This window comes from Bidens hawaiensis, unplaced genomic scaffold (assembly GCF_021521415.1).
Source record: "Bidens hawaiensis isolate Kalapana, Puna unplaced genomic scaffold, B.hawaiensis_p1.1 tig00037710_1, whole genome shotgun sequence".
Taxonomy (NCBI): domain Eukaryota; kingdom Viridiplantae; phylum Streptophyta; class Magnoliopsida; order Asterales; family Asteraceae; genus Bidens; species Bidens hawaiensis.
The window spans coordinates 20,370-92,458 of record NW_027496602.1 but is presented as its reverse complement, the minus strand read 5'-3'; the positions used below and the strand labels follow the sequence as shown (position 1 = coordinate 92,458).

At 39.0% G+C, this 72,089-nt stretch overlaps 1 protein-coding gene and 1 pseudogene across 2 annotated transcripts; both read left to right on the top strand.

Moving 5' to 3' along the window:
* Positions 1–18,662: 18,662 nt before the first annotated feature.
* On the top strand, positions 18,663–19,899 carry LOC143589672 (protein WHAT'S THIS FACTOR 9, mitochondrial-like). Its single transcript, XM_077070367.1, has one exon. It carries the CDS (start codon positions 18,766–18,768, stop codon positions 19,897–19,899), a length of 1,134 nt encoding a protein of 377 aa, XP_076926482.1. The 5' UTR covers positions 18,663–18,765.
* Positions 19,900–37,028: 17,129 nt separating this feature from the next.
* On the top strand, positions 37,029–38,465 carry LOC143589671 (F-box/FBD/LRR-repeat protein At1g13570-like; annotated as a pseudogene). Its single transcript, XR_013145327.1, has 3 exons — positions 37,029–37,819; positions 37,957–38,124; positions 38,199–38,465. The product of XR_013145327.1 is annotated as an F-box/FBD/LRR-repeat protein At1g13570-like (transcript).
* The last annotated feature ends 33,624 nt before the right edge of the window (positions 38,466–72,089 follow it).

The window sequence follows — 72,089 nt, the reverse complement described above, 5'->3', positions numbered from 1 at the left end:
ATCGGACCTGGTCCAGGAAACGACCAGCAAAATCCTTGAAATTCGGAACAATCTGAAGGCCGCGCGGGATCGGCAGAAGAGTTATGCCGATACCCGTCGAAAACCGTTATCATTCGAGAAAGGTGATAAAGTGTATTTGAAAGTATCACCTTGGAAAGGAGTAGTTAGATTTGGAAAGGCGGGGAAGTTAGCCCCGAGATACATTGGGCCATTCGACATTACTGCAAAAATCGGTCCTGTAGCATACCGATTAGAACTGCCTGATGAACTGAGTGCAGTTCACAATGTGTTTCACGTGTCGAACTTGAAAAGGTGTCTGTCGGATGAGACATCGGTGTTGCCCTTAGAGGGTGTCCAAATAAGTGAAAAGCTTAATTTCGTAGAGGAACCCATAGAAATAGTGGACGGGAAAATCAAGCAACTTAGACACAATAAGATCTCGTTGGTCAAAGTTAGATGGAACTCGCAACGAGGCCCAAAATATACATGGGAACGAAAGGACGAATTTCGGAAGAAATACCCCCACCTATTTCCTCAAAAGGAAGTAGTTGACGCGTAAAATTTCGAGGACGAAATTTTTGTAACGGGGGGAGAATGTAACGAATACTGCAAATTCAGGTATACCCTACCCGGTATATACTATTTACGTGTTATTTAATACTGAATATATAAATTATAATGTGTATATACGAGTATGTATGATTCACGGTACGAATTATACTCGATTATACCGTTAATCGTATTGGAAGTACGGTTAACCGATTGACGGTTATTGAAACCCGAATGAATCGGAGATTACATTATAGACGAAATATATAATGTTTAGTGATGTTTACGAAGTATTAAAGCTTCGGGATAAGTGAATTAAAGCACAGAAAAGAGTTTTCGATTTAATGGTACGTCGGTACGTTAAACGAAACCTTTAATACCAAACCAAGCAAGAGGCGATCGATCAAGCCGAAAAAGATGCACAATTACCGACAATATGATGTGTTAAATCAATAAATGTCATGGTTTAAGTTTTTAAAGTTTTTAAATCGGTTTTATATAAATTTCATTTTTAAGCCGAAAAACGACCGTTTTAGCCTCGTTTTAAGCCGAATTAAACGTTTAACCAAAAAACGAACTGAACCAGATTATCCACAACGTTATCCGGATTACACAATCCGAATGTGTGGCCAAGATTGAAGGTGTGGGCCCCACCCCACACCCAATATGTTCCGATCGGTTGAGGGTAACCCCCTCATCCCTTTCATTTTCTTTTTTCTAAAACCTAATCTCCCAAATTCTCTCCATCCTTCCAACATTCATCCAACCTCTCTTCGATTTATACCAAGAAACCGAGGTAAAGACCGGATTATAGTCGTGTTCATCTTCTTTTCTCGAGTCATTTACAAGAAAATGAGGTTTCAAATGAAAAATGGGTGAAAACCCGAGATGAAACCGATTCTTGCATGATCAAGTGATGTATACAAGTTATACAAGGGATCTTGGTCCAAGAAAGGAGTTAAAAGAGTCAAAAACGAATTTTTACGGTTAAAATCTTTGTTTTGATGTCTTAACCGAAACCATGAAAGAAATGGCTTGATTGTGGGTATAACTTGCTTGGTGTGGTGTTATTGTGCTTGTAGGTGTTATATCTAGTTGCTAGCAAAGGCTAGAAAGCAAGATCTTTGCGATCTAAAGCTAGAAACACAAGGTAGTTCGGTTTTTCGTATGATTTATATGATTTGGACAGATTGTGATAGACTTAGAGTTGGGTCATGAAATTTCACAGAGATGATCTACACATGAAAATATGAGATCTGTGAAAATTTGGTAATTTTTGGATAAAGGATGAATATTTGGTGAATTTAATGCTCGGTTTTGGCTAAAAATGGTGAAAAATAGCTAAACATCATGAAAAATTCTGGAAAATTCCAGATAAGCTTTTCATAATATGTAAAAGTCACACACAAAATTTCAGGTCCATTGGAGAAGTCTAAGTAGGCTTTTCGGTAAAACGAGTTCTAGGGTTTTCTAGCTCGGTTTTGGTGAAAATGGCATTAAAAATGAGATATTGGTTCTGGAAAAATTACAGGGAACCATGTGGATGGCAGGGGTCATCCCAGAAAAATTTGGGATTTTTCTAAGGTCGTTTGGTATTTTCGACATATTTGGTGTTTAAATGACGTTTAAAAATAGATAAATAAATGTTAAATATAAAAATTAATTCTGGAAATATTTTTATAAAATTCCTTACTGTCAAAAAGTAATTTGTGCAAAATTTCAAGATCCGAGACTAAACGGATAATTATTTGTGCTAAAAAGAACATAAAAACAAACTTTTAAAGCTTAAAACGCGTAAACCGGCAAAGTTCGCCTAAGCGAGCTGACTGGTGTATAAAAACCCTAAAAATGGACTATTTTCATGAAACTAAGTAATCAAGTAAAAATAAATCATCCGAAAATAACTCGGATGATTTGGGTAATTTTACCCGATTTAGCAGTTTCCGGTGTATTAACGACGGAAACGGGTCCCGCGGCCAAACGGGGCATCTAAACCGAGCTCTAAATTCACGGCTTTAACTAAAATATTAGCCAAACACTATTTTCGGGTCGTGTGTGACCAAACTCATTTTTGAAACATAAAAACAGATAACAGTGCTAGGCACGCAAAACGAGGAAAACAAAATAATAATAATTTTGATGGTCAAACTCTAACGATATCACAATCTAAGTCCTGAGAAGTGTTTCGGGGTTAACATTGTCCCCGGATCGTGTACGGTACTGGTTTAACAGTGTCCCCAGACGTACCGGTTAACACGAATTCAAGTTATATTAATAGAAATTGTATAGTAACGACTTAGGGATCGTATTACAGATCCGGACCGGTAGCCGTGCACAGTGTTACATATTTGCTCACGAAAAGGTGAGTTTCACGAGCCCCTTTTTACTGAACTGTTTTAAATACTTTCCCGGGGCGGAAAGCATGTTTCTATCAAAACGTTTAAGTACATGCTGATCGCATGGAAATGAATGTATTTATATAATGTTTGTTGTACGGGAATCGTACGGTAATGTATTAAGATGGTAATTGTCTGAGTTGCTAAAATTGTAAGGCCCGAAACAGTGTTCTGGGTTAACAGTGTCCCCAGAGGTTATTAAATGGGATTCTGGGTTAACAGTGTCCCAGAGGGTATTAAATGCGTTTCTGGGTTAACAGTGTCCCCAGAGGTTATTAGATGTGTTTCTGGGTTAACAGTGTCCCCAGAGGTTATTAAATGTGTTTCTGGGTTAACAGTGTCCCCAGGGGTTTTGGGTGTACTTCTGGGTTAACAGAGGTTTCACTTGTGGGCTCAGCATAATTACATCGCTAATTTATGATTATTATAATGATTTGTCCTGGTTTACTTAAATTAGTGAAACTCACCAACTATTCGTAGTTGACCCGTTTTCTTTACATGCTTTCTAGGTACACCCAAATTGGAATGAGTGATACGTGCTTGATGATGTGTGCTATTTTGTGGAAGCTTAAGGATCTATATTTTGTATTAAATATGTTAATGTACTATCGGTAAAACTTATGTGATAAAGCCTAGACGGTAATGAAACTCGGAACAATGTAATACGTTTAAATTAATGTAGTGGTGTTTTCTTTATAAGCAATGCTGTTGATATCAGACGTTTCTGTGGCATCCCGTTTATGTTTCCGCTGCGGTTACGGGGTGTTACAGCCAACACCGATGCGGGCACTGCCCGAGGAAGCTCTGGTGTGGGCGGGCATGAGCCGCCTATGGCCATCGGAGTTCTTGGAACTTGTCTTCATTGGTCTGGATGAACGTAAGTTGCCCTTTTTGACTTCTCTCCTGCTTGGAGCTTTTACGACTGATTTTTGTATGTTTTTCTTCCAGGTTAAGGTTCTATGCTTAACGCTCTTTTTGAGGACAGAGGTTGTGCCCTCAGGAGTATCCGAGACGCGGGTGATAAACCCGTTCTTGAGAAGACCAAAGGCCGATTCCTTTTTTAACGAAGGTGCGGGCCGAACCCTTGGTTTCGAACGCGACCTTTGAATCAGGTGCTTACGTTTTAAACCCTCCTCCACTTAATGCTCTTACTTCTGATGGGGTGATCGCCATTCTATCCTCGAGTGATGATTCCACATCTCAAGAAGAAAGAAGCTCTAATGACGATGCCTCTAAACCTTCCTCTGTCTCACATTTATTGACAGAATTGGAAAAGAAGAGGGCGTTCTCGTCCTTTTGGGCGAGTGATACGGGTGCAAGGACTGCGGACGCCTGAAAAGGATCTCGAAAAAGAAGCGGAAAACCCATCGTCCCAAGAAGCCGCAGTACAGTCTTGCTGAATGTATGGATACGTAGAAGGTATGTATTTCTTTTTTTTTTTGTACTTTGATGTCTTGGAATATTTAGCTAAGTGTAAATTTTTGTGCAGATCCATTGATCTTTGGGGACGATGTTTCTGAACAATTACCATCGCCAACCCCCATATCCAAGAAACCATTGTCTCCTCCTCCTGAGAAGACAACAGAGGACAGGCCATCTACTCCTCCGGTTGAGACTATGGCGGAAGAGCCAAACGTACAGTCTGGGAATGATAGCTCTTTTGACTATCTTTTTCAGACTGGTACCGTTACCGGTTTTCAGGAGAGCTGCCCGACTGTTAATGCAGATGGTTTTAGGACGGATGTATCTCCGCCTCGTCCTCCTCCACAAATTTTTGCTACCTCTTCCCCTTTAACTACTGGTGGGGAAGGAGGTTTTCAGGCTGGTCAAGCATTCCGAGGTGCCAGGGAGGTGACAACACAGGATGCTCCTCAACAACCATCCTCGATCCCTGTTCGCCTCGAAGCCTCAGGTTCCTGTTATTACGAAGATGCGAACCTGGGGGATGATTTTGATTTGTTTGTCCCTCCATGGGATATTACCAATGGGTCACAGTTTTCTGATCCCGGGACATGCATGAGCTTTGTCAAACACTGCGTGCCACCAGCCGAAATGGTGCACCAGCGCGACCGTTCCCGCTACGACCTTCACACGGACTTATCTTTTTCCCTGGAAAACACTTTAGCCTGTAGCCAGAGAATTTTTCGTGAATGGCGTACTATGGGCGGGAAACTGGGCGAAGCTTCTCGAGCTATTGAAGCTGCGAAGAAAGAGGCTGAAGATCACCGCTTGGCGGCTAGTACAACCAAGTGGAAGCAGGCGGACGCAGAGATCGCCCTTAAGGGTGAACAAGACCGGAGTGCTGCCGCCGCCCGCCAATGGAAGGAAGCCTGTGTAAAGCAGAATTCCCTTTTTGAGGCTGCCCAGGCAGAGGCACAAAAGAAAAAAGATGACTTGGCACGGGCTCAAGAGGAGAACTCAGTTCTGGAGCACCAAGTGACCCTTCAAGGCACTCGGATCCAAGAACTTGAAGCGGAGCTGAAGCTGCAAAGGGAGTAGGTTGAGCTTAAAGATAAAAGTGCTGCTGAAATTCAAGCTGCCTATGACTCTCTTTTGCAAGCTCGCGAAGAGGCGGAAGCCCGTGCCATTGCAGCCTTGAATGAAAGGCAGCAAACAGCTGAGGAGTCTCAAGAACTCCGAGATAGAGCCGAGCGTGCGGAGCAAGATCGTCAATGGTTCCTCACCCGGGGACTTGACTCTGTAAGTTTTTTCTAATTTGGTGTTCATTACACATCTCACGCTTTGATACTAAATACTTTTGTTTTTATTTTGATAGGTTATTAGTCACATCAAGGGAAGTGCAGAGCTAACTGATAGCTTTGCTAATCTGATGACTGCCTCATCTCAGCTTGGTCGCGTGAGAGGCTTTAATGAGGGGATGGCCTACATTCAAAGTAATCACACGTTTAGAGATCATCCGCTTCATGGCCTTGATGCCAAGCAGGAGCGGGACATGCGGATTAAGGAGCATTATGGCCTAGTGTTCCCGCTGCAAAACATGCTTCTGGAGTTTGCTTTAGCCAATGATGGCGTGCAACAATTGAAGAGTTACCTTGATGATGAATCTGAGGATGCCTCCTCTGAGGACACTCCACCAACTCCTCCGGAAGATGTTGTAGGCCCAAACCCATAGGATATGATAGGCTAGGTTTTTAAAACTTGTAATTGTTACTCCATATTTTTGTAATCCTCCCTTGATTTAATGAAAAGAAACCTTTTGTCTTGTATAAGAATATTATACTGCTTGTTTGATAGTATCGTTTGGAAATATTTTTGAAATTTGAATTTTTGCAAATTGGATAATATTGATGACGTGGCGGAGAGAGAAATTTTAAGGGGCAACTGACAAGACGTGTATGACGCCTTTGACAGCCTGTTCGCACTTTCTTGAATCTCCCGCCTGACGTGTCAACCATCTTATGGTCCGCGGTTTCTCTCTCCTCACACTCCATCGGTCGCATTAATTGCGATGAGTATAAATAGATCACTCGTGGTTTCCATTTTACTCTTATCACTTCCAAACTCTTTCTCTCCCAAACCTTTAAACTTGAACCTTCTGATATATATCGTCTTCTTATATCTTGACCAGTCATATTAATCTGATGGCTGTGGATAAGAAGAGTGCTCCTGCCATTCATGAGGTCGTTGTGAACCTTAAGAAGAAAGATTTTGATGATGTTGTGAACGTATATGGTCTGGCGTCCAAATGGGAACCCGAGCGTCCAACAAGTGGTTCCATTGCAACCAGTCCTCATCCAAAGAAGATGGCTGTATATGTGGATCATTTAACGACGGGAAACTTCCGGATCCCGGTGACTGGATTTGTGCAGTCGATCCTGAATACTTATGGGATACACATATCACAAATACATCCCTTTGGGATGTTGAGAATTCGACACTTCGAATTCTATTGTCAAACTCGTAACTTTGAACCATCTGTTGGCATGTTTGCCGTTTTCTACAAAGATGACCCTCCGCGATGGGTGGTACAGCTTTGCTTCCACCGGGAAGAAAGTTATAGGTACGGAGTGGATCCGTAGCCTTCATGGCTAGAAACCAAAATTTTTCTGGATCCAGGAGGATGTTGTTCCTTTCGCGATGATTCATCGCAAGGCGGAAGACGCCATGCCAGTGGTTCCGACCGCTGCTCATGAGGGTCTTCCGTGGTTTATGACTTTGACCACCACACCGACTCCCATGCGACTTATCCACAAGGGGGCGATGGTGAGTGCGAAGATGAGCCACATGTGGGTATTCCCTGACTTGGAGCCTTACTATGAGAGGACCAACAAGAGTAAGCTTGGTGTTACTCCTATTCTCTCTTTAATAAATATCTGATTTCTGTCTTTTATTATTATTTGTACAGGTGAGGGTTCCGCCTTCGATACTCTATTGGACCATGAAGGGGGAATGATGGTGCGTCGTCCAATAGATTCAAGGGATGTGCCCTTTTTGGAACGCACCAGTGTCAACTTCTTATTTCCCACCGCATTTCGTCCGGAACCTGTGGTTTCCGAGGCGATGTATGCTAAAGGTGAGGATTACGTTCAAGAATCCATTCAGAAAGGTGAGGGCATTTTGCAACCCCGACCCGTGACTGCTATTACTTCCAGCACAATGATTGTACTCTTTTCGTCTAGTGAGGAGTCATCGCTCTGCGAAGGAAGTTTGTCGGTTGATGCTACTAATGTCGTGCATTCAACTGTAGGTTTGACCCGGAAACTTAGCAAGAATCCATCTGCTGCGGGTGATGATGATGCGGACGTTACTGCTGAAGGCAGTCGTCCAACTGATGATGACATCACCCTTGAAGGTGGGCATCAAGCTGTTTATCCGGATGTCTCCAAAGCGGATGGTAAACGCAAGGTTCATCCTACTAAGACTGCTCCGTCCAAGAAGTCAAAAAAGCGAAAACCTGCTGCTGACTTGGAGGCGCGCCTTCATCAACTTGATTTGGAAGACAATTCTGTGGGTAAGTTTGATGTTCTTCCTATTTATTGATTGTTATGGATCAAATGCATATCTGATCCATTGTTAACATTTTTTAGTGGCCCTGAATGACTTCTCTAAAGATGTTTCAGGTCTGAAAATCTCAACAGTGCCACCTCCTCCATCATCTCCTCCTCCTAACACCGCCCAAGAACCAATCGTTGTGGCAGATGACTCTTCTTTGAAGAATAAGGAGGTCGGTGACGCTGATCACATCAGTATGTCACCTTCCTTCAATGTTCATCACTTTAGAGATCAAGGAGGTGTGAGCATGTTCACCCATGGACCTCAAACTTCTCCGTCTCCTCATGAGGAAGATCCTACTCCGCATAATCCACGTTGGTCTTTACGCCGAGATTCAACGTTTTGCGACGTGGATATATGCTTTGAATATTTGCAGGAGAGTCTTCCTCCCGCTGAAAAGGAGCGACATCGTCGCCGTATTCGCCAAGAATTATTAAACTCAAACTCTTATCATTTGGCGAATACTATTTCCACTAGTCAGGAAATAACCCGGGACTGGTTGGCGATGAATGAGGAGTGAGATGAGTTGGCGGCTGCGGCGTCTGATCCGAAGATGGAAGCCCTCAAGGATTTGGATGAGGCCAAAGAGAGCCGCCAGGCGCTGGAAGCAGAGAAGACTGCTCATTCCGCCGCTGAGGAAGCCAAAGCTGTTCTCCAAAAGCAATTGGATGAACAAGCTGAGTTGATGAAGACTCTTCAGGCTGAATCGGCGGCGAAAGACAAGCGTTTAACTGACCTTGCTGCTAAGAGCCGGGAACAGGCCTTAGAATGTACCGGTCACAAGATGGAACTTGTCCGAGCTAAGGAGGACAAGAAGTGGCTGTTGGCAGAAGGGATTCCCAAGGTACGTATCTTGTTTTGTTGTAAATAATCTAAGTGTTTGAAATTACTTATACTTAATTATTCCAATAGGTCATCACCGATGTCCGGGAGAGTGATGAACTTGGGAACTGTGTTGCTATCCTCCTAAAAGCATCTAAGCATGCTGGCCGTCAGCTAGGCTTCCAGGAAGGCTATAAATTTGCTTCCGAATCCAAGCTACCGGAAGAATATGTCTTGACTGGCCAAGATACTGCTGCCATTCTTATCCAGAAAACAAAGGATTTTGATACTTTGAAGTTTTCTTTGGCGGAGCAGATATCTGAGCTTGCAGATAAGGAGGATAGCATTGAGCAACTAAGGGATCTTCTTGACCTTGCGGATGAAGACGAAGATTCGAATGACGCGGAACACAAGAACGCAGAACATGAAGATGCGGCGTCGTAGATAAATTTTTCTTGTTTTTGTAATTAAGATCCCTTTTGTTGTAAATCCTTTTGAATAAATTGTGACATTTGTCAAATTCGGGCATTGAGTTGTATTAGTTTTGTAAACTTTCATTTCCTTTTCTTTTAAACCGACTCAACATTTTTAGAACTTCATTAAATTATTATATAATATTATTATAGACCTCAATCTTAAATAAGCCGATGTTTGTCATAATATAGTGTTGTTAAGAAAAACATAAGAGGTTCAAATGGATTTTCGTAAACTCGTTATAAACTTTGGAAACCTTTAAACTCGTTTTAATTTTTGATGAAACTTGAGGGGGGTATTTTGAAAATATATATTATATATATAAACACCAAAACTAACCTAACCTTAACATCATATACACACATGCACAGTCGCCTCCTTCCTTTGCCATTTTCCGGCGCCGATTTCCGGCGACCGGCAACCCCATTCACCGCCGCCCCCTGCCGGCCACCACCTCCACCGCAACCATCACACCAGCCGCCCCCACTTCTCTTTCGTCTTTTTTCCGCCGAGCCCGAACTCCGAAGCCGCGGTCCGGCGACCCCACCACCTCTCAACCACCCTCTGGTCCGTAACACCTCCTCCGCGACATCCGACCACCCTCACTTCCCCCTTCTTGGCTTCTCGGCAACCCCGTAACCTCTCTTCCCTCTCCGGTCGCTTTTCCGGCGACCGGAAAACCGAGCCTCTAACTTCAGAGCCTCTCCGGTCGCTTTTCCAGCCCCGTAACTTCAGAACCCGGAGAGATAATAAGTATTTTTGATGATTACACAAGTTTAAATGTTAGTTACACATGTGTAATAAGTCAATTCGGTGTGTAAAAAATTACGGTAATTTTTTGTACATTACTTACACTTACGTATTACACATGTGTAAAAAAAATTCAAAAAAAAGGTTGTTACGTTGAGTTCTTTCGAGTTCTTAAAACTCAAAGCAGTTCTCAAAAGAAATCAATCATATATATATATATAACATATCTTTTCAAAATTATTATTATCATTACTATCTTATCATTAATAATATTATTATAAACTTTATTACCTATTAATTTTTATAAAACCGAACTCTTAAATTAAACCCATCTGTTTCTATTTAATATTGGATTAGTTATTTAAAAGCCCAATAAAATAATATTATATTATTTTAAATTATCAATTAAGTACGAGTCCCTAATCATTAACAAATTAACCGGTAATCCGATTTATAACCGAACCTCATCGTTCATTGTTTCCAATATAGTTTCTTCATGGTTCCAGGTTCATTAATATATTACATTATTTATTTTTAGCTAAGGTGTTTATCATTTCAAGTTGGATTCGTTCGTTTTGTTCACAAGCTTTCTATATGTCCATCTTTAATTAGTTCTCAATTCATCAATCGAGGTGAGTATTTTCATACCCCTTTTTCCATCTTTCGTTTTGGGGTGACATTTCATACTTGTTAAACCAAATGCTTTAATTACTTGAATCTTTAAACCCACAAACGTGATTGTATACTTTAATTGAATAATTGCTTGATTTGGTGTTCTATGCTTATTTGTCTATGTGTTTATCGCTTTTGGATGGTGGAACTATAAATCCTAGACCATTTGGTAATGGCAAGGTGTCGTTAACGCAATGCAATTAACGATAACTATAAAATCCTAGACTATTTGGCATCCCCTTATAGCTAGGTGTCGCTAACTTGTTTAGCGATAACTATTTATCCAAGTTTATAGCTTTTATTTATTGTTTCGTATACAAGTTTTGTGGCTTTTTATTACTATGTACTTATATGCTCAAACTTATGAATTGCTCACCAACCTTTGTGTTGACAAACTTTATTTTATGAAATGTTACAGGTTTGACTTTTGTTGACTTGAGGACTTGACGACAACGTTACCAAGACTATTAGGATATTAGTAAAACGAACAATATAATTGCTACTTGTATCAACTTGTTTGTGTGGACGAGATGTGTTGTTTATTGATACGTTGAAATAAAATGAGTTAATTAAATATTGTCACTTTAAATAGTGTCTTGTGTATTTTGGCAATCGGTTGCACCCCGGTATGTTCCACCGCCTTTGGTCGGGGTGTGACATAAATAAAGAAGTCTTTTTGCATCCGGTACACTTTGTTTTATTCTTCATAATATAAGTGTTTATAAGATCTTTTTTGTATGTCAATAAAGGATTATCCAGCAATACATGTCGTGACTGAAATAAAATTTCCATAGATGAGGCATAAGCCGAAATACAAAAGATGAAATTACATAAATTTGCTAGTCTACTTAGGCACGCATGCCGGAAAGAAAAACATATCTATATGTAGCACTTCTTTAAATGGGCCCCGTTCCAAGTTCTAGGGATCTCAGTCCCGTCCAACTTTTCCAACTTGTAGGCACATTTAGACAACACTTTTTTAACTATATAAGGTCCTTCCCAAGTCGGGGCAAACTTGCCCGGAGGCTCTTGTCCGGAGGCTTCATTGTTGCGGAAGACAAAATCTCCAGCATAGAACTCACATTTTTGGAGCCACGAGTTATAATACTTTTGCAATTGGCGTTTGTAATTGTGCTCGCGGATCGATTCTAGTTCTCTCCTCTCCTCTCCTCAAGGAGGTCAAAATTCATCCGGAGTTCGTGATCATTGTCATCGATCAACAAAACTCTTGCGGATGGAATCCCAATTTTGACCGAAATCATGGCTTATGTGCCATAGGTTAGACTAAAGGGGGTCTCAGAATTACTGGAATTCTTTTGGGTGCGGAAGGCCCAAAGTACATGGGGAAATTCGTCAACCCAACCCGTCCGTTTAGTCCCTAACCTTGCTTTGATTCCTCCCTTGATTGTCCGGTTGGTTCTCTCAACCTGACCGTTTGCTTGTGGGTGGGCTACAGATGTGAAAATTTGAGATATCTGCAATTCTTTCAACCATTCCCGTAGCCTACTATCCGCGAACCGAGTACCGTTATCACTAACGAGTTCCAGCGGAAGACCAAACCGGCAGATTATGAATTCCCACAGGAATTTCTTAACACTTGTTGCTGTTATGGAAACAACCGGTTTGGCTTCCACCCACTTCGTGAAGTAGTCAATGGCTACTATTAAGAATTTGACACGTCCCGGGGCTTCAGGGAAAGGTCCCATTATGTCGATAGCCCATTTCTGGAACGACCAAGATGAAGTGACTGGAATGAGCTCGTTCTTTGGTCGTAGCGTGTTAGGAGCATGGCGTTGGCAAGAATCACACTTTCTGATTTCATGCACAGCGTCCAGGTTCATTCCCGGCCAGTAATATCCGACATTCATCAATTTTTCTACGACCATGCATGGGCCAGCGTGAAGACCAAAGATGCCTTCATGAACTTCCCTGATTAAATAGTTCGCGTCCTCGGCGTCCACGCATCGAAGTAGTGGACCGAGGAAGGAACGTCGGTATAAAACACTGTCGTGCATTTGATAGTTCAAGGCTTTGTGTTTTATCTTCCGGGCCCCGGCTTTTCCTTCCGGGAGGACTCCTGATCACAAGTATGCTATAATGGGTGTCATCCAGGATTCCACTCCGGTTTGGATTACCAAAACTTGATGTTGCGGGAAAGATGGGCGATCCAATATTTGAATGCGGATGTCTTTAGCAAAGTGCTCGAAATACGTTGAAGCCAGCTTGCTGAGAGAATCCGTCGACTTGTTCTCGCTTCGTTTTATGTGAATCACTTTGCATGAAGAAAATTGAAGCATCAAATCTTTCGCCTGTGACACATATGAAGCCATTATGTCATTCTTTGCTTCGTAAGTGCCATTGACTTGTCCCGCAATCAACATGGAGTCCACGCGGGCTTCCAAGTGTTTTACCCCAAGCTTTTTGGCTATCCGTAAGCCTGCCAGGAAAGCTTCATACTCCGCCTCGTTGTTAGTACTCTTAAAGTCTAACTTTATGGCGTATGCAAACTCGTGGCCTTCGGGATTGCTAGCCTGAGGCCTGCGCCAGATCCCTCACTGCTTGAAGCCCCGTCTGTGAACAATGACCAAATTTGTCCTTGCTCCGGAGGTGCTTGAGGTTGCTGCTCAATCAAACATTCTTTTTCTTTGTGTTGAGGAACTTCAGTGACGAAGTCAGCCAACACCTGTCCCTTAATTGCTGGCCTAGGTTTAAATTCTATCGCATGTTCACTAGCTCGATGGCCCACTTTGCCAATCGCCCAGACAATTCCGGCTTACTGAGAACGTTCTTGAGTTTGTATCCGGTTAAAACGTTGATGGGGTGTCCCTGAAAGTACCTGCGGAGGCGGCGGGCCGCATAGACTAATGCTAAAACAAGTTTTTCCAGCATTGAATATCTTGTCTCTGGGTCTGATAATGTTCTACTGACGTAGTAGATCGGTGTTTGAACGTTCTTCCGATCTGTCAGGAGGACAGCCCCGATAGCAATGTCTGATGCCGACAAATATAACGTTAAAGGTTCCCCCGCATAAGGTGCTGTCAACGTGGGCAGTTCCATCAAACATTTTTTAACCTCCAAGAAAGCTTGTTCCGCCTCCGCGGTCCATTTGAATTGTGCTTTCTTGATGCAGTTTCTTAGTGTTGAGATAAAAGGATAAGATATGGCTGCATGATTTGCCAGGAAACGATTCAAAGCAACCAATCGACCATTGAGCGTCTGAACTTCCTTGAGGGAGGAAAGAGAGGGCATGCGGGCTACAGCTTGGACTTTATCCGGATTAGCTTTGAAGCCCACACCCGTGACAATTACTCCAAGAAATTTTCCTTCTTCCATCCCAAACGAACACTTAGCTGGATTCAGCTTCATGTTGATACTTCTCAAGGTTTCGAATAACTCTTCGATGTCCCTCAACATTTGGTGTTCCTCAACACTCTTGATCACAAGGTCGTCCATATAAACTTCTAAATTTCAACCAATTTGGCTTTTAAACGCTATGTCCATCAATCGCTGATACGTGGCCCCCGCATTCTTTAGCCCGAAAGGCATCATTTTGAAGCAAAAGGTGCCTTGATCGGTACGAAAGGCTGTTTTATCCTCATCACCCGCGACCATGCGGATTTGATGATAGCCTTTGTAAGCATCTAAAAATCACTTGAATTTGAATGGTGCCACAACATCAACCTTGAGATCTATTTCTGGTAGAGGATAGCAGTCCTTGGGACACGCCTTGTTTAGATCCTTGAAATCTATACACATCCGCCACGTCCCGTTGCTTTTGGGAACGATAACCGGATTGGCGACCCAGGTCTAATATTGAATTGGACGAATGATTCCAGCCTGTAAGAGGTCTTGAACTTGCTCGTTCATTGCTTTTGTTTGTTCCGGACCCATCTTACGTTGTTTCTGAACAATTGGTGTAAACATCGGGTTTACCCTCAACTTGTGCTCCGCAATAGTCCGCGGGACACCAGTCATGTCCGCGGGTTGTCATGCAAAGACGTCTACATTCTTTACTAGCAATTGTTTCAGAAAAGTCCTTACTATATTAGAGATAGCAGGTCCTATTGTTACAGTCTGATCAGGAAACTTTTTGTTTAAAACCCATTTTTCCGGTTCAGTCCTCAGAGATTGTTTTGGAATCTGGCTAGGTTTTGAGCTTTCTGTAGCGAAGAAATGTCGATTGACATGAATTATCGCTACACCGGTGCGGGTTGGAACCCCTACCACACCGTGAGCCGTGGACGGGTGAGCATTGAAATCTCCAATCGCTTCTCGTCCCAAGATGATGTCATGTTTCGACGTTGCAGATAAAACTAAAAATTCGACCTCCTCGGTTCTTGAATGAATTCCATCGCTTAAAGTGACTGGGAAAGAAATCACCCCTCGCGGGTGCATTATTTCCCCTCCAAATCCTGACACAGGAGCATGGATGGGTTTCAGTCTTTCCTTATCCTCTTCATGAAGTTGTTCAAAGCACTGTTCGTACATGATATCTGATGTACTACCAGTGTCAAAGAAAACATATTGGGAGCGGTAATGACCGAAGAGGGCGGTGATAATCAGAGGGTTCTTGTTACTGGGACCTCCCTTGACTCGTGGAAAAATTACTGGTTCGTTTTTCCATTCTTCTTCGTCAAACTCTCTTCTCTTTCCTCCCATATTACGTCCGCCCTGGATCATATGGACATTCAAGTCCTTGACTTGCTTTTTAGATGGGCCCTGGTTGTCCCGCATGTGAGCTTTACCAGTCCCGGATTTTCCATCTTTCACTAGGTGTCCAAGTTTCCCGGACTTCACAGCAGCCTTGATCTCGCTTTTCAAAGAATTACATTCGTTCGTATTGTGACCAATGTCATTATGAAACGAACAATGTTTTTTGATGTCGAGGAATGATCTCCTCGTGAGTGGCTGTGGTTTCCGAAAATTCACATTCTCAGTAGTGAGAATTTCTGCGGGAGTCTTTGAAAGAGGAGTCCACCTGTTGGGACCTCGATTCGAGGGTCCTCCTTTGTTCTTGTTGCCGATGAAGGATCTTGCATCGAATGGCTTTGATGTTTCCGTGTTTGGCTGAAGTCTTGACCAGATTGGTCGCTTTTCTTGTTTATTGGGTCTCGTAGTTTGAAATTCGACTTTAAATTTTTGCTTTAAATTATTATTCCACAATATTTTTCAGTGTTGGCAAACAACTTCGCCGCGGTCATAATATCGTCCCATTCTTTCGGAATTCCATCCCTACCAGTGAGTGTGCGGATCAACTCGTCACACTTGACATTCTTGCAGAAGGCACCACGAAGCATGTCTTTGCTGATCCCACCAATGTTCAGACTTTCGTCATTGAACCTGGTAATAAAATCTTCTATAGATTCGTTATCACGGCGGATAACATCCAGAATTTCTGACAGGTCACGCGTGTGCTTCTTCTGCTGACTGAACTGTTGTGAAAACTTCTTCACCAGATCATCCCAGCTGCAGATTTGACCGTCAGGTAACTTCTCAAACCATTCCCTCGCTGCCCCTGTTAGTGTCAATGCGAACATGTGACACCAATAAGGGAGCGTCCATCCGCTCACACCACCTACAGCTACGAAGTTTTGGAGATGATCACTTGGATCAGTCATGCCATTGTATTTACCCACCGATGTAGGTATCTTAGCATTGACAGGAAAAGGCGCTGTTGCAATGCTTGCTATAAATTTTGACTTCTCGGCAAAGGCTGTCGGGCGGTATGGCTTGATTAAATCCTCCTCAGCATCACTATGATACTCGGTGTGGCGGACTACGTCCCGCGGACGACTGCTCTATGCCCTTGAACTCATTCTGCTATCACCCGTGTAGAAATTGTAGTCTCCCGGGTGATACATTGAATCATAGCTGTCATACTCATCGAAGTAAGACGGCATCCGCATGTCCATGCGAGGACGAGGGCACAACCTTCGTGGTTCAACAAATTCTTGCTCAGTTTGTTGACTGTGGCGGATCTGACTTCCCCTTACCGTTGGAGGAGGAGAAAAAGATCTCCGGGGAGATTCTTCGTAAGTCAGAGCGCGGGTGTGAAGATGTGCATTCCGCACTCTCCGCTCGTATTCCTCTTTCAGGTTTTCTTGCTGGACATGAAGCCATTCTTCCGGAGACAGTAGTCCCCTAGATCTGGAATTATGACGGTGAGACCTCGCCATTAGAATCACCGGAGTCATTTTCCAGATCTAATACTGATCGAGTTCGGTGGGTCTCCCTCATAATTCGTCCAAGGTCCCCCGTATTAGAACCTTCTGGAGCCATAACATGTCCTAAATCGGTAGGAGTTGGCCCAGTTGGTACAGTGATACGCTCAAGGGTACGACCACCCGGTGTTGTGTCGGTAGTTCGTGAACCCGGAGCTGCCACACGTGCAAAAACACTCGAGGCAAAGCCTTCAGGTATTTCAATGTTATTCACACGTGAAGTAAGTGCAGGAGTTCCCGTCGGCCCCTTAGGAAGTTTACTCATACTTTAAACGAACCGAAAAACCAACGAAAATTTGTGCTGTTATAACACCAAAGCGGATGGCGCCAATGAAGAAACACGGATCCAATCCCCGGGTATGGGTCCTGGATCCAATTAGTCCACAAGGTAAAATACGATAACTACTAACACAATATGAGCACAACTTCTCGAAGTCCAATGACCGGAACCTGCAAAACAGACACCGTGAGTCTCGTTACAGGAAGGACAAGAGGGGGGGGGCTTCCTGTAACCACCCTCCGGCATGAGAATCAGTATCGTTCGTAAGGGGGGAAGTACTAAAGTATACAGACTAAGTGTAGTCATAGTGAATGTCGATGAATAACTCATGCAGGTTGACAAGGTATTTATAGCCGAAGGATGTGGGAAGGTGATTGGGCCAACTGTCCTCTTCTAGAAGATCTTTGATAACCGCTTGGACGCGTGTCCCTTTGTGATAGGTTGAGCTATACGTCCCATGTGCATGGTTATAACAACCTGGACACGCGTCGCCTTATGATATGATGGACCATACCCTTGCCATGTGCATGGTTGTAACAACCTGGCCAGGTGTCCTTTGCTCATTGGCAAGCGAGTCACGTATTCCTCAAGTAATCAATCGTGGATATTCTTCTAGAGGGTAGATAGTTAATGACAGCTGTCCAGTTGGCATTGCCTTCCGGTCATTTTGGCGGACAAGTGTCCTGTCCCGCGAATGACTTCTGACGGTGCGTGGATGCTTCCGCGTACGGTGCGAGGACGTTCTTCCTCTACCGTGTTATGCGGGTGATCCATATGTCCCGCGGGTGTTATATGAGGGGTTCCACTACGACCCTCGAGTGGTATTCAAGGGTATTTGGGTGTTTTTAGTACCCTATCTCTATAACCGCAGATTTAAAACGTATAAAACCGTAACCCGTTAACCCTTTTGGTCTTATTTTGTTCATGGGTTCCAACTTGTTGCTCCTAAAGAAGGGGAACCACTATCTAACATAAACATAAAGAATGAACTTGTAACACCCGTAAGTAAATGCAGGTTGTTATTTGCGAGTTATTAGACATATAGTTTATCAGAAAAGGATTACAATTAGCATGTTGCCCATGCCTTATTTAGATTAGGTCAAAGAATGTTCTTTTTGTAACCTCCATCCCTACTTTGTCGAGCATTATTATGTTCAGCTAAATTGCTTCATAATCATCACCTGCTATGGAGATGTGTGAATGCTATAGCTCGAGCCTCTAAGCATGTGCAGAGAACCGAAATGGAGGTTTGTTAATGCTTATTGCTCTTGTGTTTAATTTAATTGTTAAGGGTTTAGATGTAGATACAATTGCCGATAATTAGGAGGTTTGTTAATGCTATTAAGGTTTCTCTGTTCGATTTTCCGACCAGATTTAAAATCGACCACCACAACCTCCGATTGCCTCGTATTATTAATGATCTTTCTTCAAAGTTTACCTTAATAGGGTTTGTTATAGCAGATAATTGTGTGCCTCGCCTCTATTAATGTTTTTTAATCTTAACTTTGCAGGAACATTGTGTAGTTTTGATGATTTCTCAGCCTGTGTTTCTTGACAACTACCAGACATTTTGGTAAGGGTATCTCAAATGGCACTATTTACCCGATCCGCCATCCTAAGCAACCGCCTTTACATTCGTTTTTACGGGCAACCCGTTCGCACGTTTGTCGATGCCCGAGTCAAATGGGTCCGAGACCCATACCTCGACTTCGCAGTCGAAAAAGAAAAAAACCTAAAACAAATCATTTCACTCAAAAACTTAATCATCTCTCAACCCTCTAAAACCATCCCCATTTCAACCATATCCGCTTACAAAACCACTTTTAACCTCCCGACCACCGCTCTTAATTTCTTCCAAAAATACCCTTCCGTGTTTCAAGTCTTCCAACCAACAAAACCATCCTCCCTCCCTCACGTCAAACTCACCCCGCCAGCGCTCACCATTCACAACGAAGAATCCAAGATTCTTTACTCGACCAGTTACAAAAAAGATGTAGCCGAGCGATTAACAAAATTATTAATGCTCACACGTCTGGGAAAACTTCCCTTAAACATTATTGATTTATTACGCTTCGACCTCGGTTTGCCACATGATTTTATCCTCACATTACTTCCCGACTTCCCTGATTATTTTCAGATTTGTAACATGAATTCAAACATGTTTGGTTTAGAGCTGGTGATGTGGCGAGACTATCTTGCAACCTCGGATCTGCAGATAAACAGTGCGGGTAAAAAGGGAATTCCGATTAAGTTTCCGATTAATTTACCAAAAGGTTTTGATTTGGAAAAGAAAGTGAGGATCTGGATGCATGAATGGCAGAATCTGCCTTACATATCACCGTATGAAGATGGATTCTTTTTATCACCAAATACTGATCAAGCCGAGAAGTACACAGTGGCGGTTTTGCATGAATTAATGCATCTTTTTATATCAAAAAAGACTGAAAAGGAGAATTTGTTGATGTTAGGGGATTATTTGGGGTTCGGGCCTCGGTTTAAACGGGCTTTGGTGCATCATCCCGGGATCTTTTATGTTTCGAATAAGATTCGGACGCAAACTGTGGTCTTGAGGGAGAGTTTTAAGAAGGATATGTTAGTCGAAAGGGGTTTGTTGATGGGGATTCGGTATCGGTATCTTCATCTTATGAATCAGAAAGTGAAAGCGAAGAGGTTATTTAACGGCGTTAATAAGCGAGTGGGTGGTTATGTTGAAGGATGTTAATGATTAGTGTTTTGCCAAACAGGTTCGGCTTCAAACAGGGAGAGAACGACTTTGCTTGTTATTATTATGTTTAATAAAAAAAATACTTGACTGGACACAGAAAATCAATTAAAAAAATTAACAAGAATATAAATAATAAAGAAAAAGAGAGAAACAGAAACAGGGGATGTGAGTCAAATCAAATGAATGCATCATTGCCAGAAACTGAGGAGAGTTACCAGAAACTCAATCGGAGACCAACGAATCTATCTGCTTTCTTTCTTTGAAGGTTAGATAGATTATTATCTGTAGAAATTATTTGTTTTGTTTTGTTTTATTTCTGTAAATCACTCATTTTTCTTGAGATTTTGAAACTGGATTATACATGCCCGAAAGGCAAAGTCAAACTAGATGAGATTGCAAAGCTTGAAAATCTCAAAGTATTATCTTTATCATTGTGTGATCTTGACGCTAGGATGATCACAAGCCCCAGTACAATCGTTGAGTTTGTGTGTTCTCTTCCAAAACTTCAAGAGCTTGAGTTGGATTTTCAACGCTGCAAGGTAACTAAGGGCGGGCTCTACTTTTCTTGTAGTTGATAGAAGGTGGTGCGTGCTAACAAGAGCTTCTCTACCACCTTTTCCGGCCTCAAGGCTCTTAAATTATCAAAAATATGTTTTTGACAAGGGTATGGAGTTAACATGTGGTTTTGAATTGATTAGGAGCTGCCCAAATCTACAGAGTCTTGAAATCACAACTGGGTATGTATCATATTGCTTTTCGTGTAAAATCTCATATATGGTTTTGCATTTGAATGCTAATTAGCTATTCTTGCAGGATGTTGTCTCGCATTCTCACGTAGATAGACTACAATACAACTTGGCTTTCACAGCTTGAAAGTGTGATGTTTCAATATTTGAAAGGCTCAGAGAATGAACCGTCTTTGTTACAGTGTTTACTTGCCTGTTCCCCTTTCCTAAAAAAGATTGTTATTCGTCCCTACTCGTTTGGTGCGATTACGTTGGAGGAAAAGTTTCAGTTTGCTAGTAAGTTGCTAAAGGTGCATCGAGCCTCCCCTATCGATCTATCTTGATTTAATTTCCTGAATATCTGTATGAATTTATGGCCCAGTTGTGCTTGAAGTAAGGTGACATTTTGTTTCTTACTTTAGAACACGAGATTTTGATAATTTCAAACTCATGTTGGTGTATGATATTTGAATCTTGGAAAACAGAACTTGATCTTACTTTTGGTAAACTTTTATGCACATCTAATAAAAAGTTCTACCAGTTTTAAGCCCGTGAGTTATTTTCCAAACTTTCAAGAGCCTTTATTTGAATTTTGTGAAGTGCAATGTAAGCCTACTTTGAGCAGTGGAAATATGTTATCTATCATGTGTCAGTGAAATGAATTTGTGGTCCCTTAACATCAAAGTGAGTGAAATATATGTATTTGTATCGCATTTTATACTCATGCCTTTGAATACTATTTGATCATGGGGGCTCAATCCGAGGATAATTCAGTGCCAATGCATTACAAGTTTATAACACAATGGGACAACTGTAGCTATGAAGTGTGGTGCTTGAGTACATGACTGACCATCTACATCATTATTGGCAAGTTAATGTTTGCTTACAAGTTGTTGAAGCCGAAGTATATATCTATTAGTGTAAACTGTGGTTTTTGTCCATGTGGTTTATTCAAATATACGGTTGTAATCCAATAGTTAATTTTCGATTTTCGTCTATGTGATTTCATTTCACTTGCATATAAACCCGAGAACATAACTATCTACATCAATATTGGCAAGTTAATGTTTGCTCACAAGTTGTTGAAGCCGAAGTATATAGCTATTAGAGTAAACTGCAGTTTTTGTTCATGTGGTTTGTTCAAATATGTGGTTTTAGTCTAATAGTTTCAAATTTTCGATTTTTGTTCATTTGCTTTCATTTCACTTGCAATTAAACCAGACCCCACTAACCCCTTTAAGTCTGGTCGTTAAACCCATCCGTGTGCGCTTCACATGATGGGCATACTTGTCCTCTTTTCCCAAAATAAACCCCAACTCTAATTCACAAGCCCCTCACGTGAGGGGCTGGATGTATTTGGGAAAAAAAAGACAAAACTGCCCCTCACGTGAGGGGCACAACGATGAGTTTAACTATAAGACTTAACGGGGTTAGTGAGATCAGGTTTAATTGCAAGTGAAATGAAACCACATAAACGAAATTGCAAATTTGAAACTATTGGACTAAAACCGCATATTTGAACAACCACATAGAAGAAAATCGTAATTCACTCTCTATAAATTAGTTTAATTATTTTGAAGCATCGTGGTATTTCCCACATTTTTTTTTGTGAATTTGTTTATTATTATTCGTTTGGCACAACTGGCTAGAGGTGCATGGATCGGGGTTTTCAACTACTTGGTTCCGAATATGGAACCGGGTTTGGGGTATGTTTAGGTTTTGAAAAACCGGGTATCGAGAGAAACCAAATAGAGTTCATGTACGGGTATTGAAAAAAAAGCCCAACCTTGTGTACACGGATAGGGTATGACTAGGTTCAGGTTTGATCGTGTATGGATTCATACTTGGTTTTAAATTTGTATGGATTAGGTTTGTAAATCTAGGGTTTGTTTTTCTTACAATTTGGGGAAGGAATGGAATCAACCATTATATATGGAATCTCATTCCCTAAAAACTATACTTTCTCACCCCATTCTTTTTTCTTTTCATTCCATTCCTCTTTCACTACACCCTATCAACACCACCACCGCCACCACCGTCACCACCACCCTACCGCCAACACCACCTGACCGCCGACGCCACCATCTGACCACCAATGACGCCGCCACCACTACCGCCACCACCACCACCACCACCATCACCTCCACTACTACAATCGTCACAACCACCTGAGTGCCAACACCACTTGTGTCACCGCCACTACTACAATCGTCACAACAACCTAATTACCACCGTCGCAAACACTACAAATATTTTTATTATTTCTATTTCGTTCATGTGTTTTTTTTGCTACCAAACAACATAAAGTAGTAAGTCATTCCATTCCATAGGTTAACCAAATATAATAAATGAATAGTAATGATCAATTTCATTTCTGTCACACCCCGACCAAAGGCGGCGGAACATGCCGGGTGCAACGGATTGCTCAAGAACACAATACACTATTAAAGTGATAATATTTAAACTCAGTAATTTCATTCAATCACAAAAGTAACACATATTGTTCATACAAATAAACACCAAATACAAGAAATAAATATTATTCATTCTTCTAATAACCTAGTGGTATCAAATTGAATGACATCTTCAAACTCCAAGTCAAGTAATAATCAAACCTGTAACAATGCATAAAATAATATTTGTCAACACGTATGTTGGTGAGCAATTCCATAGTTTTGAGTATATATAATACGAGCGAAATCCAAAAACGTATATGAGACTATAAATAAAAGCATCGATCGTGGATATAAAACATATGTAAATGAATATCCTTTCTAACCGGTAACAACCGACATACTCGGATAATGATGCCCTATGCTACTTGCACAAGGCTAAGTAGTTAGGGGTGCGTATGATAATACTTATTGCGTTCCACAAAAACATAAAATAAACACTCGTGCTTGTAAAGCATATGAAACATATAACACACAATAGAGCAAATATTCTATACACTCTAAAGTTTGTGGTTTGAAGATAGAGTATTATAAATCGTTCTTGTTTTGGATAAGTATGCATGTTGTTACCCCCAAAACATAAAAGTGAAAACGAGGGATGAAATGTACTCACGCTAACTAAGTAACTTGAAAGATTGATTCGTGAATAATCGGAGATCGGTTTAAAGAGCAAGACCTAGATTAAATGGGTCTTAAGTTAGTAGGTAGTCTTGAAAGAGTTTAAAGTAAAATATGACAACTAAAATAAATAAATAAAGTTTATGGTTTAAAATGTAAATATTTGAGAAATGAAAGACATGTTTCTTGAAAAATAAGTTTACACGAAACCGGGTCTTGGTATTCCATTCATAAATATTACTCAACCTGTGTCAAGTAATTATGTGGGTTATAATGCACTATTGCAAGACCCTTTGTTATATAAATACCAAAACGAGGTTTTAATCGAGTGTTCGGATTTGTCAATTTGAGTCTAGATAATTAACTAAACTCAAAGTCAACTTTCCAAAGTGATAAATGTTATGAGACAACTCAATAAAAATCAAAAGATTTAACAAGTATATAGTTCTATTGTGAAGAACCTTAACGTCCGTTAAGCGAGTATTTGGTTTCACCGGTCCAATCTTGTTATAAGATCAAGTTGGATTCCGACACACCAATTATGTTGAGAAAATAACTTAAAATTAGTTTAAAATACATTCTTGAAGAAAAGATAAGTTTCGGTGGCCCAAAACACACTTGTGTGTCTTAAGCGAGTGAACTCGGTTTAGTTCAGTTTTGGTTCGGTCATTGACTCGGAATGATACCGAGGATGATTGCCACATACCCAAATACCATAGAATATTGAAATGATTTTAGAAGTTATAATATTCAAATCTTACATAAACATGTTTATTTAACATTTAAAACAAAACTAGTAAACAAGAGTTCGGTTTTGGTTCGGTTCTCAAATCGGGATAAAACCAAGGCTAGTGACCACATACCCAATACCATGGAACTCTTTAAACATGAATTAGAAACTAAACTACTTACAATATAAACAAGACTAGTAAGCATTAAAAGAAATATAGTATAATCAAGGACTATAATGAGTCCTCCATGTAGCCTTGCCTTGTAGCGTATCACCTCAACCGACCATGGCCGGAGAAGGTGAAAGCCGAAGGAAACAAGGGGTGCATATTATATATATGTTGTACCACAAGCTTCAATTAGTAAGTAATAAAACAAAATTAAAGAATGGTTGTTGTTTGTTTATTAAGAAACCTTGCAGAGTTGGAGTTTGTGTTCTTTGTTTGGGAGAGAAAACAAGTGAATGAACAAGATGAAATGAAGAGGATAAGCTTGCTTATATAGGGTAATGGTCACAGTTTATTTCTATGTTTTATACCAAGACTTTCATGTTTTTTAAAAGGTTTAAACAAGCCAAATAATACAAACAAACATAAAATTCCGGAATTGAGAGTGCAGGGGTGGGGAGGCGCTGCGCGACCATGCCCTTTCTCTTGGCCGCGCGGCGCGGCGTGGTCAGGGGGGTGGTCTGGTCCGTTTCATTTCGCGAGTCGTTTGGTCGTTTTCGATGCGTTTTAAGCGTTTTAAAAGCCGTAAAAAGGTGTTTTTGAAATCCGACAATTATGAGATGATTATCTAACATGAAAACCCATTATTTTATATTATCGAAAGATCCGGTTTACAAATCGGGCCGGTTTACAGTTTAGTCGTACAAACAAGTTATCCAAAATTAACAAATGTTACAATTTCCTTGTCCATTCCATTCTTTCTTTCATTCCAATCACCCTCAATTCCATTACTCCCAACTAAACATACCCTAGACTGCAATATACTCTTTAACAAAATAAAAATAATAAAACAATGAGTGATGACATTTAGAATGCATAATATTTAATGTATAATGAAATTACAAAAAACAAAAATAATAAAAAAAATGACTACTCATAATGCTTCCAAGTATCAAGAGCAACCAATCTTGAATGTTGGCGCCCTCATCAAGTTTAGTTGGAGACTCTCTCAGAAACCTCGCAAGGTTCAAAGCGGTAAGGTAGAAAATCATCTTTTGTTTTCACGCTTTAAAGTTTAAGCCAGAAAATGTTTTCTATTTTTCAGCATGGTTTGCAATTGCTTGGGCTGATTGTTACCAACTAATTGTCCCATAGCGGTGGTAATCGTAGATCCCATGGTGGTGTAAATCGTAGTTCCCATAGTCATGGATCTCGTACTAACTGTGGTGGAGGCTGCAGTAGTGTCAGCCATTTCTACAACGAGATCAAAATAGAAGATATGTATTGGCTTTTACTAAAACCAGAAAATTTAAAGTTCGGTTTACATAAAACCGAAACAACTTTAAAAAACTTGCAAATAAAAATAATCAATAAAAATTTAAAAACAAAACATGAACGGATGTTTGTTTTTTAAATTTGTTTTGAGACCGTAGGACCACAGTTCACAAAATTAAAGCATAACAATAAACATTAAATTTCCATCAATATTGATTACAATACAAGTGCAAAGAAAAGAAAAATTACATTACATAAAATTAAATTACACGAAATTAAAGGCAACATGACTACATAAGAAAATGAAAACTAAATAAAACGAGTGTTATCTAAAGATTTACGTTTAACAAAGGTCCCTTAAAACATATTTCAGGCCACCCAGGTGAATCCATCTATCTCCCAGGGTACAAAAGCTAAAGCAGTGTGCACAACTGGGATTAACTAGCACCCGAACTATACCTGGAGCTAAATCATGTAAGTCAGAAACGAACAAACATAACTATATTGTGGTGCGAGGTTGGGTGATGTGTTGCGAGTTGTGTCGGTGTCGATGCTTCCTTCAATCTGCCCAAATATCCTTCTATTTATAGCAAGTGAAGTGTGTTGTGTCATTGAACACGTATCACTATCAGTATTTAGGTGAGCTCACGCGTTGGCATGTGGTGGGCTGACTCACCTCACTTTTCAACACATGGTAGTTGACTCACTACTGAACGTGACACCTGGAAACCGATGGCATACACTCGTACAGATCACGACACATATCATGTGAGTCATCGAAACTGACGACACTTGTCTTGACCCGATACCACACCTGCAAAAATACTAAGGCAACTCTCAAATGGGCAAAGTGCAAAGTGCACCATCAACATACTTGTTTTGGTTTTTAGAATATAATCAAGAAACACACTAGAACGTACTTGACTAATGGCGAATTGAGGCTGATATGGCTCGTAGGAGTTCGGTTCACGACACGAAGTTGAGTTCGATTTCAGAGAGCTTGTTTAATGAAATTGAGAGTGTGTATGGGTGCGACGAGATCAGAGGGACGATTTAGAGGGTTAGTAATTATTCATACAATCAGTTAATTTGAAGAATTAAGAACCGAAAAAACGTTTTAAGGTTTATGACCAAATTAAAGTCCATTATACACATTGAAGATCGTTTATAGTCGTTAGACGCGCGAATAGGATTATACCGTTGTTGCAACTTACATATGAGTAAAACCATATTAAAGGATGGTAAATATGATGTTAATGGATGAAAATGGCATGCTTCTTGAGTTCGATTAAATTACAGATGTGAAGGAGAGAATATTAAGATAAATTTCATCTAGGTCTCTTAGGTTTGAATATGGAAACAATACAGGAACTACACTAACAAAATGACTAAAGGACTACTCAACTAACCAAGGACTAAAAAAACAAATTTTAACAAACATAAATGAGACAAACCTATACTATTGATAAAATAAACAACCAAATCTTTATTAAATATAATAGGTTCAGGCTTTTGAAAAAAAAAGAATTTTGAGGAATGTCATAGTATTCTCAATTACTTTTGGAAATTTTGTTCCGTTATTAAAAAGAAGTTGATGAGTAAAGGGTGAATAAACGAGTCTTAAGATACGATGAGGTTTGAGCGACGTTGAAGACGTTTGATAAAGGATGATTGAGAAGAAAAAAAATATCAGCACCCACTTGATATAATACATTACATAAATAAAATGAACACAATAATTAAGGGCGCATGAGCAATGGTCAAGATCTTCAAGTGCGGCAAAAGTTACAAATGAAATACGATAAGAGAACTTATATATAGGATATACCAGCGGCGTATCCACCATGTTCTTATCATATTGCATTTGTTTCATTGACCGAAAATCACATTAGGTTATGAATTATTATACACTACTGATTTCACTATGATTCTTATGCGGAGACCTTTATATATACTTGTGCACCCATAATTATTAGAGTCCTCGCATGATCCACATAGCTAGTTTGTTTTGGGTTAAAGGGACTATAATAATTAAATAAATTATTACACAACTAAATAAGCATAACCACATAATTCCTATGGTAAACACGTTGTTCCACAAGGTTTTCTTGCGAGATTAATTCATAAGAAGCTGAAAAAGGAGGAGCATTGAAGATCAATAATGGATTTTATGATTGGAAGGGATTTGGAATTTACGTCTTGGGGTTACATATCATAAGCGTCAACACATATATGGAAGCAGGATTTGCTTTAGACAGGTTAAACGGTTGTACTTGTACCGCTTCTAGTACATAACGATGACTGAAGGTAACTATATTGGCAACTAAGTTCAATGTTCCGATATCTATTGTTGAGCATGCCTTCAATGACCATGCTCGTAGATACTTGGTTATAGATAGTTGGTGTGTAAGGCCCCGTTACCGGTGCCTCACGTTGGACGTTGGATTTACTCATCAACACAGTTCTAAACATCAGAGTTAAATAAAACTTTTTTCGATTATTAAAACTTTCATAAAACATTACGTGATAATTCATAACTTGTTTTAATCAAACATTCTTGTCTTTCTAATAAACATAAATTCATAAAACAACTTGTGTCATCAGATGCCAGCTCCTTTATTCATCTGCCATGTACCCCGCTCAAGCTAGCTGCCTCATCCCACTCACCTGCGTACATACTAAAAGTCAGCTACGCTGAGTGAGTTCTAGTTAATCAGGTAACATACAGTACATCACATGTTTATACATATGCACCCGAAGATACAAATTATATAACCTGCGGTCACACCCCGACTTAGGGCCTAGGCGTGTGACCACAAGTTGGTACCTGTCTTGTAAATTTATCAGAGTATTGGGTTAATTTTTAGCGGAAGACTTTATGTTTGAATATAACATTAATTTACATTGAAAATTTACTCGGGAATTATATACCCGAGTATTAGTTTTCAAAATACATGTTTCATATTACAAGGATTTGGTTTATAAAAAACGGAGCCATCTTGTACGCTCTTCTATCTTCATTAAGACTCCAATCCTTGCTAATGCTACTTATGCTTAATTACCTGCAATGGGTTGCAAAAATACGTCAGCTATATGCTGGTGAACACGTATGACTCTATAAATCATTTGAATGACATTACAATACAAATATAGTTTTCTCTACAAGCTCAGCAGAAGCATTTCTACTTCTGGTCTATGTACCATTGCCCTACACACACAATTATTCCCGAGCCACGTAGCCCTTAAAGGGAAGCTAGTTATGACCATTAGCCTGCGGCCACGTAGCCTTTGAATGATTAGGCTGAATGGTTATGTTTGGATCAAGACACAAGTGTATTCGGTCTGAGTTGATTTTATTCTCTACTTTGTGTTATAAAGTTTTAGAGATCACATAATCTCATGTACTTATTGACTGACTCGTCGAGACAAACACCCGTTCATCTTATCGAGTATAAATATGTTTTTGACTGATTGAAAAGGTTAACGTATTCACGTTATTAAAGGTTTGAACGTATTCACCTGTACCGTCGGTGTTGGAAACCTTGACAGACTGATTGATTGTGAATGATATTTAACCTATACATAAATAGGTTCGTATGTATGTTTTGAATGATTAAGCTATGATTGTAAGTCTTAACCTTGAAATCGTTTATCTTTGATTGTGAATGAAAAACACTTAGTTTTTATGTGACGTTTGATGTAACATGCTTTGGCTTATAGGTCATAACACATTGGTAAGTTTCTCCAGGTAAGTAAACGGGTCCCTCGGTTGATTGGGATTTATACGAATTACTCTTCCTTAGGAAAGAAACTTACTACTAATGATATCACCCTTATAGTTACTACATGCCCGTCAAAATATATCTTTTGTTGACATTACTTCACTATGAAGTAACGTTTATTAAAACTCGTTTATGAATGTTTATAGAATGTTTATAAAACCTTTCAAGGTTAAAGGCCATAGCCTTGATTGATCGTTCTAAGCTATAATTCAAATAACTTAAACATAACTCCTACCTTAGATTGGATACTTAGATTGATAATAAGAAAAAGGCAGGATCTTGATCTACTCGATTATACGATTGCTAGCTTGATTATAACTTCGTTCCTTGCACGAACTACGAGAAAATGGCAAGTCGACTTGGTACGGCAATGGGGCACGCCTTTCAAGGTTAAGTGTGTGTAAATGGAGGTGTGTTTGGGATGAAATGGTTCAATACCCGTCACCCCCTTTTATAGGCTGATTCCGGACCCCATTGCGGTACGCGATGGGTTCCTTTACCCCGTCACGTACCGCGGCGTTGCAATTTAACGCCGGCTTACCAGCTTGTAACACGTGGCCTGTCATATCGTGCCACGTGTTGACACGTGGTTGGACACGTGTCCACTGACTCAGAAAGGCCATCGCGCTATGCGATGGGCTTAAGTTTGCCCCGTCTCGTGATGAGTGAAGTTTTCAAAATGTTCATTTTTGGTCCCTATACTTTCTAAATTAGTATTTTTAGGTTGAAAACTTAAGGGTAAAAGACGCGGTGTTACACCTGCTTACCTTTCTTGCATACACATATTATCAAATACTTTCTTTCTTTCATTCTTTTCTTTTCTTTCATACTTTATGTTAAACCTTACTTTACATAATTCTACGTTTTAAAGAGCATTACGCCCTACTGCCTCGAGTATTATTAGGGCCCGGTTCCCTTTTTGCCTCGAGTATTATTAGGGCCCGGTTCCGTTTCTGCCTCGAGAATTATTAGGCTCGGTTCCCTTTCTGCCTCGAGAATTATTAGGGCTCGGTTCCCTTTTCTGCCTCGAGAGTTATTAGGGCTCGGTTCCCTTTCTGCTTCGAGAATTATTAGGGCTCGGTTCCCTTTCTTCTATACAACCTACCATACCTGTATATATATTCATAATCATAATTTCCATGCATACATACATCATTCATACATCATATATAACAATTATATCTTTTAACTATCCCTTGACGGTACATGCAATATCCGAAGATCGTTCATGCATCGTCAAGCCTTCATTCATACATAAATCATGTAAGTTATACACTTACCACTCAAGGTAAGTGTATTAACTAATCACATCGAGTATGCACACAGCCCCGAAAACATAACAAGGAAATGGGGCTAGAAACTCACCTGAACTCAGTTACGTTCACCGTTAATGGTTATTCCTTTCTTTAGCTGAGCGTGACTAACTGTATAACAATTACACGTATCAATTAACTATCACTACCCATGTCGCGTTTCTAGTTTATTTATAACCCTCAACGAACACGGGTCCGGGGCAGCGCCCCTGACAGCGGGGTTCTAGGGGCGGCAGACCCTAGCAGGGTCCAAGGGGCAGAGCCAATTGATGGGGTTAAGCTGCCAGGTTAGCTTTGAAAAATTTTATTTCCATTAACTGTCTTAACATATTTTTTATTAGAATTCTAAATTATTATTTTATTTGCTAACTCATAAAGTTCGAGGTCTTCTTTGTAATTAATCCATTCTTTTTTAAGTCCAGGGACCTTTTTGTCATTCTTTCAAACTTTAGTTCATTATTTATCTCTTTTAACGAATGGGGGGGGGGGGTTCATAATGAATTGACTTATTCATTATCTCATAACGAATGGACTTTTATAACGAACTGGTCTTTATAACGAATTGAACCTTTATAACGAATTTCCCTTACAACGAACTGGGGGTTCATTCGTCAGTTCTCCGTTAACGAATTACTTAACGAACTGCTTCTAATTCGTTATAACGAACTGCTTTTAATTCGTTATTTCAACTTAACGAATGGTCATGACGAATTAATGCCACTTCGTTATTTTCCCGCTAACGAATTAGGGTTAGGTCAGAGAATGTCAGAAACATTCACTAACATTCCTTTATTCTCGTACACATTTTCCGGCGCCGTCATCGCCGGATATATGGGTGGTTGCCGGAAAAACGTATTTTCGCACCGTTTTCATCGTTTTTCGTCCCGTTCGATCCAGATCTGAGCTAGGGTGACCCCTAAGCTCATCTTTTGACCGGTTTATACCCGATCCATCCGGATCTCGTGACTTTAACGGTTGAGGGTGTCGGCTCGTCGTTTCGCAACTAGATCTAGCGGGTTTGGATCCATACAATATCATACTATCATTACCTCGGGCTGGGATCGGTTCTTCTTCTTGGTTTCGGCTAGAGAAAGAGAGAAATAAGAGAGAGAGTTTAAGTGTGTGTTTTTTATGGTGGATGGAGTTAGTGGAAATGAATTGATTAATGCATAAGTATGGTTTATATACTATAGATCATGGGCTCAAGCCCATGGTCTTTTCTTCTTTCCTTTTTTAATCCAAGTCCATAACCAATATCTATTTAACCCAACACTTGCCCGACTCATAATAACTAATATTTTTATTTTATTAACCGAAACGAGAAAACAAGATGTTACATGGTGTTATGGATATCATATGAAATCATGATTTCTCTCGTCTCCGGTCCACACAAATAGAGAATATAGTTGTATTTCATATTATATAATTAATCAAAATAGAATGGACATCTTAACGGAAGAAATAAAATTTATTAATATTATTGAAATTTTAGTACATGGATCTTTATTGATTTAAAAAGAAATTAAAGAAAAGACTAATCGTACAAGTATTTGAAAACTTGAACTTTGGTTGATTGATGATTTTATCGATATCGGGTCTTTGAGGGTATTTACCTAGGAAGTGACAAAACCCTATGATTGTTGGTTGCTTGAAGTTCCTTTGATGTTAAAAACACGTGCAGGAGCGCCCTGGGTTACTTGATAAACTTTATTGAATTGATTAGCTTGGTTGGGTTGAGTTTGAGAAAGTTGGGCTTGGATAGACTGAGCTGGGTTATCTTGGTTGGTTTGGGCTTGGTATACGTGGATTTGATTAGCTTGAGCTTGGTTCCCATAGATTAGCTTGAACCCTAAATGGGTGAAAGTAAAATTGACTAGCAAAACCCCTCTGACCGATAAAATTAATAGAAGTCTTTTGTTAGTTAGATAAAATACACAACTTTTATGCAGACAACTTACCAGAAAAACTAATGGAGATTGGAGAACCAAGAAAAGAAGATGAAGAATGATGACTTTTGAAAGTCAAAGAAGGAAGAACTCTTGATTTCTAGCTTAGAATTCGACTTAGATGCATGTAGATCACATAAATTTAAAGTGTGGCAAAGGTATTAGGGTATAGGTTATGAATGAATTGATCAAGGGTTTAGGTTTAAATAACTCTAATTAATCAATTAAATCATGAAACTTGTGAGATAAGCTATGGAAATAAGTGAGGGATAATATTTAACTACAATAACATCAAATAAGCTAGAAAATACGTGAAAAAGGTCCTCCGAATAAAAAAAACGAAAAAACAAATTACATGGTCTACACACCCATCGCACTACGTGATGGGAAGACCTACAAACTGGTCGCGATGCGCGACAATACAAAAGTAAAAAAAAAATCATATTTTTAAAAGTTTAAGCTTTGACCCTTGAACTTTATAAAATGTCATTTAAACGTAAAATAAGCGATTTTAAGCATGAAAATGGATCTAGAATTCCTAATTAATATAAATGAACATAAAATAATATTTAAAAATTTCAAACGGGTCGGGTTTTCAGATTCAAAAATAAAATAGCAAATGTTACACCACTAGCTCACTAAGTTGAGCCTCTTAGTTTCGCTCCTCGGTTTGAGTCAGCATCGTTTTTCATCCCGAGCTTGAACTGCCTTGTTCAATCCTCATTGCTTCTGAATTTCTTCTTTCTTTTCCATCTTTTCTTTGTGGCTGTGATTGAACATGTTGAGTGGGTGTTTGTGTTAGAGAAGGGGTTGTTGATGCTAGACTGTGGTTATCTAGTAAAAAATAATTAATAATAAGTTCCTAATCATCTAAGCAAGCTAGGGTAAGTAGGATGTCGAACCACGAGGAGTATGTGGGCAGTGTAATATGCAACCAATTTCAAGAATTATGAAGTGAATGTCAAAAGTGTTGATCACACTAGCAAATAGTTTGGATTTAATATTAATAAAGCAGTTAAACAAAGCAAAGTTCAATCAATAAGCAGGGCAAATCACGCGCGGGTTTCAAGAAAGTAAATAAAAGTCATCTCATGTTAACTTAACAGATTAATTGTCAAATATCAAATCAGATTGATTAACGAGCTAAACCTTAGGCATCAACAATCGCTAACACAAGGCAATGGTTATCAAACAGTCCATGCCAGTGTGAATCAACTAAGGGCAGTTGTATGCTTCATCATATTCAACTAATCAAATCAACCCTATATCATAGCAATTATCATAGTAACTTGCAAACTAATTGTTCTAATCGAAATATACCTAAACCGATTGAGTGCACAATAATACCAAACAACAATACTTATAGATTTATTAATAACAATTACAAATCATTCATTCTTGACACATGAGAAAAACTGTAAAGTACAATACTCTACATCCCTTGTATGATTCGAGAGAAATTAGTTGCCCATGGTCATCATATGATCATCAATTCTTGATTCAGGATGTTGAAACATGAACTTTGTAGTGATTGGAGGTGTTCTCGAGCTCCCAAAATGACTGAAGTTCGTTTAAAAAACAGCTGGAATGAAGTGCCTTATAATTTTGGGTTTTTATGTCTTATATAGCAGTTGGGCCATGTTTTAAACTGAATTTCACGATCCAACGTAAGCTACTCTGACCCTTGCGTAGCTTACTCAGGGTGAAAATCTCTTACTTTGCAATCTGATTGCCTTACTCGGAATCTGACTATCTTACTTTGATTTAATTTGGCATTCGGAGTAGGCTACTCCGGAGCTGAGTTTCAACCAGTTTGTTTCTTTTTGTTTCCAACACTTTTTAACGGCTTCGATCTTCCCGAGATTTCAAATCATGCTCGTAAATGCCTCTAAATAGTATCTTTAACTCTCACTAGCCTACAAATTAAAAGCATACTTGAGTACCGAAACTCAAAACAAAAACCAAGTAAAACTACTAAAATAGAACCTAAAAATAGATGATTTACACCCGACCATCAGTTGCGGATGGGGCTTGAGTAGAAGTACCCCCATAGCCGTATGAAGTATTAGTATTTTATTTAGCTAGAGAATGGAGAAGTGCTACGATGCCATTATTATTTATAGATAAAAACGGTAAATTGTTGAAAGACTTAATAAAAAAGTTTATTTATTATTTTTTTTAATTCTAAAAATCGCCCTAAATATTTTTACTGTTCACCGGTTATTGCTCACCTTTCACTGCTCACTATATTTGCGATTACTATTTGTGGTTACTGTTCACTACGATATTGTTAACACATGCGAATACTGTTCACACATGCGATACTGTGTTAATCGGTATTGTTCACTGCGATCACAAATTATTTTTTTTACTATCACCGAAGTGTTCACACTTTTAAGAATCCAAAATCACTAGAAACTCACTGATCCATGATCCAAAATAAATGTTTAGATCGGCAATACTAACACCCAAACAATCAAGAAAGCCACAAACTTTAATCTAAACCACCACCAAATCGTTGTAGATATAGCTTTTTGAACCAAATCTAAACCGAACCAAGAACACCAAAAATGACTATCAGATGATTTATGAACAGATATAAGGTTTAAAATACTCCAAAACCAGCAACTAAGCTAAATCAAATCTTAAATCCAGCAAACAACTCTATCATAACCCGAAAAGATGATCCATCATCATCATCATCGTACTCAGTATATCCCACCAATAGCAATGCTATGGTAGGGTCTGAGGAGGGTAAGATGTAGACAGCCTTACCTCTATCCCATAGGGATATAGAGACTGCTTCCGGTGAGACCCCCGGCTCGATAGTAGTTTTGCATCAAGCCTTGGACATAAGGCACACAACACTCAATCATCGGGACACCGGCTGATTGGTGCATGTGCCCTTGTCTTTCGGCTATCAACGCCACCACATGATGCCTGATTAACCTTCCGCCACTTTTAACGTTATTTTCATGAGATTAGTAAAATAATGTCAAAATTAGTGTAATTTTACTTTTGCCCACCTGAGGGTTCACGCATATATACATTATATGCGCGCACCGCAAGCAGGGCGTCAAGATGATCCAAAAACCCTAAAAAGTTGAGCCGAACCTCTGATGCCCATTATAGGGCACCCATGCTCCCAAGATTTTCTATTAATGGACCCAAATGGGTCGGTCTAATGGGTTTCTTACAACCAAAAGGCCCCGGGTTCATACAATAGTTAAACGAAAGCTAAATGAAACGTAAAGTTACATAGAAATACTATCGAATACATAAGTCTTCTAAATACAACCTTACAATTAGTATCTCAGGATTCGGGAATTGACCATGTTTTATTATAAGCATGTATGAATCTCACGGTCCTTACCCATTTTATGCTCAATCAGACTTGCAAAATTAATTTTATAGTATATTAAAATAAACAACAAAATAAAGTTATGTATGAGAAAATAAATAAGGGGGGGGGGGGGGGGACCAGTGAGTGAGTGAAATTTGGGAAAATCAAGTCTTCTAGGGTTTGTAATATATATAGTTAATAGTTTTGCTTAAACTATATGATAATTAAGACTAGAGAAGTTATTAAAAAGAAACTTTGGATCAACAAACATTAATGAACATAACGGAACGTAAACAAACACGTTATCAAACGTGAATGAGACCTACGAACTTCCCGTTAAAAAGTCCGCCTAAGGTTCGGTTCGTTTACGACCCTAAACGTGTATAAGGAGAAAGGGAGAGGGGGGGGGGGGGGGGCAGAGTTGACATCCATTCCGCCGGAGCTAGGTCATCAGAAACGGAATCTGCTTTCTTTCTTTAAAGGTTAGAATGTGTTTCAAATTCATTATTTTCTATGATTCTTTTATGAAATCACTCAATACCCATTATTATTTTGCATACTTGGATATTTTTTTTAAGCGAAATCTTATAATCGTTACTCGATGCCCATATTGAATCGTTACTCGTTACTTGATATTGTTTTTAAGTGAAATATAGCTAGGGTTTATAAAAATTAATTGGGGAAATCAGTAATCTAGGGTTTAGGGTTTGAAATTGAAGGTTGTTAATTCCATAGGTTTATGTTTGTGATTAATATATTTCATTTTCTTAGAATAATGGAACTAATTCAGGGAAGACATAAAACACCCAAGTTTGCACCAGAGGATTTCATTAGCAGCATGCCTGATAACGTGCTAACTAATATTCTTGATTGGTTGCCATTACAAGATGCGGTGAGGACGGGTGTATTATCAATAAACTGGAGGTTTAATTGGACTATGATTAGCCAACTCGTATTTGACGCGGAATTCTTTAACTATTTAACAAAAACAAAAGCTAAAAATAATTATGTGGGAATTATAAGTAGGATTCTTCTTCATGTTAAAGGTGTCATTACTAAATTTGTCCTCTTCATAGACAACTATGGTTACCCCGTGTTAGATGATGAAGATGTTAATAACTGGATTTTGTTCTTGTCGAGAAAAGGAATTAAGGACCTTAGTCTTATGAACAAGGATAAAACACAAGTTGAGTTGTCTACTCATATTTTCTCTTGTATTGAGTTGAAACATATGAAACTCCATAATTGTTATTTTCACCCTTCGCCTACTTTCATGGTTTTCCAAACTTGTTGAGCTTAGAGTTGTGTGTACAATTTGGAGAAAACACTGAACTTGGAAAGTTTTTTACTCGGTGTCCTTTACTTGAGAGTTTGACTCTAGATGATCTCTTTTTACTAGACAAAGTAAAAGCGGTTGAGATTGCCAAAGTTGAAAATCTCAAAACCTTGTCTTTGCAATTATGTGATCTTGACTTTACGGGCATCATAAGTTCCGATACAATCTTTGAGCTTCTTGGTTGTCTTCCAAATCTTCAAGCGCTTGATTTGGATTTTTATGGGAGCGAAGTAAGACTAAGTTGTGTCTTTGCAGTTTACTTTACAGAAACATAGTCTCATTTGTTCATAATCTATTAACTAATAAGTAATAGTATTTGGTATCATCTGAAATGTCTTTATGATTTCTCTAATCATTTTTCTTGTAGTTCATAGAAGGTGTTGCTAACAAGAGGTTTTCTATCGCCTTTCCCTGCCTCAAGGCTCTTAAATTAACAAGAATATATTTAGAGAATGGTATTCAGTTATCATGTGCTTTTGAATTGATTAGGAGCTGCCCAAATCTGCAGACTCTTGAAATCATAGCAAATGACTCGGTACGTACCATATTGCTTGTCTTATAATCTCACATATAGTTTTGCATTTCAATGCTAGTTAGCTATTCTTGCAGGGTGCTGCCTCGACTGCTCAGGTAGACTACAATTCAACGGGACTGTTGCAGCTTCGAAATGTGATATTTGAATGTAGGAAAGGTTTAGAAAATGAAGTATCTTTGATAAAGTATTTACTTGCATCTTCCCCTTACCTAAAAAAGATTGTTATCCGTCCCTACTTGTCCAGTTTATTTATGTCGGATGAAAAGTTTACATTTTCTATGAAGTTGTTGAAGCTTCACCGGGCCTCCCCTGTAACTGAAATCAATCTCCTCGAGTTTTAGTTGCTTTTAACATCTCCTATATTTGATGCATATTTGTATGAATTTACGGGAAAAATGAAGACGTTTCCGTTAGTCTAGTATGAATTATGGTTAGTTGGGAATGAATATGAGATTGTAAAGGTGGATAATTTCACACTGTTGTTGGGTTTGGTAGTGGTAGTTTTCTCTTGGAAAACTGATCGGTACCAGTTGTGCAGTGCTTTTATTTTTATTGAATAAAACTTAATTAGAGTTATGTGAATTAATGTAAAAGTAAATAAATTAAATGAATGCGTAGTATGTAATGTACAAATTTTATTTAAAAAATGTACAAAAATTTTATCAGTAGAAATTTGCTTGCTTGTTTATCTGTAGAAAATTGTTTTCTTTGGTTCATGTTGTTAGGTGTGTGGATCATGTTACTGCAATTTTTCATTTACTCATTTCAGCGTGTGTCTGGAGACCGTCTCTAAATGCCGATTTTGGTGTATATCATATATGTGTTGTGTGACAGTCTATTTGAGGCTGATCAGCTTTGGCTCGAGCTCTTAAAACCTCTTTTGGTTTTGAGTTTTTATCGTCGTTTGCATCAACCATTCCCAGTTTAAACAGTGTGGGTTTGAATTAGACAACCAGAAACTCTGTCGAGGTCGGGCCAGTTGACCCGCTTTAAAGGTTAATTTATCCCAGTACAAAGGAGGAGGCATGTGTAGGGTTTCAACGGTGGTTCGGAACGAGAACGGTCAAATATTTAAACCCGTTTTAGTTAATAATTTCGTTTAAAAATTTTGAGTCAATATTAATATACCAACTTATATTAACGAACTATAAAAAGCAGCGGAATATAAACGATTTAAACGAACCATAAACGGAAACCCGAACCCGGATCCGATTACAACGTTACACGAGTCGATTAAATAATAATAAAACAACCATAGTTAAAGTAGTCGATATACCTCGGTTATCGAAACCGGGAAGACACCGAGAGCTTAACGAATAGTGATAGACTTGACAAAACGAGATCTGGCGGCGTTGGTGATCCGGCGGAGCGACGACAGCGGTCCGGCGAAGCAATAGCGGCGGCAGGGTGGTGGTCCGGCGGTACAGGAGCGGCGGAGATGGTCCTCGGCGGAGCAGCGGCAGCGCAAGCAGCAACAGCAGTCAACGAGCAGCAGCAGCTACCAGAAAGACGCAGACGGCCGGAAAAACGCGGCTGCCGGAAAAACGCGGCAGCCGGAAAGAGCGGCGGCACAGTCAAGGGAGGTTGTTGTGGTGCTCGGAATGGCAGCAGTAGCACAAACGCTTGTATATGACTGGTGGAGAAGATGGCTAGCAGTGGTAGTTGTTCTAACGGCCGGAAAAGACCTCGCCGGAAAACCGTATCGCCGGAAAACGGCGCCGGAATTGCGGCTGGAGGTGAAAGAGATGGATTAGGGTTTTATATTATTTTGGGTTGGTTATAAACAAATGGATATAATCCTATTTATAGTAATGTAATTAGGGTTTAAACACTTTAAACCAATTTGGGCTTAAAGCCCAAATACCAAAACAAAGCCTAATCCATCTTTGATTGTGTTGGGCCCAGTCAACATGTAAGTGGGTTAATATATCGTTACCCTCGGTGTAACTCATACCGGGTTGTATTCGGGTCGGTCCGCGTTGACTTGACCCGAACCGACCATTAAATCCAACAGTCTCCCACTTGGAACGCTAACAGCCAGAGGCGTTCTAGCTACACATAGCTGTCCCCAACCAAATATGACATTTTAAATCCATAACCAAAGTATCTTGGAATACCTTATTGCAAGATAATGAATTTATAGTAATCGTTGTCATCTATCCTTTCTGTATAAAACATCAATTGAACAATGAGACATGGATCAAATCAATCTCATACAGCGTTCAATTATTTCAGTACTCGATATAGAGTCAAAGTGTTCCATTCAAACACACAGTAAGTTTGGGTGAGGCCTCACACTTTACCAGTTTGCATCAACGAGGACGCCAATATGTCTAACTGTTACATCTTAATGTAAGGGTACAGAATCCCATCTTGACTACATACAACTCCCACTGAACTCCAGAACATTCCCAATCAATGCCTTTATGGTTGGCAGTTACGCAACAGCGGTTGACATGATCAAAGAATATTCCTCGGTAAACGAGAGTTCTAATATGTATCTCAAGTCTTAGGATACTAAATGAGCATACTATTATCAAAACATCTTATGATCAAGATCCATGAAGATGATTTGATGCGAGTTACATCCAACGTCATTCATAATGAGGTCTGTGAGATTGGAAGTGAACTGCTTGAGTCCAAAGTAAGAATAGATTCAGAATCTTTCCCACGAGTCTGACCGACTATGGATAATTTAGAATACAATATTCACGGATTAAACGTATTAAAATTGAACACAGTTGTTTTATTCAACGTTTGCATTTAACCATTAAATCAAAAGTGAACAGAGAAGTACAACTAATTAAACGTTCATACATCCAAATACTAAATCAAAATAAGTCACTAGCAAGTCTAAGCCCGATAGCATCTCTATGCTGATCATGCTTGTCCTGAGTCATCGGCTTAGTGAACGGGCCAGCTAGATTTTGTGTCTACTTTGCTTATCACGATGTCACCTCGTTCCAATATTTCCCGAATAAGATGGAACTTCCTTAGAATGTGCTTGGTTCTGTGATGAGACCTTGGCTCTTTGGCTTGAGCAATAGCACCTGTGTTATCACAAAATATCTCGATTGGTTTGTGAATACTCAGAACAACATCGAGATCGGTGATGAACTTCTTCATCCAAGCAGCCTCTTTAGCAGCATCTTATGCAGCTATATATTCGGATTCGGTGGTAGAATCCGCCACTACACTCTGCTTGGAGCTCTTCCAATAAATAGCTCATCCATTAAGAGTGAAAACGAAACCTTACTATGAGCGAGAATCGTCTCGGTCAGTCTGGAAGCTAGCATCAGTGTAACATTTTACAGTGAGCTCCTCTTCCACTCCCCCAAACACCAAGAACATGTCTTTGGTCCTATTCAAGTACCTTAGAATGTTCTTCACAGTAGTCCAATGGGTAATGCTATGACTCTGTTGAAAACGACTGGTCATGCTCAAGGCATACGAGACATCAGGTCTAGTACACAATATAGCATACATGATAGAGCCAACCGCAGAAGCGTATGGAATTGCTTGCATACGTTTAGATTCAATGTCCGTTGCCGGAGATTACGATTTGCTCAACATAGTTCCCTTAGTCATTGGAACAGCTCCTTTCTTGGAGTTTTCCATTGAGAAGCGTGCCATTACTTTGTCTATGTAAGTATTTTGACTTAGCCCTAGAATCCGCTTAGATCTATCTCTGTAGATCTTTATTCCTAGAATATATGCGGCTTCTCCAAGATCTTTCATTGCAAAACAAGATTCCAACCGGTGCTTAACTTCCTTAAGCATAGGAATGTTGTTTCCAATGATCAGTATATCATCCACATACAAGATGAGGAATGATAAAGTGCTCCCACTAGCCTTTCTGTAAACACAAGGCTATCTTCATTTTTGACAAAACCCAACTCTTTGATTTTCTCATCAAAGTGAAGATTCCAGCTTCGAGATGCTTGCTTAAGTCCATAAATGGACTTGTTCAATTTGCAAACCCTATTAGGATATTTTGGATCGACAAAACCTTCAGGCTGAACCATATAGACATCTTCAGAAAGATGTCCATTAAGAAAAGCAGTTTTGACATCCATTTGCCATATCTCATAGTCATAGTATGCAGCAATGGCAAGCAATATCCTAATTGACTTAGTCATAGCAACGGGCGAAAAAGTTTCATCATAGTCAACACCTTGAGTTTGAGTGAAACCTTTCGCGACTAGCCGTGCTTTGTAGGTTTGCACATTTCCATGCATGTCGGTTTTTCTCTTGAAAATCCATTTGCTCCCTACTACCCGACTATCGGGGGGTAGCTCAACCAAGTTCCAAACTTGGTTATCATGCATGGATTGCATCTCGACGTTCATGGCATCTTGCCATTTCTTGGATTCCGGATCCAAGATAGCAGATTTGTAGTTAGTAGGCTCGTCACCAGACTCGGCTACTAATAAGACTTTGGGACAATCTAGATGCCATAAGTATCTAGAATTTGGTACGGGAGTCCTACTACTTCTGCGAACGCTCGTGTTCATGTCTGATGTATCAGCAACAACAACTTGTTGATCAGACGCTCCAACTTCCTAGGGGTTGTTTGTGGTTCTTGAATTTCTTCAAGATCGACAATGTTATGTCCAGTTCCTCGATTGATAAATTTCTTCTCGAGAAAGTGGCATTTCCTCTTGATAGAAATCGTATTTGTATCAGGAGAAAGTGTGTAACTCGAATGGTTTTTTAATGTTGGGGAGTGCTAAGACAGGTTCCGACATAACCGCTTCCTTTAATGCTTTGAAAGCTACCACGCATTGCTCGTCCCATACCCACAGTTTATTCTTCTTGAGCAGATCAGTCAATGGTGCAGCTTTCGACGAGTAGCTCATGATGAAACGACGAAAATAATCAACCAACCCAAGGACGAACGAAGCTCCGGAACCTCGGTTGGTGCTTCCCACTTTTGAATCGCCTTTACCTTGGCTTCATCCTTCACTAGTTTTCCTTCCTTAATCCGGTGACCCAAGAACTCCATCTCTTCCTGGGCGAACGCGCATTTCTCCAATTTAACGTATAGCTCATTCCCTCTTAGTACTTGGAAAACTTACCGCAAGTGCTCCACATGATCCTCCATGGTGCGGCTATATACTACGATATCATCCAAGTACACCACCACAAACTTGTCCAAGAATGGATGGAAGAGCTTGTTCATTAAGGTACAAAATGTTGCTAGTGCATTTGTAAGGCCAAACAACATCACAAAAATTCATACGATCCATAACTTGTGATGCAAGTCGACTTGGGATCGTCTCCCTCGGAAATTCTTACTTGATAGTAGCCTGAACGCAAATCCAACTTTGAGAAGTACTTAGAATTACCAAGTTGATCGAACAAATCAGCAATGAGTGGTATTGGGTACTTGTTTTTCACCGTGATTTTGTTGAGCACATGGTAGTCAATACACATGCGCAGAGATCCATCCTTCTTCTTTTGGAACAGAACCGGGGTACCATATGGGGCTTTGGAGGGATGTATGTACCCGACATACAGCAACTCTTTGATTTGTTTACGTAACTCTTCCAACTCCGGCGGTGGCATGTGATAGGGAGCCTTGGACGGGGGCTTAGAACCTATTTCTAGCTCGATCTCATGATCGACTTCCCTTCGTGGTGGAAGCCTCTTGGGTATAACGTCCTTGAACTCCTCCAGGACTTCTTTGATCACGGTTAGCATGAAAACCGGTTTGTCTCCTTGACCCTCCACCTTTGCTACAGCCAAGTAGGATAGCTCCTTCTTGTTGCATCCTTTTCTGAATTGTATGGCTGAAACGGTCCTCGACCCTTCCTTCGACCCACGCTCCATGTTCACCATACAAGTCTTCCCGTCACAAGGAATGCAAATGGAATTGGTGGATGGCAAGAGAATGGCTCGCACTTGATTAAAGAACTCCATACCAAGCACTACCTTGAAGTCATCCATTTCAACGATGGTGAAGTTAATTTGCCCAGCCCAATATCCAATGTGAACATGAACGTTCTTGGCTTCCCCAAGTACTGGCATAGGGTTGGTTTTACAGTCTTGATGGCACCATTCCTCAATCTCCACCATCTTATGTCTCCACCATAACGCCGCGGTATCCTTCAAGTAGAACTAATCCGTGTTGATCTTCCCTTGATCATCAATGATACCGATCCCATTAAAGTATTGTTCCATATCCGACAAGAAGTTCTCCATAGCCTTTGCTTCTCGTTTACCCATAAATGGAGATGGTTTAGGAACGTCTACCCTTGGTCCCAAGGTTAAGACGTTTCCACCAGCAGCAGTGTTCACCATGGCATTGGTGCAATTGTTGATATTGGTCTCAAGCCCAAGTATAGTTCGATGAACGTCCACCGATTACCTATCCATGTCTTGACGCCCCTAGATGATAGAATCCTTGATCATCAGCTGCATCTCCTCCTTCATGGTATCAAAAGTAGCCTTCTTGTCCACACGAAGGTCACTTAGATCAATCTCCAACGCTTCCACTCGTTGGACAATGCCATCGAACTTAGCCTCCAGTCTGGATGCTGCATTCTCTAATTTTGTCACCCGTTTGTCCAAGGACCTATCCTAAGATATACCACGACCTTTCCTGCTTCCATGGAGCGAAGACTCATCCTACCCACGTTCTCCTTCACCGGAAGCAATTCCCAAGCCTACAACCTTTCTCGAATCAGCCATTTCCCAATCAATCAACGTGCTCCGATACCGCTTGTCACATAGTGATTCACAAAATCTCGTGCGGCTCTTAGACACTTTCTAAGATCAGCCTAGTATACCCAATGCTGCAACGATTCAATAACTTCGACAAGGGAAAGAAAGATTGTTTAAAGGGAACTTAGATTGCTTAGAGAACTTTGTAAAGCAAGTGATTTTATTGTTGAATTATTGGATGATTACAAAATAGCAAGGTTACAAGTATTTATACTTACACACTCATGTTCTAGGACTTTCTTTGTAGGTCCTTCTAATAATAAAATATTACATAAATATCCAATATATTTACAAGTACTATTCTAGTAACTTTTCACCAGATTTTTCCAAGGAAAAATCTAGTTGGAAAAATCTAGGGTTTTCCGGATATTTTCTAAGTCTTGAAGACATTGAAAATGATGGAATTCTCTGGAAAAACGAGCTGCTACGGTATAATTTTAGGCGGGTCGTGACATTAAGCTGTTGTTGAACCAGAAAAATAAAAAAACCTTTTTTTATTTTTTTTTCTTGAACTCCTCCTAAAACCAAAACTTTCTTTAATTGCTTCAAAATGTTATTATATAGTAACCTGAGCTAATGTGCAAGCCAGTGATAAGTTAAGTTACAAAAGAAAAACAATCCATATTCACCTCAAAACCCGATCACCGATCGCCGCCAAACAACTAGCCTTCTGCTGCACTTAATTTCCGGTTGCGTAAACTACAATCTGCCCAATCAGCGTACTTGTTTGATTTTTGGCTCTTAACAATCAACCCTAATAATCGAAATTGGTTTCTTGGTTTGATTAAAACTTGGCTGCACAACCAGATTGTTGAAACCCTCATGATTCTGATCGTTTTCGTGGAACACTCCTTAGCCCGCTGTAGAACCCAATCGAAACTTGTTGTTTGAGTTGCTACCGCACAAATAACCCATCGTAACAGTACCCACGCCGCTGCTCTGATGTATTAGTACGCGGACACCGACTTGACCCGCTGTAACAAGTAGACCTTGATTCGGAAATGTAACTTGGTTTTGATATGCGACAACTAATAGTTCATCCTCAAGCCACTGCCCACCACGATCACCGTACCATTGATTTGCCTCACCGTCGTTCACCATTGACTTGATTATCGATTTTTTGAACTTGGCTCTGATACCAATTCAATTCCCGATCGATAAAATACACGAATTAATCGAATGACTCTCGTTTATATTAATCAGAAAATATAACTTAAAAAACTGGTTACAACTCTGAAACCCTAACTCAGTTTAACTCTTGATGAACCCTAACTTGGTTACATCATGTTCACAACCTATAATGTTTAATTATAACTCGGTTTATATAGACTAAACTAACTTGCTAGCCAAGACATTACCTATTTTAATTATAATACAGTTAGGAAACATATTATTGAATCACACGGGCCAGTAGATCTAACCCGGTTACCTACATGCAACACACCTATTAGGTTGGAAATTACGTCCAACATGATCCTCGAAAATTCTTATCGCCACAAGGCTCCTAATTCGGAGCCCAACCGAGAACCAGAAGGGATTTTTGCTTGCCTCTATAGATTTTGATCTGGAATACTTAATAAGAAATCCTTCAAAACATGAGTACCACTCATAGATGTCGCATGTTCCATCAAAATCGACCCATTCTCTCTACCTTCTATGAGTAGGAATTCTTCAACGCCGTGCAATCTTTTCATCTCGTCAAACTTGATTATCACAAGTGCTTTCGTAAGAATGTTAGCTCGTTGTTCCTTGCCACTAATATGCTCCACCGCTAACAATGTTGACTTTAAATCCAATGATGTAATTTCCATCCTCCGATAGCTGCAATGGCAATGAGCATATGCACCATTTCAAGTCTCGTTACTAGACGAAAGACCTCGTCAAAATCTACTCCGGATTGTTGCACGTAACCCTTTGCCACGAGTCTTGCTTTATATTTATTAATTGAACCATCTGCATTTCCTTTCACCTTGAAGACCCACTTCAATCCGATAGCTTTAGCCCCTCTCGGTAACACGGTCAACTTCCATGTGTCGTTTTGTTTAATGGATTTGAGTTCCGTTTGCATAGCCTTTATCCGCTCCTGTTTGTATTTTTCTTCACCAAAATTCCTTGGTTCACATTCTTCTAACTAAAGAAGTTCAATGTCCTCCACTTCCGAACATAGGACATAATCATTGAACTTTGAACTTAAAAGGTGTGATCGGAAGACGTGTATATCTTTGTAAGTTACTGTCTGGTTCATTAAGTGTTTTCTCTAAATCCGTTGTTGATGGTGTTGCTAAACTTGTTGATGAGTTGTAGGAATTAGCAACCGGAGTATCAGAATTTGTCGCTAAAGGTGCTAATGGGTTGTCTGAATTAGCAACATGAGTTGTTGCTGATTATGTAGTTGAATCTGGCAAAAAACCTGAAATTTCGTCGCTAATGTTGTCTTCCCATATGTCCGGTTAAAAGTTGCCCAAAACCGATATCAATAACCCCGTTCCAGTCAACCCAAAATAAACCCGGTGCTAGCTCTGTTCCTTCATTGTTTTGTATCGAATTAGACCAAAACCAGATCTTCTTCTCATCAAAAACCACATCACGAGATATCACAACCTTCTGCGTCTTCAGATCGAACAACCGACAAGCTTTGGACCCGGTCTCGACTCCGATATGCACTAAAATCCTAGAACAATTGTCGAGCCTTTTCAAGTGAATTCCCACTACCTTTGCATACGCCACCCAACCAAATACTTTAAGATGAGCAGTATTAGGCTTCTTTTGTTTTAACATCTCGTATGGCGTTTTCTCCTTTAGGGAACGAGTAGGAATCCAATTCTCGATGTAAGTTGTATATCGGATTGCCTCACCCCATAAGTAATTCGGAACACCATTTCTTTTACAATACTCCATGTCATCTCCAATAAGGTTCGGTTTCGTCTATTAACTACCCCATTTTGTTAAGGTGTATATGGTGCCGTTAGATGTATAAGAATGCCTTCCATGTCAGAAAATTGGTTGAACTCATGTAAGGTTGATGTGCATAAAATTATACATATTTTTAACATCAAATAATCTCGAAAAGCTACAACTTTTATCAAATAATTTAGCTTAGAAGGCTACTTATCACATTAAAATTCAATTTCGAGTAAAGCCAACCCTTAAACGAAGAAAAAAGTGAAAAGATGAAGAAAAACGAAAGAAAACCCAAGAAAACCTTCAGACACGCCCCCGTGCTCCCAGAAACACGCCCCCATGCTTCTGAACATAAGAAAAGACAAAATTCTGCAAGAAAAGACAAACACTGGACACAGAAGCATGAGGCTGTGCTTTAGCAACCATGGGGCCGTGGTCACCTTTCAGAAAATACAAAAAGAATTAGCACATGTCATTAAAAAGAACGGGGCCGTGCCTCAGAAAGCACGCCCCCTTGGTGAGTCATCATGTAAGATCTGACATAGCATTTAATGCAATTGGACACCTGGACACGGGGGGCGTGCCTCCAGAAGCACGGGGTTGTGCCTGCTTCCCCGTACTGCCCTATAAACAAAGAAGAATGTTGCATTAATCAAGTGTGCTTGAAGAAAATCTCTATACAAGTTTCTCTTATAAAAACACTCACATTATACTCATATTGAAGATCTTGTGAAGAGTTTGAAGGCTTGGTGGTTACCATTGTTATCCATCATCATCAACATTGTAACATACTGTTTTACGGTTATATATATACACACACACACACATATAGTAAAAATATATATGAAACTAATATTTCATATACATTAAGCGAATAATTGACAAGTAAAAAAGGACTATTGAGACATGAGGTATTGAGACAAGAGATTAATAATATGAGATACCGTTTAGTAATAATAAAATATATTATATTTATCCATACTATGTATTTAATGAAATTTAGGTCGAAGCATAGAGAAAAATGAGCTTGCCCTAATGGTATATTAGCAATTTTTTATAAAATGTTATATTTTGAAAGTTTTAAAAGAAAAACGAGATTAGTGTTAAATTATTTATACTAGCAAATATATAATAATAATAACCATAATAATAATAATAAATTAGAAAAATATTTGCAAGTGCTCGTGTGAAACTGTGAAAGTATATTGTAGTAACAACAATAACAATAATTAATAATAATAATTTTGTAACCAAAACATCTTGTGTACGCTTCAGAAAATAATAAGAATATTATAATATATCATTATGAAAAATGTGAATGCTTACCCAGTATTCATACAATTCAAACCGACAGTGTAGTCAGTTAATGGTTCTATAAATGGCTTCAACATATGACCACATATATTATTTCCAAACATTGTTAACCGGCACCCTTAAGGTATTATTTTTGCGTAGTTTTATTTTTCTTTTTCTTTTTCTTTACTGTTTAAATTAATTAATTAGTTAAATTAATATAACTAATAAAATTTAAATATTATTTTATTAGACTTAATTTAGAAGCACCGGGTATGAGTCACATGATAGAAATTGTACCCTTTTAGTATTTTAATAATAAGTTACTCGAAGACTTAATGGTAACAATCCACTAGAGTATGGCGTATGGTCTAAACACAACTTGTTTAATAGGTGCACAGCTAGCTTTGTTGTGTGATATGACCACTTTGGTCATGAACGGTTAAGATGAACCATGAATTGGAAATTAGTGGGTATGGTTGTTAAAACCATAACATTGTCTGGACTTGAATAGTTGTGCACGATAATGACAGTTGTTGTGTGAAGAGCTTGTAAGAATTAGAATATTACTTTCCGGATATGGATAAGTAAACTATTATATTAAATCATAGATTCCAGTTGAATTGGGAAGAGCCAAAGTAACTGAAGAAAGTGTGAGTTACTTAAACTATTTTCAAAACTATGATACATGCTCATAAAATTATTTGGACTGTAAATGATCTTGTATTTGCATGAAGAATATGGTGTTATACCCAAGGTGTTATATATATTTTAATGATCATTATATTTTCCCGAGGGGATATGCACTTTATACATCAGCAGACGTGCGTACAGTCTGTATGTGCGAATATATGATGCTGACCTTGCTTTAACGTGAAGCGGGCGGGTTATAATTATGGCATGACATGCAATGAGCTCATACTTGATTAATAAAATTGTTTTAGTACCATTTTATTTATTATGTTAGTTTATGTGACTCGCCAGCTTTGTGCTGACGTATATTTTACCCGAGCATGTATTACAGGTTGATAAACAAGAACATGGAGATTAGCTGCTACGAGTTGGAAGAGTTTAGATGCTTTATCTTGTTACCATTAAATTTCCTAGTAAGTGTAATAGTTAGACATGTAACTAATATTTTAGTTTTTATATAAGATTACGGTTCCGCTGTAAGTCTGTATTGACTGGTCACTGTAAGTACCTCGTCCTGGGAGGGGTGTGACAAATTGGTATCAGAGCTGTAGGTTTTAGTGAATTAGGTATCTAATGAGAATACCTGGGCTTTAACCAGAATACCTTAGAGACAAAAATTATTAAGACTATATCTAGACTTGATTATCCTTGAGTATGAATAATGAAACCCATTGAGAAGTCAACCTAATGTTGTCCAAAGAAAGAATGTTAAGTGATTGCCGAACTTTGTATGATGGAGGCACAATTATGTAGTTAGGAGTATCATGGTGTGTTTCATAGATTACTTTCATGCCTGGCTAGTATGGAGGTTAATAAATGACACCGCTATGATCTCGTGAATATTATATTGTACTGAAATCAGCAGATAGTAGGCATAAAAAGGAAAATGCATAGAAGAATATGCATATATAATTGCGTTAGTTGAAACCTTATAGTACTTTAACTGGTAGAATGGTGTAAGGCCTAAATTGAATATCTTAGGTATGTGACTCGGTAACTGAGTGAGAAAATAAATGCATCCGCTACCCAACAAAGGATCATAGCAGAGAAGCAAAATTTAGAGATTCAATGTGAAGGCAACCAAATGATATAGATGTCTTTAATTAACCATGAGAACAATAGAAAACAAGTCCCGACGTCGATCCGTAGACAAATTGTAGTAGATGTAGGAAAGACATTCGAAGCCAGTATTCCCAATCTGGCTGAGTTATAAATTCTTTTAGGAGTTTGGAGTTTAATTGGGAGGCACAAAGGTGTAAAAAAAACCTTTGGGAAAGGTCAACGTTACATCAAGAATTAACATTGGATCAACCAAGTGCACGTACAAGGACTTTATGTCAAGCAAATGATTGTTATGTATGGGATAAATAGATCCTTTAAAGGGTCAAAGGTAAATTAATGCAATGGATACTATCTTTGAAACATACCTTTGTGATGAAATATGAAGTGATATTTGCAATCAATAAGCTCTATTATAGAGCTAAAGATTGGTGGAAGGTCTAATAACAATTCCAATATAAAAATAAATAAATAAAAATAATAAAATAATAAAATAGAAAAAAATAAAAAAAACTAATCAAGGAATGTAATTCTTATGATAAAATACATTTAGGAGAATGTTCATATCAGAATCTCACCTATGATAAGTTGGAAAGACTTGACATATGGCATCACAATATACAAGTCTAGTAAGATGTTTTCAGGATACATGAGTAAGGAATGTTCGAGTTGAGGAAGCAATGTGAGAAAGCTGCTAAAGGATTCAAGGACGCGAGGAAGTGAACCATGACTAGGCTCCAAAACCACGAGGTACTGATTTCCAAGATAACAATAAAAAAATCTAAGGAAATACTTCACATGTATCAGGTACCTATAAGGCCCCGTTACCGGTAACCCTACTTTAGTGTTGGATTTACTCATTAACGCAGTTCTAAGTATTAGAGTTAATTAAAACTTTCGCGGAATAATAACGCTTCAACCATAACATTTTACATAACCATCAACTCTTGTCTTATAAAACATTCATAGTCATTAAAAGCAAAACTTAGTCTTTAAAACATCACAACATTTCTCCGAGATGCAAGTATCTTAGATTCTATGCCATGTGTCTTCAATCATGCGAGCTGCCTCAACTTATTTGCCTGTGTGCATACTAAAAGTCAGCTACGCTAAGTGAGTTCTAGTTAATCACATAACTTACTTTACATACACATATACGTGCCCAAAGGTACGCATTACATACTTAACCTGTCCATCATTCTTTCTTATACATTATAGCTATCCTTAAGTTATAAAGAGCATCCGCCCTACATACCTCGGATATTATTAGGGTCCGGTCACCCTTCATCCTCGGATATAATTAGGGTTCGGTCACCCTTCATCCTCGGATATTATTAGGGTCCGGTACCCTGCATCCTCGGATATTATTAGGGTCCGGTCACCCTTCATCCTCGGATATTATTAGGGTCTGGTACCTTGCATCCTCGGATATTGTTAGGGTCCGGTCACCCTTTCTTCCATACCTTCATACCATACCTTTGCATATACATATTTGTATGTTTCATACATACATACATACATCATTCGTTCTTCATATACAATAATTTATCATCAAACCTTTACCTGACAGTACATGCAAAATCCGAAGATCGTTCATGTACTATTTACATACCATACATATATAACCCATCCATCATACATACTTCGTTCAATCATCAATCATACACCATATTTATCATTCATATCTTTAGCTACAACCTGACGGTCCATGCCATATCTGAAGATCTTTCATGCACCGTCAAGAAATCATCTTACATAATTCATATAAGGCATACACTTACCACTTAAGGTAAGTGTTTTAACTATCACATCGAGTATGCACAAAGCCCCGAAAACATAAAAAGGAAGTGGGGCTAGAAACTCACTTGAAGTCGGTTACGTTCACTGTTAATTGTTATTCATTTCTTCAGTTGGGCACGGATAACTGTATAATAATTATATGCATCAATTAACTATCACTACTCATCTCGCGTTTCTAGTCTAATTATAACCCTCAACGAACGGGGGTCCGGGGGCAGCGCCCCTGGAAGCAGGGTCTAGGGGCGGCAGCCCCTAGCAGGGTCCAAGGGGCAGAGCCCCTGGCTGGGGTCGAGTAATGGACGGTTAATTTGTATATGTTTTAGTTCGTTTATTATTTAGTTTTAACTGTTTATTTTAGAACTATCGATACTTCATACGTGTTTTATTGGATTTCAGGTCATAGGCTTTAAAGTACTTAGTATGGACATGTTGTGACACGGAATGAAGACCTGGGATATCCAGCACGCAAAATGATGAGTTGATTGAAGTTTGCTGTAACTGAAACCATCGCGGTACGCGATGGGCTTACTGAAGGACCCATCGCGTACCGCGATAGGTTGTAATTTAATGTTGACTTTGTTGGTCAATCGCGGTACGCTATTGGACACGGAAGACCCGTCGCGTACCGCGAAGGGATGTGCTGACGGGATTTTTTGTTTATAACAATTTTTTCACCAAGAAAAACCCTAACTCCGTTTTTGAAGAATAGAGGCGATTTCCAGCAGTTCTGATAGGCGATTTCACTTTCCTAGCTCGTGTCAAGACCATTCCTATGATCCATATCATCCGTATTGAAGATTCAATGATGTCGTGGCTAGGCTAATCTCCTAGAATCGCACTCGGGATGTATAGTTTGTAACCTTTTACAGTTTTTCTCATGTGACTAAGAATACTTATGTTTTGTTATTGATGATTATATGATTATTGATGTTTGGTATTTCTGAGTGTTCGGTCGGTTTAGGTTTACGTTGGTCTGAACGATCTGTTACCAGTTGCTAGATAATTAGTCATATAACTGTTTGATTAGATTGAATAAGATAAAACATACAATTACCCTTAACTGAGTCACACTGGCAAGGACTGTTTGATAACCAGTGTCGTGTGTAAAGTAATTGTTGATGTCTAAGGTTTTGTCTGATTGATCAGTTTTCAGTTAATCGTTAATAATTAATCTGTTAGGTTGCATGAGATACTGTTGGTTGCTTACTTGAATTCCCGGGTGTGATTTTTTTTGTTAACTGTTTGAAATTCGTTTACTTGTTCATTGCTTAGTTCTCTGAATTTACTAAAAATTGCTTGTGTGATCAGCACTAAAAATTAGTCACTTCATAATATTAAATCTGTTACACGAATACATTGACCACATACTCCTTGTGATACGATACTCTACTTGCTCTAACTATTTAGAATAATTAGGTTTTTGATTGACTCAAACGACGGTCATCAAAATGGCCCGCTTCGTGCGGCTGCCACTACGGTTGTCTTGGCTGACCAGACACCAAAACTGCCCCGTGGAATATTGACTGACGTTATCGTCAAGGTGGAAGACTTTTACTTTCCAGTTGACTTTTTGGTCCTCAATTATGTTTCGGGTGAAAGTACCAAACAGCCTACGGTTATCCTCGGTAGACCATTTTTGGCTACCGCAAATTCCAACATTAATTGTAGAAATGGTACTGTTGACATGGCATTCGGTAACCGTAAGCTGAGAATTAATGTTTTCACACGTGGAAATAGTTCTCCGGTCGACGAAGAGTGCTTCATGGTTAATATCATTGACGAGTGCATCCCGCTATACGATTCTGTCGTTAGTTCGGATGGCACAGCGGAGACGTGTTTTTTGATTGACAGGTTACAAGTGGAAACAAACAGGTTGTTGGAAGAGGAAGAAAAACAAATGGAGATCGCAGCTGTGCGAGGAGATCGTCCACCATGGTCAATTCAGGTGGAACTACTTCCCGAGAAGATCGATACCGGGTTGAAACCGTCAATGTGGAAGCACCGAAAGTCGAGCTGAAAGAGCTCTCAAAGCATTTAAAATATGCTTTTCTTGGTAAGAATAATATATTGCCTGTTATTATAGCTTCTAACTTATCTGTTGAACAGGAAAATGCTTTGATGGCGGTGTTGGTTGAGCATAAGGAAGCAATCGGGTGGACGATAGCGGATTTGAAGGGAATCAGTCCCTCAATTGTGATGCACAAAATCTTAACAGATCCGGCTGTAAAACCCGCACACGTTGCTCAGCGGAGGTTGAACCCAAACATGAGGGAAGTGGTGAAGAAAGAAGTGCTGAAATGGTTGGATGTTGGCATTAGCTTTGCCATATCAGACAGCACGTGGGTGAGCCCGACACAGACAGTACCGAAAAAAGGCGGGCATCCAAGTCGTCAAGGACGACTCAGGTAACGAGGTCGCCACCCGGCCGGTAATCGGGTGGCGCATTTGTATTGATTATCGTAAACTGAACGCGGCAACATCAAAAGATCACTTTTCGCTTCCGTTTATCGATCAAATTGTCGAAAAGCTATCTGGTCAAAAATTTTATTGCTTTTTAGATGGGTATTCCGGGTATAACCAGATAGCTATTCATCCTGAAGATCAGGAAAAGACTACGCTTACGTGCCCGTACGGCACATTCGCGTTTAGGCGAATGCTATTCGGGCTATGTAACGCCCCCGCCACCTTTCAGAGGTGCATGATGAGTATCTTTTCAGATATGGTAGGGGAGTCTTTGGAAATTTTCATGGATGATTTTTCGATTTTCGGCACATCTTTCGAGTCATGTTTAAACCAACTCGAAAGAGTTTTGAAAAGATGTGTCGAAACGAACTTGGTTCTTAGTTGGGAAAAGAGCCATTTTATGGACCAAGAGGGAATTGTATTGGGCCATGTTGTTTCCAGTCGTGGGATCAAGGTGGATCGGGCTAAGGTCCAAGTCATTTCTACTCTACCTCATCCCACCAATGTCAAAGGCATTAGATCGTTTCTGGGGCATGCCGGGTTTTATAGACGATTTATTAAGGGTTTTAGTGACATTACCAAACCCTTATGTAATTTATTACTTAAGGATGCCCCGTTTGACTTTAATGATGATTGTGCTAAGGCTTTTGACATTTTGAAATTGAAATTAGTTGAAGACCCAATCTTGCAATCACCCGATTGGAGTTTACCTTTTGAAATAATGTGTGATGCAAGTGATTATGCAGTCGGGGCTGTTTTGGGTCAACGGGTTGACAAGAAACCCTTTACTATATACTATGCGAGTAAAACCCTCTCGGATGCTCAATTAAATTATACCACAACCGAGAAGGAGTTACTAGCAGTAGTATATGCTTTAGATAAATTCTGGTCTTATATTTGGGGTAGTAAAGATATTATATATTCTGACCATTCTGCTGTCAGGTACCTCATGGACAAAAAGGATGCAAAACCGAGTCTTATCAGATGGGTTTTGCTGTTGCAGGAATTTGATATATAGATTCGGGACAAGAAAGGGAGTGAAAATGTTGTTGCAGATCACTCGTCCCGAATTATGGTGGAAAATGAGGAAACAGATGGGCCCATTAACGAGTCCTTCCCGGATGAGCATATTCTGGCAGTTTCACAAAATCCACGGTTTGATCATATTGTTAATTTTAAAGTTGCAGGTGATTTACCAGAGCATTGGCCGAGGAGAAAGAAGAAACAGTTGATGTCCTAAGCTAAACAGTACATTTGGGACGATCCAGATTTGTTTAAAATCGGCGCAGATCAGATGATGAGACGATGCATACCTGAGGAGGATGTCAGAGCGGTGTTGGAACACGCACATTCGTCTGCGTGTGGTGGTCATTTTAGTGGCCAGAAAACTGCTCGAAAAGTTTTAACGAGTGGTTTCTTTTGGCCATCCTTGTTTAAGGATGCTCACGAGTTTTTGACACATTGTTTGAAGTGTCAACAACTCGGGAGAATTTCAAAGAGGGACGAGATTCCCTTGAACCCGATCCTTGTTGTTGATATTTTTGACGTTTGGGGGATCGATTTTTTGGGCCCGTTTCCTAATTCGCATGGTAATCTGTATATCCTAGTGGCCGTTGATTATGTGTCTAAATGGGTTGCGGCAATAGCCACTAGGAAAAACGATCACACAGTCGTTTTCAATTTCGTTCAAAGTAATATTTTTTCGAGATTTGGAGTCCCCCGAACTATCATAAGTGATGGGGGATCTCATTTTAAGAATTTTAAATTCGGGAAATTGCTTAAACGATACGGTGTTGATCACAGAATAGCAACTCCTTACCATCCACAAACGAGTGGACAAGTGGAGGTTTCTAATAGGCAGATTAAACAAATTTTGCAGAAAACCGTTCGGGCGGACCGAAAAGATTGGTCAACTAAGTTGACTGATGCTCTATTGGCCTAACGAAATGCTTATAAAACGCCAATTGGAACCACCCCTTATAGACTTGTGTATGGAAAGGATTGTCATTTACCAATTGAAATTGCACAAAGAGCGTTTTGGGCTACTAAACATGTTAATATGGATTATGATGACACAGGTAAAGCGAGGAAATTGGCTTTGTGCGAGATCGAGGAGTTGAGCGACGAGGCATACGATTGTGCGTCCTCTTACAAGGCAACGATGAAGAAAGTTCATGATACTAATATCCGGTTGAAGAATTTTGAAGCTTTTCAACGAGTGTGGTTGTACAACACGAGAATGAAACTCTTCCCGGGCAAGCTAAGAAGTAAGTGGATGGGCCCGTACTCGATTGTAAGAGTCGGGAATCATGGTTAGTACGAGATTGAAGATTTTGATGATCATTTGAGGCAAGTGGTAAATGGCTATAGACAGAAGCCATATTTGGAGATAAAGGACATACACGAGCTGGATGAGGAATCGGTGAATTTTATTTTAACTTCACCGGTTTATGAAGATAACTGAGTTCGAGGCACTGTCGAGCTGTAGACTTTAAATGCAGTGCTTACGGGAGGCAACCCAGGGTCGGTAAGTGTCTTTCCATTTTATTTTTATTTTATTGAGTCTTGTACTTCGTGTCGTCTCGATTTTTGTGCAGTAAACGCCAAGTGTGGGGAAGCTTGTTGAAGAATGAGAAATTAGAGAAGTTCGGTAAGCATTGGTGTAGTACACGTCACTCCAGGTATGTAAAGGTATTTTCAGTTTTGAACGTGTCCAGGGTGATGTCGAGATGCCAAAACAGGTGCGTTTTCAAAAAATTTCAAATCTGATTTCTGAACCCATCGCGGTACGCGATGGGCATGGCATAACACCCCATCGCGATACGCGATAGGGTTAAAACCCTAGTCTTCCCATTTTGGGCGGTGGTGCGCTCTCACTCCCATTTAACCCATCGCGTATCGCGATGGGTCATGGGGCCCCGCCTGACCCGACTGCTTATAACCTATCGTCTTCTTCTTTCTTTCCTTATTCTTCTTCTTCTTCCCTGATCTCTCTCTCTCCCGTTCTCCTCTCCGGCGACCACACACCCACCACCACCATCCAACCACCGTACCGACCATCGCCACCCTCCTACCACCACACCACCACCACCGCCATTCCTCTCCGACCACGAACCACTGACTAACACCACCACCGCCGTACCACCGCCTCCTTATCACCAACATCCACCGTCTCCACCACCCATCATCCACCACTGTCACTGACCACTGTTCACCGCTGTCTTCCCGTCACTCACCTCAGCCACAATCATCGCACCTATCCACCACCACCGTCAGTATTAATCGATTCACTGCCGTTCATCGACTTTGAGGTATGTATTTTAATATTATTATTCTATTTTGTCGATGTTCGGTTTGCGGGTTTATCGGGGTTTATTGGGATTGTTGTGGTTGTCGGGTTATTATCGGGTAGAGTTATGTTTGATTTCCGGGATGTCGGTTTGTTGGGTGTATCGGGACATTGGTTCGGGCTATTAGTTGTTACTTTGGGATTATGGTTGTCGGGTTGGTCGGGTTGGTTATTCGGTTGACTAATCGAGATTGTTCAATGTGACTAGTCGGGGTTTGATGTTCACATTCAATGATCGTTAGTTTATTATAAAATAAATGATAGTATTTGTTTGATATTAAACGATTTATGTGAACGTATTTTTAAAATATATTCTTAATACTTCAAAACCCAACTCGACATATTAGTTGTTTACTTTGCATGTTTTTCGAGACAGTTGGTCAGTTTGTGTCAAGTATGTTAGTTTGTCTTTTGTTTTGTTTGGTTATGTGTGGTTAAGCGAGTTGTGTCGAATCACGTTTGTTTGTGTTTTGTTAATCGAGTCTCGGGGATACCTTGTCAGTTTGAATTGTTAAGTGATTACTCACCTGTACTCAATCTCCATTCGGGCGGGTTAATCTGGTTTTTAGAAAAACGCAAAGGGTATCCCCGAATTTTTCTTCTTTATTTTTATTTTAATATTTTATTAATATTTTAATATTATTTTATTATATGGGATGACCGCGACCGAAATGCTATACGGTCGTCGCCATATTAACATATCTAACTTGCTTGTTTGAGTTTGCAGATATGGCTGATGCACCAGAGTCCTCGCGCACCCGGCGTAAGAGGCTGCGGACTGACCCTCATGTCATTCGCTATGACAGTGATGAGGTGCAGATAGTTAAGGGCATCGAGCCAGCAGATATCACGGGTGATGGGCGTATTCATCATCAGGTTCTCCGATTTTATCCCACATCAGAGGAGTACACAAGATTGCAGCGGATCCGACAGATGCAGCTTCTTCACCACCGTTCATTTGATTCGACATTGCTGCGTTAGTTGGGGATTGACACACAGGTACAGGCACTATTGACTGCTCCATGGGCAGATGTGCTTTCGTGTGACTCGATTCCATATGTTGAGCTCACACGTGAGTTTTATTCGACTTTTGACTTTAAGCCCACGGAGTTTAGTGAGCCACGCGCGGTATCGTTGTCACTGGGACGACAGCTGTACGAGATGTCAGTCCCAGATTTTTTCGTGGCCACTAGATTTTTTACAGCCGAGGAGGTTCAGGCGCCTGCATTTCTGCAGAGTATACGATGTTACACGACACATGCTCAAGCGCCCCGTGAGCACTGGCTCACGGAGACCCAGCTCGGCCAGTATTGGGCGGAGATCGCCGACGGGGCCCACTCCAGTGCTGTTGTGGAGTCGTCTATTTGGGATCCCGTCCATCGATACATTCATTGGATCGTTGCCTGTACTCTCGTCGGCTGACATTCGGGCCACGAGAAGTGCAACAACTTAGATCTGCTGTGTTTATATTCCATCCTTGGCCAGCGGCCAGCCAATGTGGCGATCCTCCTGCTTACGTCATTCGCTCGGGGTAGCAGACTTCAGGGATCCTCAGCTTGTTTACCCTTAGGACCTTATATTACGAGGATCGCTGAGCGACTTGGGGTATTTGAGCGATATCCGACCAGATATTTTACGTTGGGGCCAGCCACAGGTGTTTTTGGGATATCGGAGGCCCGTTGGGCCGGGATCATTGAGGTGTAGGATCTAGTAGCTTTAGTCCCGGTCCGACAGGGTCCACAGGCACCACCACCAGAGGGGTCGGAGGCTGAAGTTTCTCTACAGAGAGGTGTTCTGATACGAAGACAACGTCGTCCGACTCCACATATTGAGCGGCCTCAGCGACAGCATTAGCTGAGACAGGCATCAGCATCATCATCTTCACAACCGCAGCAGCCAGTCACATTGGCTATGATTTATCAGCAGCAGCAGCAGATTTTAGAGACCTTGGCCCGCCATGATGACTATTTTCGTTTATTGTTTGTTGCTTCGCAGGTACCGCTCCCACAGTCATTGATCATTGTGGTGGATCCGCCAGTGGATCCGCAGGACGAGGTAGATGATGATCCGCCAGTACAGTAGCTTTTTGGTTACCCTTTTTCACTTTATTTTTTGTTTATTAGTATCATGGTCTGTATTATATTATATTATATTTTGGGGAATCATGTTTGGGTAACTGGTTGGGCTTATATGTTCATATATCTTTTGATTGCTGCTGTGTTTGATTTTGCTTGTATATTTTGTTGTAATTGAACATTGTGGGTGTAATTCACTATAAACCCTCATAAGACCCCACTCGTCCTCTCGGACTACCGGGGGGTTTACAGGGCTTGTTGCATACGCTAAATGCAATCGTGAATCCTACGAAAGTGGGTTAGGTCTTTTAACGTTTTTATCTAATTTAACAGAATTTATTATGAAACGAATTAATTTGGCTCGGTAAGTGTTTTAATAAAATTAACAAATATTCATTTTCGTAACTCTTAAAAGACCTATGTATTACACTTGTGAGAAGCTTGCTTCTACACATCTCGAGATTTTGCAGGTTCGATTGTCAGTTTGGTAATTGGATGAGACGAGAGTATACGAGTGTTATGAGAGTTCACGAGCCGACTGGTCCTTCTCCAGTCACGTTGATATCAGGTGATTTTAGTTTCATAATTTATTTTGTTTTTATTACTTTAAAATGTTAAAAGTGTAATTGTATAATTGTCAGTAGAACCGCCACACATGAGACTCGAAATTTTAAAATTGCTTAATAATAAAAAAGTCAATTTCAACCCCTTCCCTCAAATGTTCATTAATTTTTTTATCATTTTTGTTAACTTTGAGGACAATGTTAAGTGTTCTTACATAGAGGACAATGTAAACCTCAAGTGTGGGGATGGGGGAAATTTTGAAAAATTTTAGCCCGATAGTACCTCGAAGTGTGTTCAGAAACCAAAGTTGTTAACTGTTAATTATTATCATTAATGCCAAATCATAGGTTTCTGGTCATGGTTGGTTTTTCAGCGTCTAATTAGTCTTACTCACAAATGTTTTTATTACGAGAAGTTGAAAATGCGGTCGTTTAGGCGGGGATAACGAGTTAAGGGGACAGGTACACATGTTTATATCGTCAACCCTATTCCTCCGGTACGTGTGTGAGTTGACCCAAATATATATAATACACATATAATATATAGTACACACATGTCATTTGAGTGCTTTCACTGATGTCATGGATTACGGGATCAAAGTTGGCAAAATGCAAAAGGGATAGAGGCAACTAGGTTAAGCCTCGTCTGGATGAGTGTGAGTGTGGGTATTGGGGGGTTGGGTCCTCATACATTATATATATGAGGATGGTTTATGTGAGGGGCGGGGGGTTGGGTCCCTTAGAAAACATTTCTTGGACTTATTTTTCGTTTGTTTAACCCCGACATTATGTTACGAGACGATTCGGCTTACTAGGTTTATTTGTAACTGTAAATGTATTTGTTTTTGTAATTGTATTTGTATTTGTTCCATTGTTAAGCATCACGTTATTATGCTTAAAAAATTTAGGAAAAGACAAAAAGATGTCTGTTTATATTTAGTTATGTATTTTGTAGTTCGTTGAAGTTCGTTTATGTCAAAAAAAAAATTTGAAATCAGTATGTTGATAGTTTGTTTATTTAGATGTATATAATCAATCAGTTAGTTGTACATTAGTTTCGTTTATTTAGTTGTTTTGTAATAAGCCGGGTCGGATCATTTGAGCTACTTAAATATATCCCTTCCATACCCTTACACCTGGCCCCGTTACAACCCTTTTAAAGATCTCTTGATTTGCATTTGTGCCAAAGCAGCTTGATGGATTAATATGTACTTATGAGTGATATTGAGAGCTGAGTGATACTGGCACATCTTTTGCTAGTCCATATATTAAACCGAGAGGAGAGATGTTATATTACGAGTGGTATGAGCATGTGTGCCTTAACCGGAAACAAAGTACACCTGTCTGGGCGGCTCTATTGTTTTTATTATAGCATTTAACCGTATTTGTGAGATGTCAATCTAAAAACAGTGTCAGTATGGGAAACTGGGTATGACCTTAAACCTTACTAGTATTAATGGCGATAATCTACATACCTATGATGGAGGTCGATGTTTGCTTTAGAGTTTTGCTTGAGGGCAAGCAAAAGATAAGTGTGGGGATGTGATGGTCGGTTAATTTGTATAAGTTTTAGTTCGTTTATTATTTAGTTTTAACTGTTTATTTTAGAACTATCGATACTTCATACGTGTTTTATTGGATTTCAGGTCATAGGCGTTAAAGTACTCAGTATGGACCTGTTGTGACATGGAATGAAGACCCGGGATATCCAGCACGCAAAACGATGAGTTGATTGAAGTTTGTTGTAACTGAGTCCCATCGCGGTACGCGATGGGCTTGCTGAAAGACCCATCGCGTACAGCGATGGGTTGTAATTTAATGTTGACTTTGTTGGTCAATCGCGGTACGCAATTGGACATGGAAGACCCGTCGCGTACCGCGACGGGATGTGCAGACGGGATTTTTTGTTTATAACATCTTTTTCACCAAGAAAAACCCTAATTCCGTTTTTGAAGAATAGAGGCGATTTCCAGCAATTCCGATAGGCGATTTCACTTTCCTAGCTCGTGTCAAGACCATACCTATTATCCATATCATCCTTATTGAAGATTCGATGATGTCGCGGCTCGGCTAATCTCCTAGAATCGCACTCGGGATGTATAGTTTGTAACCTTTTACAGTTTTTCTCATGTGATTAAGAATACTTATGTTTTGTTATTGATGATTAATATATGATTATTGATGTTTGGTATTTCTGAGTGTTCGGTCGGTTTAGGTTTACGTTGGTCTGAACGATCTGTTACCAGTTGCTAGATAATTAGTCATATAACTGTTTGATTAGATTGAATACGATAAAACATACAATTACCCTTAACTGAGTCACACTGGCAAGGACTGTTTGATAACCAGTGCCGTGTGTAAAGTAATTGTTGATGTCTAAGTTTTTGTCTGATTGATCAGTTTTCAGTTAATCGTTAATAATTAATCTGTTAGGTTGCATGAGATACTGTTGGTTGCTTACTTGAATTCCCGGGTGTGATTTTTTTTGTTAACTGTTTGAAATTCATTTACTTGTTCATTGCTTAGTTCTCTGAATTTACTAAAAATTGCTTGTGTGATCAACACTAAAAATTAGTCACTTCATAATATTAAATCTGTTACACGAATACATTGACCACATACTCCTTGTGATACGATACCCTACTTGCTCTAACTATTTAGAATAATTAGGTTTTTGATTGACTCAAACGACGATCATCATCGAGCTGCCAAGTCAGCTTGGAAAAATTTAATTTCCATTAACTGTCTTAACACATTTTCCATTAGAATTTTGAATCATTATTTAATTAGCTAACTCAAAAGTTCAAGGGCTTCTTTGTAATTAAATCATTCTTTTCTAAGTCCAGGGACTGTTCTGTTATTATGTTAAACTTCTAGTTCGTTACTTGGTCCCTAATTAATTCTTGTAACAAATTGGACCTTATGACGAACTGGTCCTTTTTAACGAATTGAACCTTATAACAAACTGGACCTTAACGAATCAGTCCATAGAGAACCAGTCCATGTAACGAATCATTCCATCTAATTCATTAACTCTTATGACGAATGACTTTAATGAATCAAAGGTAATTCGTTATCTTTTCCCGTAACAAATTAGGTACGAACTGGAGCTAGTTCGTTAGACCTCCGCTAACTCATTACTTGTTAATTCGTTAGTTTTCCATACGAATTAGGGTTAGGTCAGATTTGTCAGAACATTCCCTGACAACCTCGTACATGTTTTTCCGGCGCCGCCATTGCCAGAATACCGCAAAACTCACTGGAAAAACGTATTTTCACCGTTTTACACCGTTTTACATCGTTTTTCGTCCCGTTCGGCCCAGATCTGAGCTAGGGTGACCCCTAAGCTCATCTTAGGTTCGGTTTATACCTGATTCCACCCGAATCTCGTGACTTTAACGATGTAACGGTGTCGGCTCGTCGTTTTGTGATTATATATAACGGGTTTAAGCTCATACAATATCATACTACCATACCTTGGATCGGGATCGGTTCTTCTTCTATGTTTCGGCTAGAGAGAGAGAGCTTAAGTGTATGTTTTGGCGGTGTATGGAATATGTGTAAAATGAGGGATTTAATGGTGATTATGGTTTATATATTTAGGGATCATGGGCTTAAGCCCATGGTCTTTCCTTCTTTCTTTCATACCCAAGTCTATAACCCATATCCATTTAAACCAACACTAGCCCAACTCTATTCTAGTTATCTAGACCGATAACGACCTACTATAAAATATACGAAATTTATTTTATTATTATAACCAAAAGTAGGATGTTACAGTACCTTTTACTTAGGGTCTCTACTAGCTTGTGATTTAGTTGATTATGGTAACTAGTAAATCCATCATAGCCATAAATTTCCAACCTTGAGTTCTTCATCAAAAGTAAATTGACACGGGAAATAGAAACCGAGGTTGCTAGTGCTAGAAATTCCATAGTAACTGAGATATATTGAAATTGTTGACTGTTTATTAAAGGATAAACATATTTCGTTGATTTAGTCCCAATTGAAATTTTAGAATTCGACATAATCCTTTGGATGGACTGTTTGCTATCCTATCACACCATACTAGAGACTGTGAAAATTTTGTTATCCAATTGAAAGAAGATTTGCAGTTATAGGGTGAGGAAGAACCTGATCATTTGTTTCTCAATGACATATGTAAGAAACCGTGTTCCTGTGGTGAGATACTTATTCGATTTGTTCTCTATCAATATCCTAGGCATTCCAACCAAGAGAGAGAGAGAGAGAGAGAGAGAGAGATCTAGCTTAAGATCGACTTAATTCTGAGAGTTTATCTGATTAAGACTTTGTATTATTTGGCACCAACAGATATGAAGGAATTAATGTCATAACTTCAAGAACTGTTAGGTAAGGGATTTATATGCCCAAGCGTGTCCTTGGAGGGTGTACATTTTATATGTATTAATAATAAAGACAATAGTATGTGAATGCGGACAACTACGAAAAGTTCAACAAAATAACCATCAAGAATAAGTATCCTTTACCTAGAACTGATGAGTCGTTCGACCAATTGCAAGGATCTAGTTGATTTCTTATAAAAAAAAGTTATATACATTATTGTCAAATGTACGTTTTGGCTTCTACAAATACAAGTTTTAGGATATGTTATGAATGTAGAAGGCATTCAACATTAGGAGGTTTGATGCCTCAAGACTTGGGTTAGGAGCATAAGACTAACAAATACTAGTTCTGTCGTTAAGGAGCATAAGACCTTATGGTATATTTTGATGCCTCAAGACTTGGGTTAGGAGGTTTCTTAAGTAAGGGGAATTGCCATTAGCCTATGTCATATGTCATTTAAAGACATATGATATAAACTATTAACCTATGACAAAAAAGTTAGTCACGACATCTTCACACTAAATAATCTAAAAAAAACTAGATGATAATGAAACACGTTAAACTATTAGATAAGAGTGACTAAGAAATTGAGAATTACGCTCGAGGAATACGAATTTTAAGGAATTAATTTGAAGTCAAGAAATGGTTCTTGACGAGACACCCAACTCAAGTTCGTTTATTTGGGTGCTACGAAAATGTGTGACATGACCTATAGAATAATTTTTGGTGGTTTGGCATGAAGAGAGAGACATCAAGAAGTATGTGAAAATGTCATGCATGCCTACAAGTAAATGTTGAACATCAAGTACCCTATACTAAGTTACAACAATTTAGGATAACCGTATGGAAATATGAACACTTAACCATTGACTTAGTAACAAAATTAGCAAAGACCATCGGAAAGAAAAATACTAGATGGGTAATAATTTATAGGCTGAAAAATAGTGTAAATATTTAGCCATTAGGAAAATGTATTCCGTAAAGAAGATGGATGAGCTATTTATGAAAGAGGCGGTTAAAAAAAATGATGCATGTGTCTATAATATTGAGATACTAAAGTTACCTCTAGATTCAATAGGAAGTTTCATGAAAAATTAGGCGAAAAATTAGGCATTAAGTTGTTTGTTGGTACAACTTATCATCCATAACCTGATGATTAAAATTTGAGAACGATTAAAACTATTGCACATGCTAAGGGCATGTTTTATTGACTTAGTGAGTAGCGCTCCTAACTACAACTGGTAGAAATTTTATACAACAATGCCATCATTAGGATAACACCATATGAATTGCTATATGGACGGAAATTTAAAGCGCCCACTTGTTGGGATAGGATTGGTCCAAAGGAACTCGGCGGTAACGAGATTGTTAAAGTTACTATAGAAAAGATCAAGCATATAAGGACTCCAGTATAACAAACTAGATTCAGTAAGCGACACAACTTAAACTTATGATTCACTGACCCATTTTAAGAACATTACACTAGTAGTGATGGAACATATTGCTAGACGAATTAAGGTTCCATGTGCCTAAAATGGTCTAGAAGGACCAAATATGAGAATTAAAACTTGTGACGTCTAATATTTTAATAAACAAGAAATTTCGAGGATGAAATTTTAATAAGGTGGAGATATTTGTAACATCCTGTTTTATGGTAATATATATATATATATATATATACATATATAATAAAAATGTATATGAAACTTATATTTCATATACATTAAGCGAATAATTGGCGAGTAAAAAAGGACTATTTGAGACATGAGGTATTGAGACAAGCGATTAATAATATGAGATACCATTTAGTAATAATAAAATATATTATATTTGGCCATACTCTGTATTTAATAAAACATAGGTCGAAACATAGAGAAAAATGAGCTCACCCTAATGGTATATTAGCAATTTTATAAAATGTTGTATTTTGAAAGTTTTAAAAGAAAAATGAGATCTGTGTTAAATTATTTATACTAGCAATATATAATAATAATAATAATAACAAAAATAATAATAATAAATTAGAAAAATATTTGCAAGTGCTCGTGTGAAACTGTGAAAGTATAGTGTAGTAACAATAATAATATTAATTAATAATAATAATTTTGTAACCAAAACTTCCTGTGTACACTTCAGAAAATAATATGAATATTATAATATATCATTATGAAAAATGTGAATGCTTACCCAGTATTCATACGATTCAAACCGACACTGTAGTCGGTTAATGGTTCTATAAATAGCTTCAACATATGACCACATATATTATTTCCAAACATTGTTAACCAGCGCCCTTAAGGTTTTATTTTTACGTTCTTTTATTTTTCTTTTTCTTTAGTGTTTAAATTAATTAATTAGTTAAATTGATAAACTAATAAAAATTTAAATATTATTTTATTATACTTAATTTGGAAACACCGGGTATGAGTCGCATGATAGAAATTGTACCCTTTTAATATTTTAATAATAAATTACCCGGAGACTTAAGGGTAACAATCAACTAGAGTAGGGTGTATGGTCTAAACACAACCTGTTTAATACGTGCACAACTAGCTTTGTGGTGTGATATGACCACTTTGGCCTTGAATGGTTAAGATGAACCATGAATTGTAAATTAGTGGGTATAGTTGTTAAAACCATAATATTGTGTGGACTTGAATAGTTGTGCACGATAATGACAATTGTTGTGTGAAGAGCTTGTAAGAATTAGAATATTACTTTCCGGATATGGATAAGTAAACTAGTATATTAAATCATAGATTCCAGTCGAATTTGGAAGAGCCAAAGTAACTGAAGAAAGTTTGTTCATATGAGTTACTTAAACTATTTTTAAAAGTATGATACATGCTCATAAAATTATTTGGACTGTGAATGATCTTTTATTTGCATGACGCATATGGTGTGACACCCAAGGTGTTATATATATTATAATGATCATTTTATTTTCCCGAGGGGACAGGTACTTTATACAGCAGCAGACGTGCGTAAAGTCTGTATGTGCGAATATATGATGCTGACCCGACTTTAACGTGAAGCGGGCGGGTTATAATTATGGCATGACATGCAATGAGCTCATACTTGATCAATAAAATTGTTTTAGTACCATTTTATTAAATATGTCGGTTTATATGACTCACCAGCTTTGTGCTGACGTATTTTTTACCCGAGCATGTATTACAGGTTGATAAACAAGGATATGGAGATTAGCTGCTACGAATTGGAAGAGTTTAGATGCTTTATCCTGTTACCATTATTTTTTCTAGTAAGTGTAATAGTTAGACATGAACTAATATTTTAGTTTTTATATAAGATTACGGTTCCGCTGTAAGTCTGTACTGACTGGTCACTGTAAGTACCTCGTCCTGGGAGGGGTGTGACAACATCATCATTATCCATCATCACCATTAATAAGGGAGATTCATTCACATTTGGTTAGATTATTCTAGTTTAATCATGTGTTTGTTGGCATCATCTCTTTTAATGTTTATAACAACGCTCATTATGAGCTAAACTCCATATACCATCTAAAATCTATGAAGAAGCTTTGTTTACTTGATGATTATGTGAAACATGTCATTTAGTTTGGTAAAGTACATGGTTATTTTGCAATTATCCATTGATGAAGAAATGTTTTATCACTTTAACTTAATACATCAACGTTGATGACTAAAAATCATTCATATTCACTTATGTTCTTGGAGACTAGAAACGGTAAAAAAGAATACTTTGATAACTTATTTAAGATAAAACATGGATCCTTATGTTGTACTTAGAAACGATGAGATATAAGTTATGATATATTACTCTAGTTTTGATCATTCTAAAATAATATTGTTAACACGATTGCTTAGGTTATCATGCTAGTTAAAGAAATCATATGTTAATGGAATGTGTAACTATAACCTAATCTTTGTGTGAGTTAAATACAACCACTAAAAGTTGTTAGGATTGGTATTTGAAAAATCGAAGTCAATCCTAATCGTTCTTCTTTGCCAAAGTGCTTGTCTACTTAAATTGACATTCTCGTGGTAGCATGATATTAAGCATATGATGGATTTGAAAATACGAATGCTAATTTCTTTATGTCATAAAATATGTTCACTTAGAAATAAGGGACTATTTTATCATATATTATCAGGACAAGTTTATCACATGTTTATTTAATAATAATCAATGAAAAATAGAGTGGATTCTTGATTTTAGATGGTAACCTTCATATAATTGAATTACTCATTTAGAATTTCTCTTCTTGTTACCTATATATTATAAATAAGTATTTATATTTTATAAAAAAGTTTGAAAATAAACCCAAAATGATTAAAACTCTCCATTACATTACCACGAAGATTCATTATTGGAAACATTTGTGTCCACGGATCGATACTTGATTTTTACCAATACTATTCTGCATGCCTATTTTGTGTGTGTTTTGTTTTAGTAGGAAACACTTTTATAAATTTAAAACATGATCTTGTGCAAAGCTAAATCTCCAATCTATTATAATTTTACCAACACACCGCACGCACGCATCAAGTTTTTGGCGCCGTTGCCGGGAATACGGTACGTTTCTAATAACGATTCAAGTTTTAGTTTAATCATTGTTTATAATTGTACAAATTTTTAACTTTTATTTTATTTCTTTTTACTAACTATTATATTAGAATTAATTTTTTTAAGGCTAGTCTAGCCTTTACTTTAACTAACTTATACTTTAGTTTAGTTTTAAAATAGCTTAGCCTAACTATTAGCTTAATTTTAACTAACCCTTAGCTTAAATAGTTTAAATTCGATTTAACCCATGTATGTCTCTAAATTCGGACCTGAGCTTGTTTCTCTAATTTATGAACCAGAACGACTCTTTCGTCGACGAGCACTAAAAGGACTGCAGAAACCCCTGAAACAAACAAAGACGAGTCAGTAGACACCACCGCATCAGGAGAAAATCAAACCGAAGAAATGATGGAATCACAAAACATTGTACCAAACATGAGCCAGTATGCAAAGCCAACTCTCGAAGGCTACGACACTGGAGTGTCTCTACTCGATATCACTGAACATTTCAAAATAAAATCAAGCGCCATTCATATGGTGGAAAATTCAGTTCAATTTCATGATCTCCTCGACAAAGACCCTCTTTCTCATATATCTGGATTCTTACGAATCTGCGAAACCTTTAAAATTTAAAACTGTTCAGAAGATCAGATCAAACTCAAACTCTTTCCTTTCTCTCTAAGGGGTCAAGCCCTAGAATGGATAGAATCTCTTCCTCCTGGTTCAATCACCAACTGGGACCAGATGGTTGAACAGTTTCTCCTCAAATACTTTCCGCCTGATAAAACTGCCAAATACCGAGCCAGTATTACCGGATTCCGGACCGATGATGATGAGTCGTTAAACGCAACATGGGAGAGATACAAAAGTCTTCTGAGAAGATGCCCACACCATGGACTGAGCGTATGGTTACAAGTACAAACTTTCTTTGACGCACAATCCAGTCAAAACAAATAGGTCATCGACCAAGTCGCCGGTGGAGACCTGGGATCCAAATCACCTAACGAAGCATTTGAAATCATGGAGAAGGCAGCAAAGAAGAGTTTCGCTTATAACCCACCAAGATCTACACAAACACATAAAGGAACGCACCACGTCGATTCCAACACTCTTGTCACCGCATAACTTAAAGTCCTTTCTAAAAAATTCGAACAACTTCAAGCCGAACTATCAAAAACCAAGATCACCTGTGACACTTGTGGAGGAACTCATAAGACAAGTGACTGAAAACAAGTCATTATGGCTATGGAAGAAGTTGACTTCATCGCCCATCAAACAACGCTTTTAGCAACAACTACAATCCAGGTTGGAGAAACCACCCGGATTTTAGTTGGAAGGACGGAGGTAACACTCAAACCCTACCCGGATTCGAAAATAGGCCGATGAACCAATCCTTCCATCCTAAACCTCAATTCCAAGAACAAAGTTTCAGTAGCATCAGAATCCAAGTTACTCAAAGATAGAAGAAATGTTGATCCAAATCATGACCAAAATAAATGAAGCAGAAAAGAAGGCCGACTCAAGAGCTGTTGATATCAGCGGAATATTATTAACACATGAAGCTGACCTTAAAAGTCAACAAGCATCATTATAGAATCTAGAGACTTAGATTGGACAAATTGCCCGACAATTGTCTGAAAGACCACCTGACACTCTTCCAAGCAACACAATCACAAATCTAAATGCGACAGCTAACGCTTTTACATTAAGAAGTGGCACGACCACTGTTGCCTCACCAACTTCAGAACCAGTTATGGAGAAGGAAGCCCCTAACAAATCGCAGGAGAATTCCAATAGGCACCGTACAACCTAAGGAACCAGTCCGAACTTATGTTCCACCTATCCTATATCCTGGACGGCTAAAACAAGAGAGAGTGGAAACTCAGTACGGGAAATTTTTAGAACTCTTGAAACAACTCTGCATCAACATCCCTTTCGTCGAAGCCGTTGCTCAAATGCCGAAATATGCAAAGTTTCCCAAAGAATTGCTGACAAACAAAAGGAAGCTGGAGGAGCTCTCACATGTCACCCTTAGTGAAGAATGTTCAGCTGTCCTCCAAAACAAGATGCCATCAAAAATGACTGATCCAGGGAGGTTTACTATCCCTTGTCTCATAGGAACTTTGT

Bases quoted from the DNA above. Each gene is read 5' to 3' on its own strand.
- LOC143589672 (XM_077070367.1), top strand. From the start codon at position 18,766: ATGGCACTATTTACCCGATCCGCCATCCTAAGCAACCGCCTTTACATT.